Here is a 59047-nt window from a genome sequence, read left to right as displayed (position 1 = left end):
CTTTTTCAGAAAAGTTTGCTAAATCTTGGACTAATACATTACTTATAAAAATTCTTAATCTTGGAGGAGGGCATAGCTCAGTGATAGAGTGCATGCTTAGCATGCATAAAGTTCTGGGTTCAATCCCCAGTACCTCCATTAAAAAAATAAACCTAATTACCCACCCCCAAAACAAAACAAATTCTTAATCTCAATACTTGGTTCACTTATTTTCATCTTTTCTTTTAGTGATGAAAGCAATGCATCTGCCTCTGAGTACAGCTTTGACTGCCTTCTGCACATTGTGGCATGAAATACAATGGAGGCTATTTTCCCCACTGTCTTCTCGCACCCAAGCCCTGATATGAGGGCTTTCCTCTTCATACTCACTGTCCATCACTGCCTCCACCCTCTGTCCTGAGGGGCTTCTGAATGTTCTGGGTCTTTGAAAAGAGGGAGGAGAAGTTTGCACAGGGAAATTTGGATGGGAAGTAAAAAGTCCTGGGTCCAGGCAGACATCCTCTCACTAGAAAATACATGGTTTATGTCCTGGCAGCTGCTGATAGAAAGTTCTTCCTCCACAGTAACGAGAAAAAGAGCTACTACAGCTAGGCCCACCAACCTGGCCCAGTTTGCCAGGGACTCTCTGGTTTTAGAACTGAAAAAGCTCTCGTGCTGGGGACCCCATCCACCTGGGCAAGTGCGTGGCGTCTTCCTGGATGGTGGTTATCCTCAGGCACCAGCTGAACTTCCACATGATGGGTCATGTCCATGTAACTCTCCAAGGACTGGCCCAAGGGTCCTCCCAGTGCCAACCTCTCGCCCTTTCCCACTCCCTCTTCCATCCTGGCCCCGACCCTGAAGGTCACACCCCCTTTCCTCTTCACTTCCTTCAGCCCGAGGGGCCTTCCTCCAGCGGGCAGGGCATCTCTATTCTTTCTCCAGTTCTAGGAGTTCTCAGCCCTTAGAGGCCACGTGAATTCCTCACCACGAGTTTCCCTCCATCTTCAAAGCCAGCAATGGTGCCTCCAATTTTCCTTGTGCTTCAAATCTCTCTGTCTGCCCCTTTGGCCAAAAGCTGGAGAAAATTCTCTGCCCTTAAAGGGCTTGTATGATTAGGACAGGCCCCCTGGGACAATCCTCTTTTGCTGAGCTCAAAGTCAATAGATTAATAAACTCATCACTTCTTTTGCCATGTCACGTAATCACGGGCACCATATCTCACCCTATTCACGGTCTCTGGCATTACAGCAGGCATCTCGAGGGGCCATCAGGGATTCTGCCTGCCACACATCCCTTCTTTTCCAGGCCCTCATCATGAATCTCACTTTCCCTGGGATTTTCCCAGTGTCGCCAGCCCCTTCCTCATGGCCTCCTTCCTCCAGCCTCTCACCACACTCAGCGTTCCCCTCCGCTGAACTGGAGCTCCCACAGCTGGTTATGGATGGCCAGCCCTGTATCCTCCACTCCATGAGCCACAGGCCCTGCCTCCCGAGATGCTGAGATGTGTAGAGCTCTGGGCCTGATGGGCCTGAGTTCGAATCCCAGCTCCACCAACCGTGTGACTTTGGTCAAGCACTTCCTTCCGTACCTCAGTTTCCTCATCTGTGCCGTGAGTCTAGTGGCATCATTTCACAAGGCTGTGCGAGGTTCAGTAGATGAGCACTTGCTGCTTATCTAGACAAGGTGCAAGACACCTTCAGCGTAACCTCAGTAAGAGTTGCTGGGGCTCAGGAAGCACTTAGTGAGGCCAGTCACAGGGTGCAAGAAAGAGGCAGGAGAAAGGCAGCAGGAGTGCGCTGTGGTCGGTGCTGGGGGTGGTGGCTGAGCTCAAACTCAGGGTTCAAAGGAGTTGATGTCAGGTCTCTGCCCTCCGTGGCTTGCAACACTGCAGACACTGCAGCACTGTATCTGGCTCCTGGAAAGTCATTCATTCCATGATTGCTTATTGGGCCCCTTCTATATGCCAGGTTCTATCTTGAATCTTGGGGATAGAGTAGAAACAAATGCAGACATGGAGATGGCCCTCATGGGGCTTATCGGCTGGTAGTACCTAGGGAAAAAATAATGACATATTGTTCTTAGTGTCACAAAAGGAGCAACAGTGTTATGACAGAGAATACCAGTGAGTATGTTTGGGGAGAGGAATGTGAAGGCCCCTCTGATGTGGGACATTTATGCTGAAGCCACATAGAAGCAGGGGAAGAACACTGTGCCAGAAGGGGACAGTATGTGTGTGCAAAGGTCCTGGGGCAGAACTAACTTGCTGTGTTCAAATAACAGAAGGAAAGACAAGAGAGAGGAGAACAAAGGTGCTTGTGTGAGTGATGAGGTTGAGGGGCAGGCAGGGGCCAGAAGATACCAGGTTGAGCCTGCACTGACTGAGTGCTCCCTCCTCCATGTGCTAGACACTGTCCAAGCAAGCACCTTCACACGGATTAACTCATTCAAAGGTCAGAACCCCACGGAGTGTACGTGCTGTTGTCCCCATGTAGTAATGAGGAAACACAGACTGCAGAGCTTGAAAGCTTTGTCTGAGGTCACACAGGGAAGAAGTGGTGGAGGCCATTGGGCCCCACTGAGCCCAAAGGTAGCCGAAGACCCCTCTGGCATCCCCAGGGCACCCTGACGCTGGAGACTTCTGCCCCTGGGCATTGGCAAGTCTCCGTATTCACTGAGTACCAGAACCCCATTCCCAGCAAAAGTACCCCCTCGACTTCCTCCTACTCAGTCATTCTCCCACCCCAGACAGATAGAAGAGCCTTAGAGCCAGACACCAGCCTGCTCAGGATGACTGCAGCTGCAATCCCATTTGGGAGGAGGGGCCTAATGAGGGGGGCGGGTAGCTGTCAGCAGACCTCAGAGCCCTGGAATTAGCCCTGGGAACCCATGCTGGGTAGGAACCTCAGGCCTGCTGCCCCAGACAGCTGCCTGTGCACACGCACACCTGGAGGGGATTCATAGAGCTCTTCCCACCCAGATTTCCCCCCGCCTTAGAGCCATTCAGGGACTCTCTTGGAGACGCCGACAAAAAACCGGACCCCATCGAGGAGAGACTTGCTGGATGTCACGCGGGTGGTCCTCACACCTGGCCCAGCAGTATCTCCTCCTGCTCGTCCCTTTCTCCCTGGCGCCACCTCCCTCCCGTGGCCGGCAGGGGGCAGCACGACGCCGCGCCATTGTCTCCCACTGTCCGGAGAGGAGCGGCTCTATATCCCGTTCTCCCGGGGAAACTGAGGCACAGAGGGGCAGCCTGAGTGAGTAAACTAACCTAGGAGTTCCATCCGCTGGTCATAAACCTCTCCACTCTCGCTCCCACCTCGCCTGTCTGGTTCGGGAGCCAATCCAACCTCGGGCCCAGGAGCGGATTGGGGGTGGGAGGTCGGGGTCTGCGAGGCCGGAGGTCTGTGGCTGTCGCCGAAGGCCTGGTGCCGGGAGGAGAGAGCCACAGCTGGGATCATTATTAAGTCCCGCCGCACTCTACAGCTCCCAAGGATTCGCCCCATTATCGGAGGTGGAGACTGAGGCTGGTGGCGGTGAGGGAGTGAGGTGGCCCTCAGAATCTGTGCCAGGGTGGGGCACCTGTCCGCCTCGCAGTCCCAGGCCCTGCGTGGCCCAGAGGCCCTCGAAACCCTCCTACCCTGGTCTCCGCAAGCTCGCAGCCTGGCGTCCGCGGTGTCGCCGCCGGGTGGCAGCATCGGCCTGCGTGCCCCAGCTCCTCCAGCGGCTCCCACCCCTCCAGCCGGCCCCGCTCCAACCACCAGCTGCGAGGGCTTGGCCTGACCCTCCGGTTTCCAGGGCTCAGCTTCCCGTTGGTTGAAATGGGGTGACATCTGGGGTGCTGGGACGCAGGGAACACTCAGAGGTGAGGCTGCTCTTGTCATTTAACTTCTTTCTATGCCTCAGTTTCCCTGCCTGTGATTATCTCTAACGTCCTTTTCACCTGGGAACTCGATCCGCCTGCTCTGCACAGCTGCACCGGCCCCGCCTCTGATCGAGGGGCCGAGGAATGGCCCGCGCTGGGGTCGTGGCAAAGGTTCAGGGGATTTGGAAGGATTAAGAGGGGATCAGGAGCAGAGGGTCGAGAGGGACTCGGGGGGCGTTGGGGGCAGGGGGATGTGTGCTCTGAGTTAAAGTCCCGCCCAGGCTGGCTAGGTGGGACCAAGGGCAGCTGGAAGCAACACCCTTCCCCATATCTCGATCACTCATAATCCCATCCCAGCAAGTCTTGGGTCCTGGGGACTAAGCGCTTCACAGTTCTGTCCGCTCGCCCAGAAGTGGCACCCTCGAAGGCGTCCAGGACTGTAAACCGCGGAGCAGGACAGGAGCCTGGCCAGGACCGCGGTTAGGCATAAGGTCACCGTCCTGCCTTCTCAGGACAGGGCTTCAGCACAGCGGTCTGCGGGCCCGGGGGCCCACTCACCTGGGACGGTGCTAAATCAGACCGCTCTGGTGTGTGAGGCACTGCGGTGGTTCTGACCTCGCGCTCTGGGCACTCAAGATGAATACTGAGCCGAGTACTGCGGAGGAGAGGGCGCAGACTGAGGGGGACTAGGGTTGGTGGGAGAGAGTCGGCAGGGAACCCCTGGGGTGGAAGCCTTCCACAGAGCCAAGGAACCTCCCTCAACATCCTCCTGTCTCCACCATGGTGCTTAGCCAAATGGCTTCTGTAGGAGGTCATCCAAGCCATCCCCCTGCATCTGGCCAGGACTGTCTGTCTGTCCCTGCCCTGTCCTTACTCTGAGTAAGCTCAGCGGTACTGACAGGTGGGAGTGACCGTAGGAGCTGGAGGGCTCCGATCGAGGTCTGTGGGGTTGGCAGCGATGCCTGGGCTAAGAGCGTGGCCCTGGGGGACCCCATGTGAGGAGGGGAAGCATGCCCAGAACAGCGATGGGGGTGGATGGTCTCTCACTCCCTCACTAGAAACTGGAAGCCGAGTGGCTACCACAGCCTGAATCGGCCATTACCTGGCTCCCCACCCTCGCCCTCGAGGGCGCAGAGGAGCTGCCGACCACTCCGCAGGTGTCTCTTCCGTGCCACCCCCTCCCCGGCGCCCCCTCCCACAAGAACCCAACTCCCTCCCTCCTCCCAGTCCAAGGAAGGCGAACGGAAGGGAGTTGGCCTGGGGAGGGGGGTCCCGGGGGATAGATGCGTTCGTGTGTCACGGGGGAGGGAGGAGAAAAGGGAGGGGAGAGCCCGGGAGCGAGGGAGAGAGAGCGTGCGGCGAGCGAGGAGGGCGGGCGGGAGGCGGATCCTCCTACCTGGGGCGCGCTCGCTCGCTCGCAGCTCGCTTGCCGGGGCCGCGAGTCACCTGGGAAGTCCGACAAGTGCGGACACATTGGCCGCTGCAGCGCTCGGCGAGGCGCGCACGGCCCCAGGCGGCTGCGCCCAGAGGAGGCAGTGCCCGCCCGCCCGCCGCGCTCGCGCCTCGGCCCCCGCCAGTGCTGGTGGGGCCCCGCGGTTACTCAGCCCGGCTCCGAGGTTGCGGCCCCGGGCCCAGGTCACTCCCCCAGGCGCACGCGGCGGCGGCGGCGGCGGCGGCCAGGGCTCACCATGGTGGCAGCGCGCGCCGGGTGCCCGCGCGTCGCCGGCCGCCGGAGCCGCAACGCTGGCTGAGAGCTGTCCACGGAAGCCCCCCTCTCCTGCCCGTTCCCCGCTAGGCCCACGCGTCCCTTCCGGCCGCTGCTGTCTATGGCGCAGACCCCCTCCCTGGATCATGCACAGAAACTTTCGCAAGTGGATTTTCTACGTGTTTCTCTGCTTTGGCGTTCTTTACGTGAAGCTCGGGTGAGTAGCCTCGTGGGCAGGGGCCGCTGCCCGGGATCAGAGCAGCCGGCGGGAGTCGCCTCCAGGGGACGTGGGGACAGGAGGGGGACATAGGTGGATCTCTGGGATCCGGGACTGGCCTGTGTGTTGGACCCTCGTCCCGGTCCGGCAGAGACGCGGCTGAGCTCTTTGAGCCGCGGGTACTCCGCAGGGGCACGCGGCCCACGGCTGGAGGAGGGAGAGCAGGACGCGCGGGCGGTCAGGCTCGCGGGTAGCGGCGAGCGTGCCCGGCGCGTACTTTCACCTGTTTGGGCTCCAGGCCCCGGGGGTGGGACGCGCCTTCCCTCCCCCGGGCTGCGCTGGGCGCGGAGCCCGGGCCGAGCGCTCGCCGCCTGGAGGGCGCGCCGGGGCGGGGGGCGGGGGGCTTGGGGCGGCCGAGGGCCTGGGGCGGGCGGGGGGCGCGCACCCAGGCAGCGAGCGAGCAGGCCTGGGCACTCGCCATGGCCCTTCGTCTCTATCCATCAACCGGACGTGTTGAAATTATCTTGACAACTCGTCCGGCTGGCTCGGGATGGGCCGCGCGGCCGGCCGGGCTGCTTCGGGCTCCGTCCGGGCCCCGCGCCCCCGCCCGCCCGGGGCCCTCGGCCCGGCCCCATCTCGCCGCGCTCCCCCTTTGCGCGGCCCGGCGGGCGGGCGGGCGCCCGGCGGGCCGCGCTCGCTGCTCGCTGCTGTAGCTGCTCCGAGTCGTATTTCCACATTCCTGAACCCAGCCGAGTCCTTACCTGTTGAGCTGCGATCTCCTTTAGACGGAATCTGTCTCGGCCTCGCTCGAAGTGGGGTGGGGGGGAGCAGTGTGACCGTGAGGGGGTTTGGTGCACCTCGCCCGGGGCGCCCTCGGCTCCGGGCTCCGATGCACCCTGCGCGCCTGCTATGAACTGCCAGCGGCGGGAAGGCAGGCGGGTCCTGGCCTGGGAGCAACGCCGGCGAACAACCCCGAGGGCTGGCCGCCCCAGTGCCTCTGGAGACGGGCCTCCCAGGCTGAGAGGTAGAAACCAACCTGAGAATAATTTCATCCATCGCCACTCCACCCATCGCCTCCTCCGCCATTTTACAGATGGAGAAACTGAGGCCCAGGGCAGTCAGGGACTGAGGCCAGTGGCCTCAGAGACAGGGCTGGAAGCTCCCTGTCCTAGCCTCAACTCTGCAGGGCTGGGTGGGCGTGTCTGTGGCTGCTGGTGGCTCTGTTTATTGTGGGTCTGTGTGTAGGCTGTGTCCCTGGGTGTTTGTTTACGGGAGGTGAGGGTGCAGTGCGTTGAGTTGGCTGGCGGGGGTGTGGTTGGGGAAGGAGGCACTGTTTTCCAGACTCTCCAGTAGCCCCTGTGGGTACTCTGCCTGGGCTCCCTAAAGCAGTAGGCAACACCTAATGAGGTTTTCTCTCTGCTGACTGGGCCTTGCTGCCTTCTGGCAGCCCTGGAGGTAAGTGCTTTTACTCTCTCCATGTTAAGTATTAGGAAAGATGGAGCAAAGATGTGGACAAGTCAATTGTCCACAAGAGTAAGTGGCAGAGCTGGGACTTCCACCATGGACCCCTCTTCCTGTGGGAAGTGCTCTATGAATCAGCTCCTGCCTCCCCAGCCCCAAGAAGCAGAAGGAGCTGAAGGCTGGGGCCCAGCCCGGACTCCAAAGGCTGGGACTAGGGCTCGAGGTCCAGGTGACCACAGGCAGGTTCCCCCTCTCCGCCCCTTCCTGAGCCTCCCATTCTCCTCTGCAAATGTGACCGCAGCTCTGGCCACCCTTAACAGGAGGGTGGCCAGTGTCTGAGTAGAGAGGAGCTCAGTGGGTGAGACTCAGCCTGTGCCCCTGGGCACCTGTGCCAGCCTCTCTGGGAGAGTGTGAGACAGCCTGACAGTGGCCCTGGCTCTATCTCTGTCCCCACCAAGGAGCCCTGAGGGGGGACTCCTCTCCCTGGCCTGCCTCCTAAAACACATACTCTCCCACGCCCAGGAGGAGAGAAGACGTGATCTCCAAACCCCCCTGTGGAACCACATCCCAGAAAGTCAGAGAGCCGCCCTGGGATCTGCTAAGAGGAGGGGAGAGAAGGGAGGGGCTCAGCCCCTGCCAGGACCACATTTCTGATTCCCGTATGGCAGTGAAGGGGCTTGCTTTCTTTGCAAGTCATCTTGGCTGCACAAGATAGGGAGGAGGGGCAGAGGGGCCCAAACGTGACTCAAGAGGCTAAGTGACCTAGAAGCCCAGTGCATGAAGGACAAGTTTTGGGGGGGTCCAGCCTCCCCTGGCTCCTCACTGGGTGGCCTTGGGGGAGCTCTTTAACCTCCCAGCCCACCTTCCCTCATCTGAAAAATGGGGTAATTACACTTCCTTCACTGGGTACTGGGCAGGTTGTTAGTTCGGGGCCTTTGCTCTGGGGGTGGACGCTGTCCCAATAAAGTTAAATCTCTCTGTTGTTAATGATATCACAGCTACTGCAGGCACCTGGGGACTCCTCCAGACAGTGTACCACGAACCCCAGGAGCTGGGATTTGGGGGACATAAAAGTTCAAAGCAAATATCTGAGATGTATGTGTTGGGGGAATATTCTGTGATGACAGCCCCCCCAACCCCCAGTCCACACCCCACACCCCTCTGTTTTTGAACATAGGGAGGTGCTCCCCCCTCCTCACCTCTGCACATGCAGCCACCACACATGCACGTGCCCCTCAGCCCGGGCGCCAGTGCAGATGTGCAGCCCAGGGGTGAGCTCCTGGGTGGGCGGGAACGGAGAACTCAGCCCTTGAAATCCTTTTGCGGATGGGGGCTTCAAGAGTGGATGTGCCTCGGATTTGGAGCAATTTCAAAACAAATGGCTGTGAGGAGTCACAGTTCTCGCTTTGGAACCGAGCAGCCTCCAAGCCGCAGCCCTGGAGGAGGCCAAGCCAGGGCTGGGAGGAGCCATCTGGAGTCTGAGCACCCTCTGCCCACTGGAACTGGGGTCATAAAGCCCCAGGACCAGCCTTGTTCCATGCCTGCCTCCTGCTCTTGGGGCCAGGAGAGGCAGAAGGGCACACAGGGGCCTGAGAGGCCCCCTCCTCCTGGCCACTGGGGAGAGGTCTTCACGTCAGATCTAGAAGCCAGGAAATCTACTCTCTCTGGGACCACTGGCCATACTGCACAGACCTCTTTTCTTGTATCATCTACTCTATTTGTGCCTTAACTCCTAAGGGTCTGTCTACACTGCACCAAGAGGGACATTCATGTGCAGCCAGGCTCGGCAGACAGTAAGAGGTGGGACTCAAAATCTGTGTTTTGGGCCTAAAAAAGTCACTGGAAGGAGGCTTGTTGGGAGAAAGTGTGTTCTTGTGGATCCACTCCTCCCCACATCTATCCCAAACAGTCCCTCAAAGGAGAGCAAAAGAAGTGAAGGGGAAGCCAGAGTTGGGGGCCTCTGTGCCCTTGTTGGAGGTGCCTTCCCACTGTCAGCCTCTCCAAAGAGACTCAGAGGCAGGACCCGGCAGAGACACCAGTGGGCTTGTGCACAGGTGAACCATACCTCGCTGGGCCTGGTTGGTTATGGCAGTGAGTGCATGTGACACACAGCCAGTCTCACCCAGGGGCGCGCGCAGACAGAGGCGCAGAAAACACAGTGCATTTGTGCGCACACACTAGCCCCCTCACAGAAGCGCCCACGCTCCCACAGGCACACACAGGCACATACAGGCACGCGCATGCACACGGGAGCACACACGGGGAGCACAGTCCCCAGGAGCAGTGCACGCCCCCGCGCGGTTCCCCCGCAGTGCCTCCCCCAAGGTGCACCCTCCGGAGCAGGCCAGGTCGGTGTGGCTCGCTGAAGTTGGTTGGGGTGGGGGCTGTTGTCTCAGCCAAGGCAGTTTGGGCAAGCCCTGGAGGCGGCTCCCGCCGCACGCTTCGGTCAGCCTCCCCTTTAAAAAACCCGCCCGCGGAGGAGGCGGATGTAGGGGTGGCCCGTCCAATGGCAGCTGCGCGCCTCAGGAGACTTGAAGACGTGAGCCAGAGTGAAGGACAGAGCCGGTTCCGACCGATCGACGGACGAGGGGCCAGACGGCGGCCGAGGCGCACCAGCTGCCCACTGCCCACTCTCCCGCCCGGCACTCCAGCCCCAGCGCCCACCGCAGCCCCAGCCCCAGCCCCAGCGAGATGCACGGCCTTGGTTGTCGGGCACGGGTGACCACCAAGCCGGAGCCCGCGCGTCCGGGTCCCTAGCGCCTCGTGCCGCCGCCCTACCTTGGGGAGGGCCGCGGAGACCCCAGCGTCAGCTGGCCCAGGTGCTCTGCCCAAGGGACCTGCCCAGCCCCGCTAGGAGCGTCGGCCCACCATGCTCCTGCTGTCACCGCGCAGCGCGCTCCTCTCCATCTATTGCCCGCAGATCTTTCTCATCCTGTCCAGCGGCAGCTACCTGTGAGTGCCGCGGACCACACGCGTGGGGGGCGGGCGGTGGGGGGCACCCTCCCCGGCCTCCAGCTCTGGAACTGGGCGAGCAGGGAAAGCGAGGCAGTGAGGTCCCTGGGCGGGGCGCTGGGTGCCCGGCGGGCACGGGAGAGGGGGTACTTTGGGTCTCCTCGCCGGCCTAAGCGGCCACTGTTGAGGAATTAGGGGGCTGGCCGAGGCAGTGAGTTCTGGCTTTGAGCTCAGAAAAAGGGTGTCCCGCTAGAAGCCTGACAGTCCCCATAGACCTGGCTGTGCGCACCGAGCGCGAGGGCCCGAGGGCGCGCGGGCAGCGCGGAGATTCCCTGCGCGTTCCAGCTGAGTCCTAGACCCACGGGATCCCCCTCCCTGTATGAATAAACGCAGCCCGCATTCGAGAGGGCTAAACGCGCACGCCGGCTCTCCCGCGTACACACTGGCACACACGTGCCCGCTGCCTTCCACCAGTCAGCGCCCCAGCTGCCTTCCGAGGTTGCTGCGGCTTTGCGCGCCTTCCCGCCGAGCTGAGCGGCCTGCCTCTCGCCCCGGCAGGCTCCTCACCTGGGGCGAGGCGGGCGCACAAGCGCGCGGGCGGCCGGCCGAGGTGCGCCCAGGTGTCCCGGCCAAGGCAGCGCGAGGAGCGCGGGCGCGCGTGTGCGTCGGCTCGGGCCGTGCCCGGGGGGCTCGGGGAAGCTCCGGGCAGGGCCCGACCGGGCCCAGAGAGCCGAGGGGCGCGTCGGCGCAGCGGTGGCTTCGCCCGATTCCTAATGGGACTCATATGCTCTGGCCTCCGATTTAAAAAGAAGTTTGATTTATGGAACCGCCGTTTGGGGGAATTTAAGCTGGATGCTACTGATTAAACCTCAGAACCAGTTCTCCCTCCCCTTCTCTCCCCTCCCCCTCCCCTTCCTTTACACGCGGGCCACGTCCGGGGTCGCCTAACGCGGCCAGAGGGGGCAGCCGCTGCCTTCCCGCTCCCTGTGCCATCCCCTCCCCCCTGCGCGGCCGCAGTCCTAATAAATCGTCGCGCCCCCACCCCCTTTTAATAGAGACGCAGCCAATTTCTCCTCCAGCTCCTAGGAAATTACTATCCTACCAGTTTTCCTTCTATAAATAGTCGCGCATCTTGAAACAAAAGTTCGCAACCGCAGCCAGATGCTGCGAGGCCCGCGGTTTCCCGGGCTGTGGGACATAATTACAAGGTCCAGGCGCAGAGAGCGCTCCAGGCCCGGCGGGCAGCCCCGGCTGCGGAGGCATCGCCTGGGGTAGGGGCGGGGGGCAGGCCGCCGGGGCAGGGCGCGGAGCCGGGCGGGACCGCCTGATCATCGGGGACGCAGGCTAGGAAAGAGTCAGGCCAGAGTCCTGCATCTGGCGTCCCTCCTGGAGGGAAACGGCTCAACCCAGGAGGTCTTGAGACCTCAGACTGATTCTCAGAGGTCGGAGGCTGAGATCGGGAAGCCTCCCCCTCCCCAGAATCCCCAGCTTCTCAACCTGAATATTTGCTAGAGAATCAGCAGCTCCTCTGCTTAAACCACTCTGGGAGCCAGCTGGCTGAGGTTTGGCATTCATGGTGGCGGGGGGGGGGGGGGTCCAAGGGTGGAAAACCAGGAGTTCTCCTGGGGTGGTTGGAGCAAGAATCACGGAGGAGGTGGGCACCGGGCTCAGGAGCCGGTAAGAGGGGATGCCAGGGCAGCAGCGAGGGGCTCTGGGGCAGGTGGCGGGCAATATACCTCCATAGGCCCCCAAGTTTTCCTTAGGGGTTGGCACCCCAAATTCAGGCCTGCAGGGACTACCATCTGTGCCCACATAAGCTCACTCCTCCAGTGTGCACTGCCAGCTTTGTTGGCAGAAATTCTCCAAAGGCAATTGCTTTCCCAAACGTTGCTGGGCCAGTGTGGGGGTCTGGAGTGGGTGGTGGAGGGGGAGCAGTAAGACAGACTCTGCCCCCTGCCTTGCCTTCAGCAACCCTTGCCCCGGTGCCAGTCCAGCCTGACCTTCAGCCCCAGGGGAGGAAAGTGCTGATTCCAGCTTTTCCTGAGCAGAAACGAACTCTGATGTTCTGAGAGTGAGCAAGGGGGGCCCCAGACTCCCTGGGGTTTCCCTGCTTGCTGGTGGGCACGGGGCTAACAAAGTGTGTAAGATGCCACGGGTGGGAGCAGGGCCCCAGCGATGCCGGTGAAAGGGAGCGTGGTAAGAAGATCCTACTGAGGCCTGAGTGCAGGTGAGGTAGCCAGTGCAGTGTGCTTTGCTCACTGTTGGGGATCCCTGGTAAGCACCCCCTAGGAAGGCAATAATGCTCCAGAGGGTGGGCCCTGTGGAATCTGAGAATGCCGGGGCAGGAGGGGCCCTGGGCGGAGGCTTCTTTCTGCTCCAGAGAACTTTCCAGAAGGCATCCATTGCTGGGATCACAAACACGGGCGGACAATTGATCCTGCCCCTTTCATCTGGGCTGCTCTCCCAGCTCCCTGTCCTGGGCTGTGGTCCGTGCACAGAGAATCCCAGATGCATGCCTGGGCCCCTGCCACTGATCGGGTCAGACGGGTGTGCTGGCCTGGAAGAGCCCTGAGCTCCTGCCGGACTCTGAGCTTGGCCCGGCAGGCCGTTTGGGGCAGCTCTGGCCAGTGCTGCTCTGTTGTCAGAGCAGGAGATCTTAGGGCCGGTGGGGGTTAGCCAGGGCTGAAGGGAGGGCAGGTGGGGGACCGCAGGCCGGGAAGAGGGCCTGCGGTGTGAGGTCAGCTGGTATGGGGGCCTGGCGGAGGTCTTGTGCCAGGACAAGCCGGACCTACTGTCCTGGGCAGGTCCCTTCCGGTCCTGGCCCCCCTCTCCCAGATGTGGGGGTTGGCTGCAATGATCCCCCAGATCTTCCGGTACGAGTTTCTCATGGTGACCGCCCGCTCTGGGGAGCCGAGTGAGTCATGGTGACGGGGCAGTTACTCACCGACCACCTGGCTGTGGGGGGTGAGGGGCGCTCACCACTGCCCTGCCAAGGCTGGGCCTCTTCCCGGCTCTGCCGCTGTGGCTTTATTGGTGGTGCCAACCGCAGTCCCAGAAGCCCTGTGGGCATGACCTTGGGGGGGGGTGCTGAATCAGGCCCACTCCCATGGCATCACAGCCCATGTGGGTGCAGAAGGGGGCCACTGGCTCAGGCGTGGACAGGTCACCCTTGGGAGGAGCAGTTCCCAGCCTAGGAGACTGTGACTGCCCAAGTGTGGGAGGAATTCTGCTGTGTGGTCTCAGAAAGGTCCCTGGGCCTCTCTGGGCCTCTGTCTCCTCTTTGGTCACTTGGGGATGAAGATCCTTCCACCGCGGGCTCAGGTCAGGCCCACACACCACTGGGATTCAAAGGCACGTGTGGCTCTGTAGAGTGGTGTGCACACGGGCGGTCAGAGCTGGGGAACCTGGCAAAATCTCAACCCCTCAAGGGGACCCGCAGCTCAAGATGTACGGACAGAGCTGCGCTAATCACAGCGGCCTCCAAGGAATCGTTGCTCTGTGAGTGAGACTCATCAACCTATGGTTAGAGGGGGAAAGGCTGTATTTTGGAAATGATTCTCTCAACCCTCTGTGTGTGGGGCAGGCGGGCTGGGATGGGGATGGGAAGGTGGGGCCCCGCATCCTTCCTCCTGGGGTTGCAGTAGACTCTGCAGTGATATAGATATATACATTTTTTATCTTATATTTTATTGAAGTGTAGTTGCTTTACAATGTTAGTTTCAGGCGCATGGCAAAGCTGTTCGGTTATATGTATACATGTATATATATATATATATATATATATATATATATATATATATATACGCGCACATGTTTTCAGATTCTTTTCCATTGTAGCTTATTACAGGAAATTGAATCTCGTTCTCTGTCTGCAGCTATACACTGAGGCCCGCAGGAGGAGGGCCAGTTTCCCAACCAGGTTTCCCCTCCGTCCTTGTGAGGCCAAGCAAGGGGCCTGATGGTGACCCAGATCCTAGGTTCATGTCCCTGTCCTCCTTTTACTGCCTCGGTGCATCCTGTAACCTTGGCTATGTCCTCTGTAGGGTGGGGGCCATGGGAACATGCGCCTTCTGGGTGGCGGGGGTGTGAGAATTCAACAAGTAGGTGCTGAGGTGGGCCCAGCGGGTGCTTCACATACAGGAAGCGCTCAGAAGGTGGGGTCACTGTCAGCTATTAGGAACAGGGAGGCTGGCCACCAGGGACGGAGGGAGGTCCTGTGGCTGTGCTTGTTCAGGAGAGAATGATGAACTCTCTAGGGTATCTTGAAGGGCTTCCCAGAGGAGGTGAGACCTAAACAGGGTTTTGAAGGATGGGTAGGAGATGCCCAGACTCAACAGGGGCATGAGAGAGAGACTCACCGAAGAAGGAACGATACTCACCATCAAACACATTCACCCAGCGAAGTTCACAGCATCTTGCTGAGGCAGGCAGACAAGAATGCTGGGGTCCAGTGGAGAGGCCATCTCCTCAGGTCACCCAGAGCCCAGGGCAGCAGCTCTCCTGGCTCTGGGACCACCTCCACTGCCTGTGGTGGCCTGACAGGGAGAGGCACCCCGGGGCCCTGGGGCCTTGGGGCCGGTGCAGGCAGCTGCTGGAGGGGCTCTGGACAGGGGAGGTCGCCACGAAGGGAGGTGAGTTTTGAGGCCCTGACTGCACTTATTTCCTTTGGCTTGTCTGGTGGACACTGGATACAGGGCTAGAAGCTCACTCTGCCTGCCTCTCCCCCACCCCACGGTGCCCCCCAGAACTCTGTGCCAGCCTAGGGCATCGGGGGCCAGGGTTGCTCAGCCTGTGGGAAGCCCAGACCCCTGCTGGGGATCTGGACCAATGCTGTCATCCGACTGCCCTGGGTAGACCCTGAGGGTCGAGGCAGGGGAGGGGATGAGGTGGGATGGAGGTCTTGACTGGGGAGACGCAGACCCTCTGTCAGCTCAGGGCTGGGGGTACCCAGAACCCGGCCCCTCTGTGCAGCCTGCGGCCAATCCTCTAACCTCTTGGGGCTTCTCTCCTCCTGGGGCAGATGGAGGGGCTTCAGCTGGCTCCTCTGAAACCTCCATTTTGTGTGGCCTGGGGTCCGGCTCAGATAGGGCTCACCCCCCTCCCCCAGCAAGAGGACAGGAGGCCGGGCGCCCTCCCTTGTCAGATGAAACCCCGGCCCAGGGCTCCCTGAGCCTGATGAAAGGGTCATTGTGTGGCTCGGGCCGCCCGCTGGCCAAGGACAAAACCACCATTTGTCCTCCTTCTCTGGCTCGGGGCTGGGGCCTCCCCTCTGGCTGGTCGGCAGGGTGGGGGTGGGCACAGGTGCGCTCCCTCATCCCTTTCTCCATCTTCCCTGTCTCCATCACAGAGCTGTTCCACTGGCCTAGGCCCCCTCCCCATCCTGCCTCCCACCCAGGGCATCCTGTCCCTCTGAGTAGGGAACCCGAGGCCTGGGCCAGCCCTGCTGTTGGCAGGGAGGCAGTGAGCTCTCCAGCCCTGGAGGCATACAAACAGAAGCAGGGGTGAAGGCCAGAGATGATGGGGAAAAGCCTCACCTAGAAGGAAGCCAGCACTCGTGGTCCTCGGTGCAAGGCAGCCTTGTGGTGTGGTTGGCCTGCTCCATGGATGAGGATGCTGAGGTCCTGAGCGGGTCATCTCACAGCCTCAGCAGCTGAGCACAGACAGAGCAGGGCTTGGAACCCTGCCCACTGATGCCTCTCCTAGCCTCGGGCTGGAGCAGGTGGCCTCTGAGGCACTGGGGATGCCAGAAGGGCTGTCTGTGAATGGAAGACACTGAAATTCTGCAGCCTCCAAGTAGTCACTCTCCACAGACCCTAAAACCTGCTAGCTGCCCGGAGAGGGACCCAGGATGGAGGGGGACACCACCCTGCCTAGCAAGCAGCTCCCTGGCATCAGCTGTGGTCTGGATGAGGCCAAGTCATGAGCCCCTGGCAATCCCTTCCCAGTAGCCCCTGTGGGCCTCCATCGCTTTCCCAAACCACCCGCATGGCCATCCCTGCTACCAATGCTTCTCCACGTGCCTCCCAGACCAGAGGTATTCCTTGTGCAGGAAAGTCCTGCTGCTGGGCCCAGCTGGAGCTGTGAAGCAGCCAGGCCCCTGGAGGGCAGGAGCCTCGGGAAAGGGTGGCCGGCGTCTGGGCTCACCCTCTGGGTGGCACGCGGCTGTGCTGCCAGGGTGCTGAGGGGTCCGGCCCTCACTGTCCCAAGTCACAAAGCAGGTGAGACCCTTTCAGATGGTGATTCTTCCAGAAAGTACCGCCTGCCCCCTGGGATCCTGACTGGGGACTTTGCCTTCCGCGTCTGTGGGACCAGGTCCTCCTGGAAAGGGTTTCTCTTGTGGGGTGGTTATGTGCCTACATCTGGGGTCAGCTTTGAATCTCCTTCCCCCTGGGCTGCCAGCAAAGAGGACCTAAGCTAAGGCCACCCACTTGGGAGGTGGGGAAGCGAGAAGCATGAGGGCCAGGGCACCGGATAACTCTCCAGGGCACGCTCAAGGGGGCTGAGCCCAGACCCGAACCTGGGTCTGCCTGACTCTTCCATCCCTGCTGCCTCTCAGGCCGTCCTGCTGACGCCCATTCCTCCCTCCAGCCAACTCCGACACCCTTGAATTCGCTGCCTGTAACCTCACAGGGATGGAGAAACCAGCTAACCCAGCTGGTTAGACTTGTGTTGACCAGGAGTCATGAGGCTCCAAGTAAGGGTGTTCTCAAGCTCAGGGGCTGCCTCCACATTTAGATTTGGGGCCAGAGAGGCAAATTTCCCAGTGGGTGTGGGGCATACCAAGAGGCCCTCAGATTCCTGCCACAGGTCCCTCCCTGCCCTGGGCCCTGACCTGTCTCCTCTGAGACCAGCTGGAGCAGAGAGGAGGTGGCCCCAGCTGGGCAGATTGTGACCTCTGTCAGGTCAGCATGAGTATGGTGCCATATGCCATGGATTTGAGGCAACCTTGTGAGCAATCCTCGCCTTCTCTGGACCTCAGTTTCTCCATCTGGGTGATGAGCCTAGAGGCTCAGGGGCCCTCCTTCTCTCCCCTGCGCTGTCCGCAGCAGCCTGAGCTCGCATCCCCTGCAGCCCTTGTGCGAGGTGAACAAGGCCAGTCGTGTGCGCAGGTGTAATTGGTAAACTTCTTTCCTTTCTCATTTTTATGCAAAGCCCTGTGGTACCTATGGCAGGAACCCTAATCCATCTGCAGTGAAGGTGGACCAGGGAAGTCCTCCCTCAGAAGGTGACCTCTGACCTGGGTCGTAAAGAATGTGCTGGAGGGAAGGCATTCCTGGCAGAGGGATGACGGGGAGGATGGAGTGGGGGCTGGGGGAACTGGGAGTGGGTAGAGCTGGTTAGAGTTGGGCGGGGCAGTGGGAGGTGAGGTCGGAGTGGTGGTGGCGGCAGCTGCCCCAGGTCTGGGGAGCCCTGGGGGCGGGTCGAGCAGGGCAGGGATGAGCAGCTCCATCCAGAGCTAAGGCAAGACCCTGGGTGCAGGGAGGACAATGGGATGAGGGGAGGAGGCTGGTCCTGCTGGCCTCAGATGGAGGGGGTGCAGAGGGCAGGGGACGGACTTCCCAAGGCAGGATCTGCAAGAATGATGGGAGGCAGAGTGTGGGAGGGGAGCCCTGTCAGCACCCAAGCTCCAAGAGGCCAGGCCTGTGGTTGTGGAATTGACCGCTGCCCCCCTGCACTCCTCCAGCCCCGCATCCAGCATAGCCCTCTGCTCTCAGTTGCTTCCCAGCAAAGCATGTCGGATGGTCAGACGGCTGCTCGTGTGTCTGGGGCCCAGCGAGGCCCACTGACTTGGCCAGGGCCCACCGCCCAGTGGTGGCAGAGGCCGTCAGGCCCCAGGTGTGTTGGTGCAGGTGGGCACAGGGGGTGGTCTGAGGGGCTGGATGACTGCCAGGCTCTCCCGGCTCCCTAGTCTTTCCAGGGTGACTGGCTGGGAGTGCTGGGAGTTTCCAGGTGCTTCTGACACGCCCCCTCCAGAAGCAACTAGATCTGTCGCCCATCTTCCCGGGCCAGTCCTGTGTCCTCCGTGCCTCAGATTGGGCCCTGCAGTGGGCTGAAGTGCTGGCTTGGCCGCCCCCATGGACCACGCCCCTGGCACTTCCCTGACAGGGTTGTCACCCTTCATGGTGGCCCTGCCCCAGGGTGGAGCATGGTGTGTAGCATGCCCAGGGTCCCAGGGTGAGCCTGCTGAGCCTCAGGTCCATGAAATAGGCTAGGAAGCCAGGCGGCCAAGTGTGCATGGGGAGCCCTGGGCTGGCGGTGCAGCCTAGTGTCGTGGTGCACTGGACAGGGAACTGGCAGCCTTGGACTCTGGTCACGCATCCTGTTCCCACTAGTTCAGAGCACACAAGGACTCTGGGTTCATCACCCAGGGCAGGGGGAACCCCAGGGACACCGGCCTGGACATGCTAGATCAGGGCTGTGTTGGTCAGTGTCTGGGGAGGGGTGCTTGGCTCAGGGCTGAGCGCTGCCCAGGGCCTCCCACCTGTTCTCTGTCTCAGAACCCGCCTGGCTGGCTGTGCGGTCAGGCAGGACATCACTCCAGGCCGCAGCTCGGGGTACTATGTAGGGGGTGGGCACCTGCCTCCCCAAGCCAGCCCAGCTCCTTTATTTCCTGCAGCAAGGCAGGGTATGAGTCTGATGACGCCATCGCTTGGGGAAGTCCTCCCCGATGTCTAGCTTCCATCCCGAGAAGTGCGCTTTGGAGGGGAGGCTCTAGCTGACCCCCGGGCCACCGCAGGCTGCTTTCCCAGCCAATCCCAGAGACCAGGGGATTGCAGTCAAGTCTGAGTGTGAGCCTAGAGCTGCCCCCTGGCCTGCCTTCTGTGGTGGAGACTCCTGCAGGGAGGAAGAGGGGGAGGTGGGAGGACGGCAGTGGGCAGTGGAAGAGTGAGGAAACTGACCAGCCTGGGGCAGAGCCAGAAGTGGGAGAAAAGCCTCAGACCCGGGCCTGCTCTTGGCTCTGGCAGCGCGTCCCTGCCAGGTGGCTGTCTGGCTGTGGACAAGGCACTGCTCCTGTCCTTTAACGGGGGGGCTGTCCTCGGAAAGCAAGGGTGGTGCTCAGGCCTGGGCCACCTTGGGCAAGCCCTGGGGACCCCTGGCCCCAGGAAGCATGCAGCTTAGATGGGTCATCGCAGCCAGGCTAATGGGGCGGGGAGGGGTGGGGTGGGGGGATGGAGTGGGTTGCTCCTGGGGAGAGTGAACACCCTGTCCAAGCTGAGGCAGTTGGTTTGGGAAGCCCTGGTGGCCCAGGAATTCTTGGAGGGAGCAGCCCAGAGCAGTGGCACGCTTAAAAGAGGAGGTGGGTGGTGAGGGCACTGCGCCCAGGGGATCTGGCCCGGGGGGTCCCCCGCTTCGGTGAGAGCAGAGGGTGGGGCCGTAGAACTGGGGAGAGCCTGCGCAGGGCTGGGCTCTGCTCCAGCTCACACTTCGCTCTGAGGCGCTGAGTGGCGGAGGCAGGCCGCTGCCCTCGTCCGTTCCTGAAGAGGGACCCTCCGGCACGTACGCCTGCGGCTCAGGGCTGGGGCCAGGAGCTTGGCTCTGCAGTTGCCACAGAGCTGGTGGCTCAGTGTCCACTGTCCACAGGGGCTTGGCCCCCAAGGCTCACACCATGTCGAGTGGCCAGGAAGGCCGAGGCACTGGCCAAGCCACTAGGCGCCCGGACTCCCAGCCTGGCCACGGGCCAGCAGGGCCTGCCAGCTTCCTCCTACCTGCTCCATCCGTCTGTCTGTCCATCCGTCTGTCCTGAGGTTTCAGACTGGCATCCTGGGCATACAAGCCTGCAAGACGCCCCCATATTCCAACAGATCTGGGGCTTTGGGGCGGAGGCCAAGGCTGGGGCTGGGGGTCTGCTCCTTGCTTGGACCTCAGCTCACCATGTGGCTGTAGGTGCCATGGCCCTTCTGGGCATTGGTGTCCCCACCCGTACTGTGGGGAGCGAGGAGAAAAGTCAGGGGTGAGGCCTAGGGAAGGCCAGGGTGCAGCAGAAGAAGCAAAAGTGTGGTCGTGGCCTGGCCAAACAGGTGTTGCTCAGTCTCAGCTCCTAAAAGCCGCCTCAGAAGCCTGGCATAGACGTGACCATGCTGAGTGGGAGGAGGGGAAAAAGAGGAGAGACTTGGGTGGGCTTCTTGGAGGAGGGGGCACCAAGCTGGGCCTTGAATCTTGCCTGGCTCCTGGGGGTGGGGCAGTGTGCCCCTGGAGGGGGAATTGCTGGTCCAGTGTGGCCAGAACCCAGGAGTAAGATGATGGACCCTAAATGCCCAGCAGAGGTCTGGAAGTTTCTGAGGGTCAGAGGTCAATGTCCTGAGGTTTGAGGGTCGCAATGACTGGGTGAGGTTCCAATTTCACAGATTTGGCAGAGGTGGGGGCTGGATGGATCCCCCGGCCCCCTGTGCTCCCTCAGCCATGAGCTCCCTGCTCCAGTGCTCATCCACCTTGCATGGCCTCAGCCCTGCCCAAACCCCCTGCCCACCACTGCTTTCTCCCAGGCTGCCCGGTTTCTCTTCAGGGTGGGGTCCTGGGATGCCAGGCCAGGAATGCCAGCTATGTGGGGAGGGCTGGCGGGCGGGCAGCCGCCCGCCCCGGGCCCAGGGAGCAGGCTGACTCTCCGCTCTCTTCCTGGGAACACTGCGGGGCGAGCAGAGCAGAGCAGTGGCCTGGAAAGATTGCAGCGGGAGGGACCGCAGTGCGGGGAGCCAGCCCGCAGGAGCCGCCACTCACCAGCAGGGTGCATCTGATAGATGGGCAAACTGAGGCTCCTGAAGCCAGGGGGAGTCAGCGGCTGAGTGGAACCCGAACACAGGACCCCAAACCCAGAGACCCTCTTTAGGATACAGCTCCAGGTACCTAGATTGTCTCCTCCGCCCCTCGCTGTGGAGATGGGAAACTGAGGCCCTGGCGGGGCAGGAGGAGGGCCTGCGAGGTGGCCTCACTTCCCAGCTGGGCCCCTTCCTGCCTCCAGGCCTTTCTCCAGGCCACTTGGGACACCCTCCTCCCTGCCTACTGCCACGAAGCTCCCTTTTGGATCTCTGCTCAAAGCCCCAGTTTTCTCATCTGTAAAGGGGGCTGGAAAGGCCCATCCTGAAGAGGCCCCATGGAGATGAGATGGGACAGGGTCGGGGATGCGGCTAGGAAGGGTGGTCTTTTTGGCTTGTTGTCCCCCTCAAGTGCGGGCCCTGTGACTGGGCAGGGGAGGGACAGTTCAGACGGCCAGGGCAGGGTGCAATCAGGCCTGCCCTCTGCACCCCCCCACCCCATTGTCCCATGAGGGTCAGGTACCTCCTGGCCATTGGCCAACCGAGGGCTGATTGTGTCCTATTTTCAGATGAGAAAACTGAGTCTCAGAACAGCCTTGGAGTGGCCTTCCTGAGTCTGGGGATGTCCCCAAGCCTCACACTCCCCGCCCCCAGGCTGGCCTGGAACCCCAGCAGGGGAAGAAGATGAGCAGATTCAAGAAAGCAGAGCAGGGACAGGTGGCCTGTGTGCCAGGAGGCCCTACGTCGGCTGCATCAGCCCTTCTGTTCCATTCTGTCCTGATCTGTCTGACAGGAGGCGGCTGTGGGGCCCCAAGCCCTGGCCCTGCGATCGCCCCAGGGGTCTGCAGTGGCCCCAGACCTGGAGGACGTTCTCAGCCCCATCTGACAGGCAGGAGCACTGGGGCCCCCGTTAACCCCTGCCCCTACCCTGCCCCCCGGGACCCTGCGGGGCTTCAGAGCCGAAGAGCCTCCTCTGGCCCGTCTGTGGCTGGAAAGTTCTGGGCCAACTCCTGCCCACCGGAGGGAGAGACTGGCAGGGACAGAGCCTTGGGTGGGCGTGGGGGCCAGGTGCTGCCTCCCAGGTATTTGTCGAGTTACTTCCTGGACAAGTGGAACCAGGCTTGCCTCCCTGGCTGATCACAGATAATTAGAACATTCTTCAAATATTTTGCCCGAGGATGCCCGAGAAGGAAGAACTGCGAAGCGCCCGGGGCCAGGAGCGTGGGCTGGAGGAGCTCTGGGCAGCTGGGCAGCCGGGGCCAAGCCATGGATGGCGGCTTGGAGGGAGGCTGGAGATCTGGCCCAGTTCAGCCGCCTGTCCCCACCTCCCAGGGAGCTGGGGCTGGGGTGGGAGGCTATGTCCAAGGCCGGCTCAGGGCCCTCTGGCTACTGGGCAATGTTGGGGACCCCAACTCTGAGGAGCCTACGGCTGGTGGTGGTGGACAGACCCGGCCCCAGATGGCATCAGGAAAAGCCTGAGTAGCCCAAGCACAGAGTCCCGGCTCCCTGGGGGGCCAGTGGGTGGGAAGGCCTCCCTGAGGAGGGTCTCTGCCCTGGGGAGACCAGCAGGCTTGGGAGGAGGACCTGGAGAGAACACAGAGTGAGTGATGTAGGGAGGGTCAGAGTGAGTAATAAGGGGCGTGCCTGGGGCCAGCCTCATGACTGGCACCAACCCAGGACCAATGAGGAGCAGCCCAGGGTAGGCTGGCAGACCTGACTCAGGCGGCGAGGCCACACCCTGCTGGTGTTGGGCGGGGCCAAGGGGCAGGCTGGGGGTGGGGGCGGCCCCAGAGGCAGGGGTCAGGGTGGGCTGCCTCTGGGGAAGTCCTCTCTCATCACTGCTCACCTTCCCAAGGGTGGTGCAAGCTTCTGCCCCCGGAGGAAGGCAGGGGTCAGGTGTCCCCCAGTGACCCTCTCCTGGCCCCTGCGGCTCTGGGAGGGGTCTGGGGTGTTGAGGCCCAGTGGGCTGGGTCACAAGGCCTGGGTTCCGGGAAGTACTTGAATCCTAGTCTCCCCCATGGAGTGCTGCCCTGGTCCTAGCCTCAGGACCGTTTCCAGGATTCTGCGGTTGGTTAGGGGCAGGGGCTGCTCCAGCCCAGCCCCGGGGGTGGGGTGGGCTGCATGAGAGCTGGTGCTCGGTCCAGTGAGAGGGAGCTCGGGGCCAGGCTGGGGAGCAAGGCTGTGGTCCCTGCCAGGGAGGGCCGTGCACCCTCTGCTGGGCATCTCTGTCCCCGGCTGTGGTTTGTGGGGCGGGTTGCTGGGGAATTCGTAGGAGAGAGGATATGCTGAGGTGGAGGTGCTGGCTCCCGCGGCCGCATCCGTGGCTATACTTCAAGGCTCCGTGGACAGATCAGATGGCTCGAGGCTTCCTCTGGGTCTAAGAGTCTGTTCCGCCACGTGGACTTGGGCTGGCAATGACGCCATTTCTCTCTGGCGTTCTAAGCAGAAAGACACAGTTTGTCCTGTCACTGGTGGTGCCTGTGGATCAAAACCCTCTTGAGGGCACTCTGGGTAGCTACACCCCCGTAATCCTGGCGCCTTGCCTGCCTCCTGGGACCTGAAGTGCTAGGCTCTCGCAAGAAGCTGGCATTTTCTCAGCAATATTATAGTGTGAATGAAAGCTGATTTTTATTGGCCTGTACCAGTCTAAGAGCAAATGGGGTGCACGTGTGGCCCCACGGAGGATGTCCTGCATGAGCTGGGGTCACCGCCCCTGGGAGGCCCCAGCAGTTGTGTCGGAGCCATGTCTCTATGTGTCCCACTGGCTCACCTGTCTGTCTGTCACTTGTCTGGCTGTTCCATGGTGACCACTGAGGGTCAGCCGGGCCAGGCCAGGGCACCGACCAGTCTGGGTCCAGAAGGTGCGGGTCCTGGTCTCTGCTCCCTCCCTCCATGAGCTGCTTGGCATGTAGCTGGACCTTTTGGACCTTTTCAGTTCTTATTCTAAGGAATAACAACAATAATAATAAGTATTGTTGTAACATCTGCCTTCCCACTGACGGGACCCCTGAGCCCAGGATCTAGCATACAGTAGGTGCCCACTCTGCCTTGAGTTTAACAGCATGAGGGATTTAGGTTAGACTCATAGCTGTAGGGGCAGGCTTTGGCGGGGGGGGGGAGGGTAGCTCCTGAACAAAGCAGGGTGTCCCACGCAGAGACAGAGGAGGACAGGATGGCTCTAATCCTGAGCATAGTTCCTCCAACGGACCGTCTCAGGTCCTCAGGGTCCCTGGCTCTCGGATGCCCCAGATGTTCCCCACGGGTGCTGGGAGGGGGAGGCTGCCCCAGGAGCCCCCAGCCTGGGTCTCAGCAGGAGTGGGGCTTGGCCTAGACAGGAGTCCTAGCTAGAGTGGCCACAGGACAGAGCTCTGACCCCTCCCAGGCTCAGGCCCAACTGGGAGGAGGCCACCTGATGGGGCCTGGCCCCACCGGGGGGCCCAGCTCCTCTGGACAGAGGACAGCGAGCAGGTGGGCAGTTTTGCCCACTGGCTCAAGTGCTGGGCTGGGGGCAGGCTAAGACCAGGATGGCACTGCCTGGCACAGTCCCACCCATGAAGGGCTCCCTCCACCCCTACAGTCCTCAGGGTCTCCTGTGCGCACCCCCCTCACTGCCTGGGAGCTGCCGAGGCAGCCTGTCTCTGCCATATGGCATTCCCAGAGGACCAAGTTCTGGTCCTCTGGCTGGGCTGCCAACATCTGTGGACAGAGTCCACCCAGGGGTGGAGGGCGGCAGACAGGCAGGGGACAGCTCTCAGCAGATCCAGGCTGTGCCGTGGCCCAGCCCAGTTCTGCCTGCAGGGGGCGCCCCCCTTCCCCTGCCTTCCGCATCCACAGCGGACCCCACCCACCCATGCTGCAGAAGGGGTCAGCACCCCTCGAGGCCGGACACACAAAGCACACAAGAGTGAATTTTAGTGTTCACGTTGCATTTCTTCAGTATGCTTTCTTTATTTTATTTTTTATATGGAAGCTTGGAGTTTTCATTCTTGCCTTGTCCTGCCAGCCCTGTAAAGTTCTGTATTGAAACAGTTCACGTTTTGTTGAGGAATAACTTGCATCACGCGCAGGAATCTCAAGTGGGCACTGACGCATTTTTACATACGTGGGCACCCATGTCACGACTACCCAGCTAGGGAGAGGGAACATTCTGGGACCCAGCAGGCTCCCTGGTGCCCTCTCTCCATCAGCGCCTCCCCCCCAAGGGTAACTCCATTCTGGTTTTTATCCAGCTGAGTTCTGCTTGATCTGGAGCTTCTTCTACGTGGTAACATCCATGTTTTCCTGTCTTTTGCTCAACACAGGGTCTAGGAGAGTCATGTGTGTAAGCGGTTTGCGTCCCGCTGTGGGAATGTACCACAGTTTTTCTGTCATTCTCCTGGTGACGGAACCGAGGTTCTTGTTTTCGGGTTGAGCTGGAGACACGCACGCATGTCCTTTGGCAAATGTAAGCGCTTGCTTCCGCTGGATGTATAGACCCCAGAGTGAAATTGCTGGCTCGGAGGGAAGAAAGAGCTGGCCCAGGGAGGAACCCCCTGGTGGTGATGGGGACCCCCACTGGCTTCAGAACTGCCTGTTGAAGCCCTCGTCCCCCAGATGGACATAGCTGGTCCCTGATCCCCACAAGGAGGCTGGGTCCCAGGGGCCCAGTGAATGAGAGTCAGTGATGGGTCTCCAGTCTCAGGCCGTGAGGGTTACCAGTGGCCAGCATCGATGAGCTCTCCCCACAGGCCAGCTACGAAGTGCCCTGTACTTGGAATCATGCATTCCTCCTGGCAGCTCTGTGATGCATCATGGTTATTATTTTTTTCTTTTTTTTGTGGGGCCAGAGGGTAGGTAATTTGGTGTATGTATGTATGTATGCATGTTACTTATTTTAATGGAGGTACTGGGGATTGAACCCAGGACCTCGTGCATACTAAGCACATGCTCTACCACTGAGCTATAACCTCCCCCATCATGGCTATTATTCCTCCCACTTTATAGATGCGGAAACTGAGGCACAGAGAGGTTAAGAAACTTGCCTGAGGCCTCAGAGCCAGGAAAAGGCAGAGCTGGGGTCCCAGCTCAGCCGGCCTGCACCAACACTCCGGTTCTTAACCCCTCCCGCAGGGCTGCCGGTGGGGGCTCGTACCCGGCTGATGCTGCAGCAAAGGCCTCGCTCCCTTGGCCATGTCTCTGCCCATCTGTTGCCTGGCAGTGGTCACCTGCCCCTTACCCTCACTGGAACCCCCTCGTCCCAGAGGCAGCCTCATTCACTGGACCCCTCTGGCAGGCGGAAAGATCTTCCCATTGCTCAGAGGCACCTGCCTCCTCGCACCATGCCGGCTCAGACCCGGTGCGTGCAACATGGCCATGAAGCTCTCCTTGCTGGGCCTCTGGTCTGAGGCGGGAGGGTCCGGTCCTCAGCCCTGCAGGTGGGAACGAGGCAGCGGCTTGTCTGCAGCACCTGAAACCCACGTCCTCCAAGCTCCCTTTGTGGGACTGGCCCAGGCCAGTGGTGAGGAAAGTTCCAGACTTTCAGCTTTGCCCACATCTCCTGGCATCTTGTCTGTGTCCTGAGGCCCCTGAATAGCGCAGGGGGATGAGCCGCAGCAGAATTTTCCATGAAGAAAGTCAGTGACAGAAACACGAGCTCCCCGCTTGGCTTCCCTGTTCTTGGGGACATGCAGGGCCTCGCTGCCAGCCTCTCCCGGGGCACCTGGGGTGAGAGCTGGGCTGGCCCTGTGGGACAGCTTGAGGAGAGCACCCCTAGCACGTCCTCACCCCCAAACTGCCGGCTACCCCGGAACACCGCCTGGTCCGCCCTCCTCTGCCCTCCAGAGCAGCAGTGACGTAGTCATACTGTATTACCCCTTTCCTACACTGATGTCCCCTAATGCCAGCCAGCCGCGGGCCCTGGCATCTGCAGCCCCCTCTCCTCCAGACAGAAGGAACAGCGTGGGCAGGTCCCAGGCGGTGGCAGGGCCAGGCCTGCACAGGGAGGGCAGAGGGCAGACGTGTGGGGCTGTCAGGGGGGATGGACAGGGCGCCAAGACCGGTTGTCAGACCTCAGAAGCCAGCACTGGAAGCTGTCCATAAACCTGGACGAAGGAGCAAGTGACCTGGAGGATTCTGATCAAGGGAACCATGTCAGCCTGTGTTTTGAGCTGTGTTTTGTGCTGTGCCCCGAGCCACGGGGCTGCTTCCACCTGGGTTCTGGTAGCAGGGACATGGCTGTGTGGCCTGGGGTGGGTCCGCTAGCCTTTCTGAGCTCCAGTCTGCGCACTTGCAGTGTGGAAATGGCCAGGCTTATCTTGCCTGGAGAGGCCTGAGACACAGCAGAGGAGCGTGTCGTCCAAGACCGGTGCTCAGAAGGGGAGTATCTGGTACCTTTAGGGGGAAAATCCTCAGGTTCTAAAGGAGACAAGTTTGAAGTCATTTCTGAATTATCAACTGTACCTGCTTATTTATGCTCCTGACTGTCTTCTCTGAAGCCTCTGTTTCACCTCTAATCCATGCGCTAGCATGCTGGAGCCGGGCTGGGGGCTCCAGGCCCCTACTCCATCGGCACCCTCGCCCTGGGGAAGCATTAAGTGAGTAAAAGCGGGGTGTCTGTGGGCAAGGCCCCTCTTGTCCCCTTCCACCCGTCCCACCTATGCCTGAGAGTATGGAAGTCCTGTATAGAGACAGAATTTTTAAAATCTGTGTTTCAAATTCATTTAACACAAAATTCGCCACTTTAACCACGTTCAAGGATATAATTTTGTGGTGTTAAGTACATTCACAAGTTGTGTAACCATCACCTCCCCCTAATTCTGTAGCTTTTCCGTAACACCAGTTGGAAATTCCACATCTATTAAGCAGTGACTCCCCATTCCCCCTCCCCCAGCCCCTGTCCCTGTCTCTGTGGATCCACCTTTGCTGGGCATTTCATACACGAGCAATCAGACAAGATGTGGCCTTTTGTGTCTGGCTTCTTTCACTGAACATAATGTTTCTGGGGTTCATCCATGTAGCATATCTTTGGACTTCATTCCTTTTTATGACCAAGTAATATTCCATTGTCTGGGTAGACCACATTCTGTTTAGCCACCCAGCCGTTGAGGGACATCTGGGTTATTTCCTCCTTTGGGCTATTGTGATTAGCGCTGCTATGAACGTTTGTGTACAGGTTTTTGTTTGAACACCTGCCTTCGTTCTTTCGGATATACGCCTAGAAGTGGGATTCCTGGGTCCTATGGTCATTCTGTGTTTACCTTTTTGAGTTGGACCTTTCCAACTCTCGCCCACAGCGGCTGGACCATTTTACAATTCCACCAGCAATGCACGAGGGTTCCAGTTTCCCCACATCCTTGACAACATGTGTTGTTTTCTGTTGTTTTGATCACAGCCGTCCTAGTGGCTCTGAGGTGGCACCTCTCTGTGTTTCTGATTTGTGTTTCCCTAATGAGTGATGTTTAGAATCTTTTCCGTGATCACTGGCCATTTGTCCCTCTGAAGAAATGTCTAAGGCCTTCACCTATTTTTAAATTGGACTGTCTTCTTGTGACTGAGTTGCAGAAGCTCTTTTAGACATAATCCCTGAGTGTTTGCTCATTCGTTCTTTCATCCATCCTGTCCACACACACTCATAGTTGGCTGCACGAGGCAGCCCGAGGCCCCAGGGTCAGCTCAGAGCTGGCACTGCCCTTGAGGTTTGTGTGGGCTGGTGGGGGAGCTGGGCGTGGAACAATGACAGTGAGACCGGGGGTGACAAGTGTCCACTGTGCATGTCCTCAGTGCCTGGAGGCTTGAACTTGGCCCTGGAAGGGAAGGAGAGTTTGTCAGACAGAAAAAGGGAGGGAGGGCGGCCTCCCAGGCAGAGGGACAAGCACACGCAGAGGCAGCAGCTTGTCAGGCCAGTCCCAAGAGGCCTCCAGGTTGAGGAAAGGAGCTGGGGGGGGGCTACGGGCGGGCTCTGAGCGGGATGGGAGGGGGCGCAGGCTGGGGTGGCCTGCCTGGAGGAGGGAGACCAGAGCTGCAGTAATCAGTTTCTGCCCCCGGGTCCATCCCAAGTCCCACTGGGGCTCCCCCATGGCCCAGTTTGTCTGAACTCTTACCCCCAGGAGCAGGGGCTCTTACGCTGGCACCGGGGCCTTTGCAGCCTAGAGCCTGCTGGAAGAATCTGGGAACGTGCTTTTAGCGTCCGGGCTCCCGCCCGAGGCCTGGAGGCTGGTGCCCGGCAGGGTTCCCATCCATCTCATTTCCTCGGGTCGGTTTTCTGAGCATCTACAATTACTTGGGGCTGAATTCCCCAGATTCCAGCCCGCTCCCAGCCCCACCCGACCAGATGCTCTTCCTCCACGCCAGCCTTGGGCATTTCTGCCCATTGTGCCCGTGGGAGACCCAGGGGGGTCTTGGCCAGATTAGTGGGCGGGGCGGGCGGGCCACGGGGATTGAGTGTCACCGCGGCGTTCTGGTCGCAGCACGTGCTGTGGGCTCATGCCACACGGGGACTTTCCCATCTGGCTGTGGGTGCTCGGCTGCCCTGGAAAAACACTGACTCGTTTCTCTCAAGAAAAGGGTTGGCAGGCCGTGGGCAGAAGGAGGGAGCTCACTGAGCCAGGAGGCTGGGGCCTGGGCATCAGCTTTGGGGAGCCCCTCGTGGCCTCCCCACTTCCACCTTTTGCCCCCTGTTCTGTTGTTTGAAGCCAGACGCTGTCTTGAAACCCACCTCATGCCCGTAGCTCTACAGGAACCAGCACCCCCACCCTTAGCTCACCGCCCCATCTCCTCTGGTGCTTAAAACCAACTGGTGCAGCTTCTGTGGGAAACCGTCTGGCAGTTCCTCAAAAAGCACAACCACCACGGGACCCAGCAATTCCACTCCTAGGTACCTGCCCCGAAGAACTTACAACAGGTGCTCAGAAACTTGTGTGCACGTGTTCAGGGCAACATCATTCACAAGAGCCAAAAGGTGGAACCAACCCAAGTGTCCATCAGTGATGAATGGACACAGAGAATGTGGTCTCTCCAGACAATGGAATGTTACTTGGCCATAAAAAGAAGGAAGTGCTGATTCATGAGACAACGTGGGTGAACCTTGAGCGCACCATACTAAGTGAAAGGAGCCAGGCACAAAAGGTCACATGTTGTATGATTCCATTTATAAGAAATGTCCAGAACAGGCAAATCCACAGGCACAGAAGGCAGATTAGTGGTCGCCAGGGGCTGGGGGAGGAGTAAAGGGAAGTGACTGCTAAGGGATACGGGGTTTCCCCCTGGGGAAGTGACAGCCCCTCGGAACTCGGCAGAGGTGGTGTTTGAACAACACTGTGAATGTACCCAGTGCTGTACAACTTTACAGCGGTTACCGTTCTGCTATGTGGATTTCACCTCCTTAAACAAACAAAGAACCACACTGATAACACCCAGGTGAAGAGGGAGTGAGCCCAGCCTGTGTCCTCCTGCCTGGGGCCTCAGCTCCCGGAGGGTACCAGGAGGTTAATCACAGAGCACCCTCAGGGGACCGCATGAGGATGTGATGTTGCAATAAAGCATCCTGCTGAGTCCAGCGCACAGTAGGTGCTCAGTTTGCGTCAGCCCTGCTTTCTCCCCTGAGGGCACCCAGTCGTCCAGAAACTAGGGAGTATTGAGAGTCATCCGCACGCGTGTCGCTTTCTCCCTGCAGTTCCCTGGTCTGAGACTGTGTGGCGATGGTGCTGGGAACCAGTGTTTGTACCCCATGTCACAGGTGTGAGAACTGAGGCTCAGAGAGGCAGAGTGTCTTCCCACGGTCACACATGGGCTGCGGCTGGAGTCAGGACCTGGTGGGCTTGGCTCCCAGTCTGGCCCAGGCAGCCCTGGGAAGCGGGGACCCAGGGATTGCCAAGTGATGGAAAAGCCTCAGTTGTCTGGGAGTTGGGATGCGCTACTTGAGGGGGCAGCTGTGGACAGTTCCAGGTTAATGGTTGTCGAATCCTGGAAGGGTCTGTGTATCTGATTCCGAAGCATGGAGAGCCGTGGTTCTTGCATTCCGTGGGACTGTTGGTTGATTCATGGTTCTTGCAATCATGTTCTTGTGATTTTGAGGCTGAGAGAGGGCAGGCGTGTGTGCCTTTTCAAGCCAGAATCATGCGTGTGGGTCAGTGGAACGTGGCCCCCGGAGGGCAGGGATCTGCGCTGTGTTCCCTGGAGGGCAGAGCTTGGCACGCGGTGGGCTCCTGGAACACGTTTGCAGACGGAGACCGACTAGGGAAGGAGGGGTCTTGCCCAGCCTTCTCAACTCCTCCATGCCCTCCTCCCTGCAGAGCGCTGTCGTCCGTCGTGGCCCTGGGAGCCAACATCATCTGCAACAAGATCCCCGGCTTGGCCCCACGGCAGCGCGCCATCTGCCAGAGCCGGCCCGATGCCATCATCGTGATCGGGGAGGGGGCCCAGATGGGCATCAACGAGTGCCAGTACCAGTTCCGCTTCGGACGCTGGAACTGCTCTGCCCTCGGCGAGAAGACTGTCTTTGGGCAAGAGCTCCGAGTAGGTAAGGGAGCCTCTGGGCTCGCGGGGACCCTGCCGTCGGTGCTCTGGGTGCTGGGGGCCAGGCCACCCACCTGCCCACGGAGGGCCAGGCCAGGCTGCCCACACTCCCTTTTCTGCAACCGCTGGACGATGTCTTTGCTGTCGTAGCACTTCTCTGGGCCTGGCCTGCTGGACTCCCAGGACCCCAGGGAAACCCCGACCTGGCCTGGCCCTCTGGGACCCCGTCACATCTGGGACAAGGGAGGTGTCGACAGGAGCCAGTCTGCATGAATGGACGAGGGCGCTTGCTCTGGATGTCGGGCTGGGGAACACCGTCCTGGTGTGGATGTGAGCGGGCAGGGTGGCAGTGGGCAAGGCGGGGCAGTGTTAGAGCACCTTGGTGTCAGGCTTTGTCTCTCTGTGTCTCCGTGTCTGTGTCTGGAAATGGGGTAAGAGTAACAGCTTCTGCAGGGTGACTGGTGCCCGGTCCCCAGGGAGTGCTGCATAAGTGTGGCTGTGGCTCCGAGAGTGGAAAGGATTCTGGGCAGAGGGAACAGTGTGAGCAGAGGCACGAGCGACACTGTGGTGGGACGCCTCGGGGCAGCGAGGAGTCTGGCTGGCTGCAGGCGGGGTGGGTGGGGTGCACAGAGGGAGTCGGGACTATGGAAGTGGGTGGGCCTCCATTTCCATGGGCAGTGGCAGCCACCAGAACACATCAAGAGGGTGGCAAGATTTCTGCTGGCTGCGCCCCGCTGGGCTTTGCACAGAGCCTGGGCCACACGCCCCATTCCCTGTCCTCACGGCCCTGGGGGAGGCTTCGTAGCGCCCATTTTCCAGGGAAGGAGACTGAGGACTTAGAGGGAAATTGGGACTTACTGAGTCTGACCTGCATGGAAGCCACTGTGTGGCCTTCAGGGCCTCAGTTTCCTCATTTGTAACAGGAGTTCTGCTCCAGCAGTCCCTCCATCTGGGTGCCCAGGGCCTGTATGCAGTAGGTGCCTAGTCAACGGCTGTTGTGAGAGTGAGGGCGGGGCTGGTGAAAGGCTCTGCCCCTCCAGGCCACTGTGAGGGTCAGAGGGTGGAGAGTGGTGACAGGGCCCAGCACTGGGCGTGCAAGGGGTGCCCTGTTACCCCGACACCAACCTGCGGGCACAGGTGGGCCTCCAAACGTGTGGGTACAATGTGTCCTTCCGTTCCCAGAGGGCCAGGGAGCCTGCCTGCCGAGCAGAGCCACAGCTGCCGGGACGCAGGCCAGGGCTGAGCTCCTCAGGGCTTGGAACGCCTGTGTGGGGCTGGGGGAGGCACAGGGGGAAGCCCCCAGGGGCCCCTTTGCGGTGAGCAGCCTGTGGGTGGCACCTGGCACAGCCAGGACAGTGGCACCGCCCCCTCCCTGGGGCCCCACCACCCAAGTGCAGCTTCCTCCCTCCAGGTGCCAGCAGGAGAGGGTGGGGCTACCTGCCCCCTCCCCCGCAGTTGGGAGGGTGTCGGCACCTGTGCCCGCTTCATGCCAGGTGCCCACTTGCCTGTGTGGTTCCCGCCCCCCCGCAAGACTCCGGGGCTCCGAGGCAGCTGTGAGCATGCCCACTGCACAGCTATGGATGCTGAGGCCAGGGAAGTTGTGTGGTTGCCCGTGGGCCCACGGTGAAGCTGGGTTCATATCCAGTCTCCTCCCCGTTTTGGGTAGCCCTCACTGCCTCACTGTGCAAAAGAGGGCGGGCAGGGGAAACGGTCCCGTGGCCTGAAGAGAGGTGTGAGATCACCCTTCATGCAGGACCTTGAGACCTAGGCGGTGAGGGAGACCTGGCTGCTCTGAGCCTCTCCTCAGGGCCAGACCCCAGGCAGGGAGGTTCGCCAACAGCGCCTCAGTAAATGCCAGGCTCCTATGAACCCTCCAAAAACCAGAGGAGCAGCGTTGGCCCTCCTGCCAGCGACTGGCCCCCCGATAGCGAACACAGGTCACTTTTTCTGAGCATCCCTTGGTGCTGTAAGGATCTCAGCTCCCATCTCACTGCTGTTCCTTCTTGGAGACCAGCCCTCTGCCCACGGGGTTGCGGAGGTATAAAGCCTCCTTGTGCGGGAAGGCGGGGCTGCACTGTGATGCTCCTCATGGGCTCCCTGCAGGGTCGGGCATCTCAGGCTCTGCTTCACCCAAGACACCCCCTCTCACTTGCATGAGCATTTCAGGGGCAAACTTTTCCGCAGAGATGGCCACACCCACTGTCCCCGTCCTTTATTTTCTTTCTCCCACCACCCTCGTTCAGGCCGTTCGTGACCTTCGTGTGGCCAACTGAGCCCTCCTCCTTGGCTGGGCCCCAGCCGGCCTGGGCCTCCTCTCTGGCTGCTCCTCCCAGCCCCGCCCCTGTCAGCTCTCCCCTGGGGCCAAGGCCAGTGTGGCCACTCCCTGTGGACCACTTGTCGAGCTGACCCATGGGAGCCTCTGGCTCGACATGCTCAGCATCTTACTGCTTAAATCTCCATCCTCAGCCTTCCCCGCTGGACTGAGCACCCAGTCGTCTCAGCAGAAACCTGATGTTGCTCCTCCTGTCCATCCTTCCACTCTCTCTCCTGGCCACCACAGGGCCTGCCTCACTGGCCCTCCTCTGGCAGCTGTCAATTCCTTCCTCCGACTCCTACCCAGTCCTGACCATGCTGTGTCACTCCCTTCCTCCAAAACCTGCAGTAGCTCCCTATTGCCCAGGATAAAGTTTTTAGCTTGAAGTCTGAGTAGCTCCTGCCATACCTCACCCCTGTCTCTTGCCATCCCTTTCAAAGCTAGAGCTTCAGTCACAGCCGACCTTCCCCTTCCCTGAGCTTGCTGGCTCGTTCCCTCCTGGGGACTTTGCTCCTGTTGCTTCTCACCCCGGGAGGCCCTTCCCCTCTGCTCTGCTTATTCACATCTTAGTTCCCTTCTGGGCAGGCAGGGGAATGCCTCTTTCAGCCCTCCTGGCTTTTCCTCATCCACAACCAGGCTGAAGTCACATCCTGGTGCCTCATCCTCCCGGGGTCTCTCAGCCCCACACCAGCTCTGCACCTGCCAAAGGCTCCCCCTGCGCTCTGCCCCCCGGGGTCTCCCGCCCGGCCTGAAGCCCTCCCCGGCTCCTCACTACCATCTGAGGAGGACCCCGCGCTCCGCTAGGAGGGCTCTGGCTGCAGGCTGAGCTGGGCTGGGTCCTGTAGGCAGTAGGAGTCCCGCTGGGAGCTGTGATGGTGGTCTGAGCGTGCACCTTGCCCTCCCTGGGCCCAGCTGCTGGGAGTCACAAGCAGGAAGTGGGGCCGAGCTGTGAGGCCGGCCCACGTCAGAGGCATGCGGGTGCCCCGGATGGGAGCTGGGCCATGAGCTGGCAGGCAGCCGGGGGCACTCGTGGGAGCAGCCACTCGAGCGGTGCCAATTAATGATTGGCCCTGAGAGGGGGGATGGCCTGGGTGGGTGGGACAGGCCCCCTTCAGGCCTTGCCTGTGACTTTGGACCATGCCTAAATCTTGAGAGCTGAAGGGAAATGCTCTAAAGGCTCAAATCAGCCCCTGTACATGGTTCCAGCTCCTTTTCCTGCACCTGTGCTGTTGCTTGTATGCCTCCAGGGATGGGGAGCTTACTACTCCATGTAAGACAGACCTTCCTCGTGACGACCCTGCGCTGGCTTTGCTCTGGCACCGGTGCTCTATTTCTTCCGGGGAGTTGAGGCCCATCCTAGGTCCCCTCTCCACCATCATTGTCCCCCCTCACGCTTGGCAGCCTCCACCCTCTGGCCACCGGAGCCCACCCCAGGCTTATTTCCTCATCTACAGAGCAAGGCTGGGCCAACCTGGCCCCTCCTACCTGTCTCTTCTGTAACCTGGAACTGAGCTTGTGGGGAGGGGGTGCATGGATGTGTCCCAACTCAGCTGTCTTCTTCCATGGGATGGGGGAGGAGGCAGGGGAGACAGGAGAGTCGGGGGTGAACCTCATATTCCAAGGACAACTCACGGCCCCCGGGGACCCCGAGCAAGGCAGGACTTTCTAACAGTCACCGTAACAGAGTCAGGACTCTTGTCAAGGGTTTCGTGATGGTGTGATGTGTAAGCTGAGACCCTAGGGAGGATCAGAGTGACCCAGACCAGGCTGAGAGCAAGGAAGGGGGCTCCAGGTAGAGGGAACAGCATGTGCCAAAGCCCAGAGGCCAGAAAACGGACGGGATTTTCCAGGAACGGGAGGGGAGTGTCCAGAGCAAACCATAGGGAGGGGAGACATGAAGCTGGAGAAGGGGTCAGGGCTGGAAGGCTGTGAGCGCTGAGAAGGCCTAGAAGGCACAGGTGGCTCTGAGCAGGAGAGGGGCTTCCTTCCACTTGCTGCCCCACCCCCGCCCGAGCCCGAGCCCAGAGCCCAGGCACCAGGCATGGGGACCATGGCTGTGTGCACTTGGGCCCCCGCCCCCAACCCGAGCTGACATGGAACGCTGAGTCCCGCCCATCATGTGCCACTTGGACATGACCAGGCATAGGGGCCGCCCCTAATCCAGCCTCACATGGCTGCCTGGGCTGGCGGTGGCACCACTGTCTCTGCTCCCGTCTGCTTTGGGGGTGAGATTTGCATTGGGAGCGATCCCTGAGCAGCAGGAGGTCCGCAGAGGCCACCAGTTTCTGGACAATCTGAGGGAGCAGAGTCTGAGAGGGGAGGGTCTGGAGGCTTCCAGACCGGCCACTGGTGGGTTCTTGGAGGAGAAAAGGCAGCTCCCGGGCCCTGTGCACCTGCTGTGTGCCCAGCCCCTGCCCACCTACTGGGTGCCCAGCCCCTGCCCAGCTTTGCAGACCAGGCACAGGGAGGTGCAACATTACTCCCCAGGAGGGACAAGGGCTCTGTCCCCTCTGGAAACGCAGCTGGGGGCACTTAAAATATGGTGCGTGCAGGCTGAGAGGAGCCGTGAGTGTAAGACACACAACAGTTTTCGGCAACTTGGAAGGAAGAAAGCAAGTCAAAGATCTCTTTAATGATTTTTACACTGAGATGCTGAAATGGTAATATTTGGGTATCTTGGCTAAAGAAAATGTTACCAAAATTATCACCCATCTTTATGTGGCTACTAGAAAATTTGAAATGACCTATGTGACTCGTGTAAGATGTCCACTGGTGGCACTGTTCTCAAAGGGGTCAGGAGCTGCCTGGAGTCACCTTGCTCAGAGGCTGAGTGGATGTTGGAACCCAGATCCAACTGTCTCCTCCCAGGACACTGTCCTCTGGCTCGGCTGAGGGCAGAGGGTCACCGGCGATGTCAGTGCGGAGTGTGAGGGTGGCTCCCTTTGGCGGACCCTGTTACTGTTCACCAGGCTGTATGGGCAGGCATGGTGCGGCGGGTGGGGTAAAGGCCACCTAACCCTGCTCTTGGAGCCTTGTCCCCAGGATGTCCTGGGTGAGCTGACTGCACTGGCCTGGGAGGCCGGGCTGGGCCCCGGCTCTGGGGGCTGCTGTCTGTCTTGGTCACTCCCGACCCCCACCCCAGCCCGGAGGCCCAGCCTGAGGCAGCGGGACGACATTTCCAGGCTCGAAGCTTGGTGTCCAGGCAGCTAGGACATGAGGGACAGGGGCCTCGAATGTCAGGGTGGGAAGGACTTTCCCGAGCAGGGCCACCCGAGCCCACCCCTGGTTCGGGTGCGACGAGGCCCTGGTCACCCCGGGTGGGCGCCGGCCCCTGCACCAGAAGGCCAGCTTGCTCCCGGAGCGCCCGTTCTGGAGGGGATCAGGCTCTGGCCCTCCCGGGGGACCCGCTGGGGGCTTGGGCTGGGCGGTTGGTTCTTCCACATGGCCCCTTGGAGGCTGCCTGGAACTCGTCCAGGATGGGAATTTTCCACCCTCCCGGGCAGGGCCGGGACTCACAGGACAGGCTGTGGGGTAGGGACAGGGCCTGGGAGGGGCGAGGGCACTGCTGGGGGAGCAGACCCCACTGGGCCAGCTGCCTGAGGCCCCCGGTGTGACCTTGGGCGCAGCCGCACATTCTGGCAGGGCTGAGGCTGGGCCCGGCTCCACCGGGACTTGGGGTCTGTCCTCAGAATAGCAGTAGGAAGGCCCACCGCTTCCTCAGCCCTCGCACTGGGGTTCTGCCCCGGGCTCCATGGACAAGGGGTCCAGGACTCTGGGCTCTGGTCCATGGAACAGGACACAGATCACACGGTGGGTGGGCTCCACCTTCACCTCCAAGGGCAAAGCCTGGCTGGGACCTGAGCCTGTCTCCATGGGGAACCCCTCCTGCGACCAATTTTGGGAGCACTGTTTCTCCCAAGGCTGCTGTGGCCAGGCCTGTCACAAATGTCCTTATTCCAGGTCCCAGTGTCCACCCATCATATATGGGGAGACTGAGGCTCACAGAAGGCTGACTGGCCCAAGGTCACACATGAGTGAGGACTAGAGGTTCGAACCTGCAGTTCAGCCCTGCGCGCTGGCAGGGGTCCAGGTGCCAGGTCGGGGCAGCCGCTGGGGGGGCGGGGCTCTGGGTCCACCGTGTCCCTCCTCACAGACAGTTGTTGGTTTTGCCACCAGCCCTGACGAGGGAGGGAGCGTTCCGAGGGCCGGCTGCTTGGGGCTGCCCTCCCTCATGAGAGGCTGCTGGAAGCCAGGGCCGAAGGAGAGGCCTTCCCAGCCTCCCCAGAGCCACAGGGCAGCGCTGGAAGCTTCTAGAAGGACAGTCCAGCTTGGGATGCAGACCCCTGGGCTCTGGCCATGCTGCCCCCTGATGCGTGGACCTCGGCCAGGCTCTGCCCACTCCAGACCAGGGCCCCCGAGCCCAGCAGGACCGCGACCCACTGGAGGGCTGCTGGGCGGCGTGTGAGGGCCCCTCTGGGTCAGAACAAAGGCCGCGGGCGCGGGTGTGCCGGCGTGTTTGGACCTGGCGTGACTGTTTCCGATGCTCTGTTTATGACAACGGCAGGGAAGAGCTTAGCATGGAGACACTGACTCAGCCGGGGCCCAGCTGGGGTAGGGGCTGGGGTGGGGCGGGAGAGAGCCAGCGGGACAGAGGGACAGAGGGACTCAGAAAGAGGGGCAGGAACTGAGAGGGAAGGACAGAGACATGCAGAAAGAGGGGCGGAGGGAGCGCAGCACACATACATGCACACGGCACACAGCGCACGCACACACACGCACACACATGCACACGGCACACGGCGTGCGCGCACACACACACACGCACACACACACGGCGCACACACAGGCCTCCGCCCACCACCGGCCCGCCCAGGCCAGGGTCCGGGCCTCTCTGGGATGGGTAATAAAAGCAGCGCCCACGCACTGAGTGTTTCCTGCGTGCCAGCCCCTCTGAGCCTCCCCATCGCCGCCCTGGCCCCGGCCAGGTGGGCCATGTGCTTACCTCCCTTCGGCAGGTACACAAACAGGCATGGGGTGCAAGGTGGCCTGTCCAGCCGTCACTCAGCAGAGCCTGGATGGGACCCAGGTGGTCCAGGCCAGGCCCCCACCCAGAGCCCTGGGTCAGGCTGGCAGAGGGTGAGGCAAGGCGGGGCGGGGCCTCTGGGCTTCCAGTCTTTCCAGTGCACAGACAGGGATCTGATGCATCTCTGGGCTCGCTGGCTTCCCCTGCTCCTGCCTACCCCCTCGCCCAGGGCTCCCCAGCCTGAGCTGGGAGGCAGCTCAGGCAGAGGGTACTTGCCCAGGCCCTGTCGCTGAGCCACGGGTGGGGCGTGGGCAGCTCCAAGGAGGACATGGGCACTGTACCCACTCCACTGCGTGACACCAGGGGCCCCTGGTGTGGCCTGGGGTGTCTCTTGGCCTTCCTGGCCTCCATTTCTCCACCTATAAATGGTTGAGGGGGGCACAGCACTCTCCCACCCCCTTCGAAGCTGTGGGGGCCTGAGGGCCGGGTGGGGTGGGGGTGGGGGGCTCAAGGAGCCCACTAGCCGGCAGTGTCCCACTGGCTGGGCCTCAGGCCTGTCCCATGTCCCCACCCCACTTCAGTCCCAGCAGCCCCATTCTGATCTGCTCCTTGGGGAGAGCCTTCTGGCAAAAGCTCCCATTAGAAAGGTTTGGAACCCACTACGCTGGGCTCACTCCCATGTTATGTGGGGAAACCGAGACTTGGGAGAGTGAAGGACGGGGCCCAGTCCCCCTGGAGCCCCAGCTCCATCTGCCCCTGCTGCCCCTGCCCCCCTTCTGCTGCCCCCTGGGCACCCCAAACTACCATGGCCAAGGGAGTTCCTGGGTCCCCCCAACCTGACCCTCTCCCCCCTCTCTTGGTGACACCCCCACCAGCTGCCCAGGCCCCACTTAAGGCATCCTTTTGGGCTTGTCTTTCCCTAAACCTCCTCACCCAGTCCACCTGCTAGTCTCATTGGCTCCACCCTCAGACTGTGTCCCAAGCCTGGCCACTCACCTCCTCCCCTGGGAGGCCATCAGCATTTCTCACCCAGACCCTTCAACAGCCTCCCTGTGGGTCCCCCTGCTTCCACCACCCCCTACGGTCAGCCAGAGGGTCCTTTCCAATGTCAGCCAAAGCAGCACCCTGCAGGGGCTCTTCATCTTTGTAGAGTAAAATCTAAAATCCTCCCCATAGGCTCCCAAAGACGACCCAGTGAGACTCTCCTGCATCAAACCACACATGCCCAGCTCATTCCCTCCTCAGGACCTTAGCATCGCTGTTCCCTCTGCCTGAACACTGTTCCCTGCACCCTTACACGGCTCACTTTTGTCATTCAGGACCTGCCTTCAGCATCCTTCTTATGAGGGGCCCGCACTGGTCACCCTCCACCCAAGTCCCTCCCTACAGCCTCCCTGTCCTGCTGACCCCTCCTTGGTTCTAACTGAGGCCCTCTGCCTGCACTCCCTGTGGGCCCCCTCCCAGTCCATTAGTCCCCTGGGCTGTGATATGTCAGTCTTGCCCCGCTATGTGCTTTGCCTTGAGCTTGAGGATGGATGGGTGCCAGGGCCTCACCCCTGGGACTCTGGGGTTGGCCAGGAGGGCTATGCAGGTGCTATGCATGGTGCTGGGGAGACGTGGATGGTAACAGGGGAGTGAGGGAAGGAAGAGGAGGCAAGCAGGTTGCCTGGGTCCCAGGCCTGGTCAGTGAGGTGGGACACAGACCATGCAGTTTCCCTGTTCTGGTGGTGGGCGGGTGGCCCAAGCATAGGCTCTGGGGTCCTGGGTCAGACGCCAGCTCTGTGGTTAGCCTGCCGTGTGACCTCAGGCCAGTCTCTTGCCTCCTCTGAGCCAAGCGTTCTCACTGTGCTGTGGGGCCCCATGAGGGTCTAAATAGAGTAGGACAAGTTGTATGGAATCCCCTAAAACCATGAGATGCTGCGTTTTTATAACTGCTTTTATTGAGAGAGAGTTCACATACCATAGAACTGATCCATTTAAGTGCACAGTTCAGAGATTGTTAGTGTAGTCACAGGTTGTGCGACCATCACCATAGTCAGTTTCACAATATTCTCATCACCCCCCAAAGTCCTCTGCCCCATGGCTATCTTCCTCCAGTCCCCCTTGTCCTTGGCAATGCTCATTTGTTTTCTGTCTCTGTGGGTTTATCTATTCTGGACATTTCACATCAGGGGAATCATACAATACGTGGCCTTTTGTGTTTAGCATCTTTCACTGAACACGTTTTCAAGGTTCGTCCGTGTCGTACGTAGCCTGTGTCAGGACTCCGTTCCTTTGCATGGCTGAATAGTATTTCATCGTGTAGAGACACCACGCTTTCTTTACCCATTCATTCACCCGCTGATGGGCATTTGGGTTGTTTCCACCTTTTGGCTCTTGTGACTGATGCTGCTGTGAGTATTCACGTACAGGTTGCTGTGTGGGCACATGTTCACGTCTCTTGGGTATATACCTAGAAGGGGGATTGCCGGCTTAAATAGTAACTCTGTATTTAATGTTTTGAGGAACTGCCAAACTGTTTCCGTAGTGGCTGCATGACTGACATCCCACCAGCAGTGTGTGAAGGTTCTGGTGCTCCACGTCCTTGTCAACACTTGCTACTGTCCCTCTTTTCAGTTTAGCCACTGTTTTAGTGGGAATGAAGTGCTAGCTCGTCGTGGTTTTGATCTGCATTTCCTCGGGGGTCAACAATGTTGAGCATCTTTTGGTGGGCTCAGAGTCCATTTTTATACCTTCTTTGGAGAAATGTCTATTCAGATCCTCCGCCCATTTTTAATTTGGTTATTTGCCTTTTTACTGGTGAATTGTAGAAAAGTCTGTTTTTTTTTTTTTTTAAAGAGGGGCAAGTCCACGTTGGCAGAGAGGCAGGTTTGACAGCATGAGTTGTGTTGGCCACAAGCCTGGGCACACACACAGGTGCACACACACAAGGGCACACACTTGCTCACACTCACGGGAACTGCATTTCTACGTAAGTCCAGGTACATGCCCAGGGACACATGCATAGGGACGCACGGATGACCAAACCTGTGTACACCCGCAAAGAGCCCATGTGTGGTGTGTGTCACATGTGTGGGCATGAAGCTCAGTCAGCAACCCTGTGTGCTGGGGCCAGCCCTGCCTCCCAGGACCGCGGCCGTATCGGAGCAATTATCCTCACTTTGCAAAGTGGGGATGTTGAGACACGGAAAGTCCCCTTGGCTGGTCCAAGGTCACCCCACCCCACCCCACCTCACCCCAATTTTAGGGTCTGGACTTGAACTTGAGGTCTCAGTCTCTCAGCCCCATCTCTGGGACTGTGTGTAGCACCGAGACCTATGATCTCACCTCAATCATTTCAGAATGTCAGGCCTGGGCTCCCCTACTTCCTGGGCTGCTGTGTGACCTTAGGCAGCATGCTGTCTCTCTCTGGACCTCAGACTCCTTGTAGGGTAGCACAGGATGGTCCCTGAGACCCTCTCCAGCACTGAGAGTCCAGATTCCCAGTTCTCCTACTCAGAGGGAACCAAGTGCCTTTCTCACCTTGCCTCCCCAGGTCTGCAGTTAATCAGGTCGCTATGAGCACAATTAGGGCTTTTGGTGGCTTTCTAAAAATAGTGCGCCAGCTGCTGTGGATGCTAGGAAGTGGTAAGTAGCTTTGAGTGGACAGTGGGGGATGGTGCCTGGGGCCTGGGAAGGGTGGGCACAGCCCCCTGCTCTTCCCTGGGAGCGTGAGGGGAGCCCTGTTCTGCTCAGGCCCCTGTGTTGATCGGGGGCCACATTTGTCCCCTCCAGGAACTGCTCACAAAGATCTGCCTGGTCCCCAGCATCCCCTCAAGGTCAGAGTGAGGTGATGGCAGGGTGGGCTAGAACCTGCTGTCCCAGGCAGGCCCCCTGTCCCTGGGTCTTGGGTCAGGTGGGCACAGAGCAGGGCAGGGGGCTGTCCTCAGTGGGGGCTTAAGTTTGAATACCCAATAGAAAAGAGATCAGAGCTGGATGGTCCCTGAGTGGCCAGTGCCTCGGTTTACCCATGGGGCAGTGGTCTTGGAGGGCTCTGCTGCTCCAGATTTATCCAGAATATGCATGGCGGGTGCAGCTGGGCAGGCTGCCTGGGAGGACACTCCAGACAGCACAGAGAGATGCCTGGGCCTGTCCTAAGAGTCCTGCATGGTGCCTGGTCATCCCTGGCCAGCCAGGCCCACTTGACATTTGGTGACAGTGAGGGCGATGCCTGTTTGTCTTGTTTGCTCTTAGAGTTGCGCCTGGGGCCATGGGGCAAATGGGGGCACAGGCTCAGAGAGGGTTTGTAACTTGCTTGGGGCCACACAGCAGGTGTGAGACTACAAGTCCGGGGCTTTCCCAAAACCTCAGGCCAGGGGGCCTCTGTGGCTAATGGAGCCCATCTTGACCTGCCAGGTGCCAGACACAGACTGCCCTAGAAGCAGCGGGGCCTCAGTCAGGGCCAGTGCACTCAGGGACCCGCTCAGGGCTTATGAGGGCCATGGAAAGGGGTGGCCATTGTGTGGCCTGCCTGTCTGTCTTTGACATTTTCCAGGGAGACTGCAGGACACTCCTGCTGGGTCTGCTGTCTAAGGATGCACATCCCTGCTGGGAGGGGCTCTGGTTCCCAAGAGGGGGCCCTAGGCCTCCCAGACCAAAGTGTACCTCTAAGAGAGCTGCTGGCCCGACACAGACCATCCCTGCTGCCTTCACCCAACTCCCCAGCCCCATCACCAGACACATCTGGAGTAGTGCTGAGCTCAAGTGGCCGTTACCTCCCGGAGCAAACCACTTCCTGCCTCTGAGGCTCTGTGTTCCCACCTGTGAGATGGGTCTTAGAGGACCTATTCCATGGTGTGGTCAGGGAGATAAAAGAAGGTGATGCATGTAGTGTGTCCAGCCCCAGCCCTGCTCTTGTGTGGGCTCCAGGAATGATGCTGCGGGGCAGGGGTACACAAAGAATCAGACATGGAGCCTACCCACCACCCCTGCAGCCCACCGGGCACCTGGCAAGAGCCCAGAGGAGGGCGCTTCACCTCAGTGGGGCTTCTGGGAGCAGGGAGCTTCCCTGCAGCATTCAGAGCCTGGGTGAGCTGCAGACATGTGGGAATGCAGGCAGGCGGTCCAGGCAGAGAGCGGGCCAGCATCCATCAGGGCAGGCGGTGGGAACCAGGCTGCCCTCTATTCCAGAAGAGCGGTGTGCGCAGGACGTGGCTGCACCTGCCCACAGGCGGACCAGCTATTGGACCTGGCAGAGCCAGGCTCAGGGAGTGAGTGGCGGGTGGGACGGGTGGGGTCAGGCCTCTGGGGCTGGAGGGCATCTCGGAGGCCCAGGGAGCCATCGACGTTTGCTGGGCAAGGCCCACGGGTTCAAGGGGCTTCTTTCTAAATCTAAACACTGACTCATTCTTGCCCCGGAGGACATGTAGGTGACTTGTGGGGGCTGCAAGACAGCCCCAGTGGTGATTTTGGCAGGGGACCGTCTCCTCCCTCCATGCCTGGGCGCACTGTGACCCGGCGAAGTGGGGAAGCCCTCTGAGCCAGCATTCAGTTCTATGAAACGGGGCCCCGGGAACCCCTGGATCCAGGACCCAATGCTGTCCTCGCTGATTCTCCCCAAACTACGACTCTCACTGCTCGCCTCCCCCTCGTCTCCATGGTGAGACGAGAGGGTGTGGCTTATTAAAGCCAAATAAAAAGGGAATTAGCAAGAGTGGCAGCCCAGTGAGTGACTCATGAGTAACTGGGTCTGAGCTGGGCACGGGCAGAAACCCCATGGGAGCAGAAAGGATGGGAGGGAGGGCTTTGTGAAGTGCCCTCCAAACTCCAGGCCTGACCCCGTGCCTGCTGGCCTGCCTGCGGGGCTGGAGGATGAAAGGCGTGGGAGTCCCCCATCTGGCTGCCACTGGGGAGGACGGGCATTTGGGGAGAAGAGGGTCGCAGGTGGTGGTGGGTCCCAGGCCTCTGAGGACACGCCCCCATCGCCCTGGCTGAGGCAGGGCTTGGTTTGGGACTTTTAAGCTCCATCCGCCTGGCCTCTTGGTGTGAATTCACAACTGGTGGAGATTTCTAACCCCCTCTGGGGGCCTAGCTTGTGACACGCCCACTCGGAGGCTAGCTCCGCCTCTCCAGGGCTCCCAACCAGCCTTCACCTGCCGGTTAGCGCCCCGCCACTGCACACCTCAGGTCCATGGATGGTCCAAATGCAGCATCTCCTTCCCGAGGGGGCCGTGCACACCACTTCTCCTGTCTCCTCCTACCCCAGGTCACTTAGCTGCAAAGGGGCCAAACCGGGGGGCAGGGTGGCCTCCGATGACCCGCACCCCAGGCCCCAAGCCCCTCCCTCTGCCTCGCTGGGCTTTGATTCCACTGCCTGGGTTCAAATCCTGCTTCAGCCACTAACACCTAGTTTCATACTTTCTGTGTGCCTCAGTGTCCTCATCTGAAAGAGGGGACTGAGAATGAAACCTGTATTGCATGATTGTCGGGACAGTTCAGTGAGAACAGGCGTTAAGGGTCAGAGAGCTGCTGGCACTGTGAGAGCTGGGGGCTGGCAGTGGTGATGATGCTATAGGCATGGCTTTGCCGGTCTGCTTTCTAGATAGTCCCAGGGTCCCCATCCCTCATGAAGCCAGACTTAGGTCCAAATCCCATAGCCTCTTGCCCCAGCACCCACACAGAAAGTGCCATCGTCTTCACAGGACATCTCTGGCCACCCGCAATCTGGCGCCCTCGGACTTCAGCCACCGCTTTTCCTGTCCCGTGATCTCATACTTCCAGCACCAGCAACACCAAACTGTTTCACACCCCTGCACCGTTGCTCCTGCCTCATGTGCACCAGGAGCAAGCACCCACCACACACACACCATACACACTCACATGCTAAGTCACACACTCACAGGGAGTTAACTCACACTTCTCATGAAGACTTTCTTGAAGGTGTCACCTCCTACAGGAAGGCTTCCTTGACTCCACCCCCCCAGAGAGGGAGGTCCGGGCATCCTTTGAGGTTCCATGGTTCTCCCTGCCCCTTCTTGCAGAGCTCTGTGGTCACCTCCTTTCCTCGACACCGCTGCCTCCCTGCTCATGCATGCCCGTGTGTGAGCTTGTTGGCTGGCCCTGCTGGGCTTGGAGTTCAATAACCCACTTCACACCATACTCTCCCTGTCCCTGTGTCTGGCTGGTACTCCCAGCTGGTGGCCTCAACAGCCCAGGGACCAGGACTCCTCTGTGCTCCTCCGAGAGCCACTCACTGCACTAAGAGACGGCTTCTCACTGGGTGGTGCCCGCAGAGTGGGTCCCATGCAGTGGGCAGGTCCCCAGGCCGGGAGGCGGGAGTGTGGGCTGAAGGGCCCATCGGGGAGGAGAGACTGGATGTGCAGCCAGGCCCTAAGAAGGCAGTGCTGCCCCATGCCCTTTGCAGACCCTGGTCTTTCTGGGGAGGAAGGAACGCCCAACACCACTCCCTCCTCAGCTCTTTCCAGAGGATGGAAGTTTCCAGGAAACCACAGCCCCCTCTGTGATGGCAGAGGCCAGCCAAAGCCTCCTCTTCCCCGGGCCCCAGAGACCAGTGGGTCTCACCCTAAATGGGAGAGACACCGAGAACAGGGGCCCCAGATAAGTGACCCCCCAGGGAACAAGGACCCCACTGAGGGTGAGGCCCCCACCCTGATGAATAAGGACCTCCCTGAGGGTGAGCCCCCAACCCTGGGGAATGGGGACTCCATCAAGGTGAGCCCCCTTCAGCCAATTGGTGGGTGAGGAGGGGGACCTTAGAACACAGTCAGAGCCCAGCACCAGGCTGGGCATGCAGTCGGTGCTCAGTGGATATTTGTAGAATGACCCTCAACCATCTCGCAATCTGGGGGAATCATGCTGGTCCCCAATAACAGGGAACAACAGCCAAGCACACAGAAGGGCCTGTTGGCATTTGCAGGGCACAAGCACAGAGCTTGTGCAAGGATAGGGTCTTGGGTTTCCAATGGCCCCTCCCGAGACCGCCTCGGCCATGTCCCGCTATTGTTGAGGGCGGTGGGATTCCCTCACCAGAGCTTGGCTTTGGTCCAGTCGGCATCTCTGAGCTCCGTACCCACAGTGGCAGGTGCTGGGAACTACACAGAACTAGCCATGGTCTGCAGGAAGCCTATGTGCTCGTGCGCAAGGCAAGAGGGGCCCGAGAGACAGGGGCCAGGAAGACAGGATGCTTAGGCTGGGGACTGTGGAAAATAAAGAATGAAGAGCTGGATCCGTCCATCTAAGGGGCCTCTGACCCATGTGGATCCAGGAAGTATCAGTGGTAGGACTTACCAGGTGGACAGTGTCAAGAGCAGTGAGAGAGATCTGCCACTGAGGGAGGTCAGGTAGCCTGATCTTCCATCTGGCTGGTGGTCTGAGAAGGCTGCCTGGAGGAGGAGACATTGGCACTGGCCTTGGAAGGTTGTTAAAATTTGGGCATGGAGGGGAAGAAAACTCCACCAAAAAGATCAGGAAACTTCCAGGAACATGTGAGCAGCACTGGAATTTGAGTTGTTTTGGGTGGAGGATGGGGAGAGAGGGCTGGGGGGTCCAGCCAGGCGTGGACTTCAGGCTTGGACTGCAGGCTTTCCCTTTCCACCTCAGGCGGAGGAGAGCGAGGGCAAGTGGCGGGGGGGTGCTGGCCAGGGATTAGAAGTGCAGTCTGAAGCCACCTGGATGGTGGCTAGGGGGTGAGGGAGGCAGGGAGGAATGGCTCCCAAGCCTGGCAGTTCAGGGGCCCCTGAAGCAGGCAGGGGAGTGGGAGAAGGGAGATTCAGGAGGCCTAGCCGGGTGATGGAGTGATTGGCTAGAAAGAGAGAGACAGCTACAAAGAGCCCGCGGTTTGCTCTGAGCGGCGGGGATCCTGCCTGGCTCCTGGCTAGTGGGTGCGGAGCCCCCAAAGGGGTCAGCACAAGTACCTGGTGCGTGAAGAGCAGCACTGGGAGGCTGGCAGAGGTGCGGGCCCCAAACATCCCCTCCCAGGGCCCCCCAGTGCTGTCTCCCAGGAGGAAACTGGGCCCCTCCAGCCCAGGCTCCTGGGACAGGAAGAGAAGTGTCTTACGTGCCGGTGGCAGGGCCGTGGCATTCATTGAGTGCCCACTGTATACTGTCCTCACCACAGCCCTGCAAGGTGGGTTCCATTAGCCTCATTTTGCTGAGTCAGAAGCTCAGAGAGGGCACGTGCTGAGCCCAGGGTCACACAGCCGGCCGGCAGCAGGACCAGGGCCCAGCACTAGGTCCCCTGAGCCCACCGGGTAGAGACTGCGGGGCTTCACCGTCTGCACCGTCCCCTCCCCACAGGGAGCCGTGAGGCGGCCTTCACGTACGCCATCACCGCAGCCGGCGTGGCCCACGCCGTCACCGCTGCCTGCAGCCAGGGCAACCTGAGCAACTGCGGGTGCGACCGCGAAAAGCAGGGCTACTACAACCAGGCCGAGGGCTGGAAGTGGGGCGGCTGCTCCGCCGACGTGCGCTACGGCATCGACTTCTCCCGCCGCTTCGTGGACGCCCGCGAGATCAAGAAAAACGCCAGGCGCCTGATGAACCTGCACAACAACGAGGCCGGCAGGAAGGTAGGGCAGGCGCTGGGCGGGGCGTGGAGGGGCGGGGCGGGCGCTGGGCGTGGCGTGGCGATGCTGGGCGGGGCGGGGAGGTGCTGGGCGGGGCGGGGCGGGGCGGGGCGGGACTGGGAGGGGCAGGCCTGTGTTAGGTGTGACTGCAGCATCACCCAGGGAGGGTCTTGACTCCTCTGAGATTTGGGCACCTCTCCTAACAGAGGGAATTGGTGAACTGAACCCAGAAGGTGCGGAATGGGTGATGCTGAGCACAGGCCTTCACCTCTGTCTGTCCCAGCAGCTCTAAGAGGGGGGCCTTACTGTTCCCATTACAAAGATTCGGAAACGAAGGCTGGGAGTGATGAAGTAGTATGCCTGCGGCCCTCAGCTGGTGGGCAGCAGAGATGAGACAGGGACCCTATTTACACACAGAATGGGAGCAGGACCTGGCCGGAGACAAAGGGTTGGGGGAGGCCCCTGGACCACAGTCCATGTCTCTGCTTTGGTTCTAGAGGTGTCATGACAATACAACGGGAAGGGCTTCCCGGAGGAGGTGGCCTTTGGCTCGAATTGCTATGAGACTGGAAGAAGCGGTGTTCCCAGGAAACAGGAGCAGCCTGAGGAATGGTGGAAACTGAATGGGGGTCTTAGGGAGCATCTGGCTTCATGCATGGGGTGGGATGCAGTGTGTGCCATGATAATGGAGGACATTCAAGCCGAGACACACTGGGGAAGAAGTCGGGGCGAGCCCAGCCCAACCTCAGGGAGATGAGGGCCCCAGATACTGGGCTGGGAGGAGAGGCCGCCAAGGCGGCAAGATGGCCAGAGATAGGGCAGCCAGCTGAGCGGAACGCCTCTGGGTCTGATTTTCCAGCCTGAGGGGCTGCACCGGGGCTCCAGGGCCTGAGGGGCCCTGCAGGCACGGGGCAGACTTGCCTTTCTGAGGAAAGAGGAGGTGAAGGTGTCCTCTGTCCCCAGGCCCACAGCTGAGCTCATTTACTCAGCCAGCACTCCCTGCTCTTTCTGCGTGCCAGGCGTTATGCTGGGCACTGGGGACAGGGAGGAGTAAGACATAGCCCTGGCCGTGGGAGCTCTCCAGCACCAAGTGGGTCCACATGAGGGGAGCAGGGCCATACCAGGGACAGCAAGAGCCCAGGGACCTGAGGGAGGGGTAACAGCAGCTTCCTGGAGGCAGTGAATGTCCAAGTGAAGGACATACCAGAGCTGTGAAGAGCAGAGGCAGAGAGAGCTGACACTTGCGAGGTGAGGGGTAGGGGGAACACAAGGGGTGGGTGTGACAAGGCTTGAGAAGCAAGCAGGGACCGGCCCAGAATGGGCCTTGAACACCAGGCCAAGGATTTGGCTTCATCTTATAGATATGGAGTTTGCCTTGCAGCAGGTGGTTATTAAATTATCGTCAAATGAAGAAATGGGTGACCGTCTTTGCTTGCAAGGAGCTCACAGACAGCATGTAGGCCTCCTTCTCTAGACACAGGTGAACAGTCATCTGTGTCTGAGAGGGCAGAGGAAGGACAGATTCACTTACACAGAGGCACCAGGAGGGCTCCCTGGAGGAGGAGGAGGTGCGTCTAAACTCTCAGCTCAACCATGGAGCTTTGAGTCCGTGCAGTGGCTAAGGTCCTGAGCAGGGGCTTTCCCACAGCCCTGGGAGGACGGTCTCTCGGTCCCCATTTTACACGTGGGGACTCGGTCGGGGGGAGTGTCTGGCAGTTGACAGGTGGTAAAAAGGCACAGGGAAACGGAGACAAGCAGCGTCGGGCCCTGGGGAGACAGGAGGCATGAGAACAAGGCGGCTGGTGATGGGGCCCGGGCCTGTTCAGGGGGACGAGGATGGAGGGGTGTCAACGCGTTGGGGGTTTTGGACTGGGGCGAAGCCATGAGCTGAGGAGAAGCAGACTGTCGGGGGGCAGTGAGGGAGCAGCTGGGCAGTGCGAGGGCCTGCAGGGACAGGGCAGCCACAGGAAAGGCCTATAAAGTGGACAGCAGCCAGTGCTGTCCCCAACTGTCCGTGGGGGGCCCTGGCTGGCCCTGTCCTTCTCCTGAGTCAGTCTCCTCACCTGCACAGTGGCTGTAATACTCCTTCCCCCAGTGTCCTTCCGACAGCCCCAAACCCGTGGAGCTGCAGTGCACACGTGTGGTCTGAGTTTTTGGAAAAGCCCAATGGTGGTGGCCACACAGTGACCCTGGGGACTGGGGTCCTCCCAGAAGCACGGTGCTTATTTTATCACGGCGGTGGACATGGGGTGGGTGTGACTTTTGAGGTTTCCTAGAGAAGTGAGTACCAGGGCACCCTGGCCCTGTGGTAGTGCGGCCAGGCCTGCCCACACCCCTCCCGTGTCCTCAGGGCCACGGAGTTTACCAAGTCAGGTGGAGAGGAAGCTGATGTTGCCACGATGAAGTCCCACAAACCAGGTGGCTTAAAGCGGGAAAAATTCATTCTTTCCTAGAGCCAGAAGTCCTAAATTAATGTGTCAGCAGGGCTGAGCCCCCTCCGAAGGCTTCAGCGGGAGGATCCTTCCTTGTCCCTTCCAGCTCCTGGGGACAGCAGGCACTCCTTGGCTTGTGGCTGCATCATCTCTGTCTTCATGTGGCCTCCTCCTCTGTGTCTGTGTTCCCTCCTCTTCTGTCTCTTATAAGGACATGTGTCCTTGGATATGGGACCCACCCTGATCCAAGGGGATCTCATCTCGAGTCTTACCTTAATCACATCTGCAGAGTCCCTACTTCCCAATAAGGTCATGTTCTGAGCCTCTGAGTGGACAGGTGTTTTCAGGGGGACGCTCTTCAGCCCACCCCAGACTGGCACACGGCCTACCTGGTGGGCCAGGGGCAAACAGTCTGAGCGTGGGGAGCTGCCCAACTCCGGGCTCCCGTGGGACTCTGGTCTAGCAACCTGGTGACTCCCCCAAACTTGGCCAGAGTGGGGGCATTCCTTATCCTGGAAAGAACCCCAGTCAGCCCTTTCTAGGACTCTCCCACCTACCCCTCCACCACCTCCTAGGGCGATGGGGTGGGGGCGAGGCCCAGGGGAGGGCCCTGCTCAGGCACCAGTTCCTCTGGGCAGGGTGGGTCACTCTGCACCCGCCCAGGTGGTCTCCTGGAGCAGCAGGACTGGCGCCACCGGCGCTGTTGCTCTGATCATGAGGGGGCCGGAGACGGAAACAGCGCATTCTTGAATCCTGTGATCACTTCCCAGGAGAGGCTCAGACCCGGGGGACCCAGCCAAGCGAGGATTCAGTCCCTTGCTCTGCAAATAGCTGCCCAGTTGGCTTCATCTGCTGACTGTCACTGGCCTGGCCACACAGATCTGAATGTGCAGGGAAGGGGTGGAGGAAAGGGGTTCAGGGCAGGAGGCAGAGTGGGGAGGGGGCAGTTGTTCAGGAGGCCCAAGTGTGCACACCAATGTCAGTTAAGTGTGGACCACTTGGTCTGCACAGACACCAGCCTGAACACAACACTCCTGCCAGGTCTCTGGCCATCACCACCCACCTGAGAAGGAAACTTCTGGGCCAGCGGTATGGGTGGGGTGAACTGCTCCCCAGGCTGGGGGCTTGGAGAGGGTTATCCATCTAGCCAGCTCCTGGCCAGGAACATCCATGACAGGTGATGTGGCCAGAGCAGAGGAAGCTTGCAAGCCTTGAAGGGCAGATTCAGAGAGGGAGGGGCTTTCGGGGGAGAGGATGGTCCAAGCAAAGATGAATATGGGACAGGGTTGAGGGAGAAGAGCGACGTCTAACTGGGATGAACAGGAATGGGGACGGGGGCAGGAGGCAGAGAAGGGGCCCAGATATGCTTTTCTGGGGTGGGAGATCCTACCCTTCACCCTGACCCACAGACCAGGCTCCTGGCCAGGGCCCTCAACCCAAATACTCCGCAGCACGGTCACCAAGCCCTGAATATTCCCCAAACCTGGCCCCCTTTCCCTCCTCTGGACATTGGGGCCCACCACACCTTGGCTCTCCACTGGTGAAGCCTCAGCCTTTCCTCTCCTCTGTCCTCCCTCTTCCCCAGCTTCTCCAGTCTCCACCCCAGGACATCATCCAGGTGCAGAGAGCCTCCCCCCACCAAACTCCAGGCCACCAGCCTCAGGGCCCATCCAGCACCCACATCATGCTCATTTGAGCCAAATCTTCCCTTTGTGATGATGGTGACAGCTCCCTGGACCTTGCTCATGCTGTACCCCTCCTGGCACACCCCCCCTTTCTCTAATGAGCTCCTACTCCTTCATCAACACCTAGTGCATGCACCACCTCCTCCAGGCAGCCTCCCCCTGGGAAGGATCAGGCTCTCCTGGGTTCCCACAACCCCTGCACTTTGGCAGTTTCCTTCTCTGTTTCCCACTTGGACTGTGAGCTCCAGAGAGCCTCGCCTTGGTCCAGGGGCCCATGCAGTCAGGCCTGGGAAAGCGATTGGGGCAGTAGTTGACCCCCTGGGATGTTTCTCTCTCTTTTTCTTTCATTCGTTTGTTCATTCATTCATTCATTCATTCACCGAGGGTTAGGGCTGGGGTTCTGGGCAAGGGGGCAGAGGGTGTCCAAGCCCCTGTAGAGTTGGCTGTCAAAGTGAGGCCAGCGGGAGCCTCGATAGATGACAAATGGCCCTTGTGCAGCCGTGGGGCGGCAGCTAATGATTCCCCATCTTTAATCAGCCCTGGCTGGCAGGGCCTTTTCGATCCGGGTAAATGAGTGCCTGGGGTCAGGGCTGGCTCTGGGAATCGGCCTTCCGGGGCCAAGGAGGGAGGCCCAAGGAAAACACACGGCTGCACCCATCCCTGGCCCTTGGGGAGCCGGGGAGAAAGAACAACACTGGTCGGAGGGCGGCTTCCCGGCAGACGGCACGCCCGGGCCTCACCGACCCGTGCCCTCACCGCCCGCCCACCCCTTCTCTGTCCTTCAGCAAAGGTGCACAGAGCTCCATGTGTGTACTGGGCTTTCATTGAACAGCCATTTATTAAGTGCCGACTGCATGCCAGGGCCTACACCAGGCATGAGGGTGGGGAGTGGGAGAGACGGGGTGGGGGATCTGCACATATTAAGCGCCTGCTGTTGCTGGGCCTGGTACCACAGAGAGGTGCCTCCCTGAGCCAGGATGGGTGCACACACTGACTTCACCACCTGCTGCTCTGTGAGCTGCAGCAAGTCCCACTGCCCCCTGAGCCTCAGTTTCCTCATTAGGGCATCGACCCGCAGCTCCCTGAAGGGTGATGGGAATGTAGCAAAACACATTTGAGAAATATACACCACACTATGCCAAGTGCTGGCTTCTCACTGACCCTCACGAGGCCCTCTGTATAGGGACCTATGGTCAGCAGCCCCATTGAATGGGTAAGGATACAGGCTCAGGGAGGAGGAAACACTGATGCCCGGTCACACAGTGGGAAGAGGGGAGTGGGCTCCAGGTCAGGTGGAGATGGGGTCGGGAGGGAGCTGGGAGGCCCCAGGCCCCCCACCCAGACTGAGCCTGCCCTGTGGCCCGCAGGTCCTGGAGGAGCGCATGAAGCTGGAGTGTAAGTGCCACGGTGTGTCGGGCTCCTGCACCACCAAGACCTGCTGGACCACGCTGCCCAAGTTCCGCGAGGTGGGCCACCTGCTGAAGGAGAAGTACAACGTGGCGGTGCAGGTGGAGGTGGTGCGGGCCAGCCGCCTGCGGCAGCCCACCTTCCTGCGCATCAAACAGCTGCGCAGCTACCAGAAGCCCATGGAGACGGACCTGGTGTACATCGAGAAGTCGCCCAACTACTGCGAGGAGGACGCGGCCACCGGCAGCGTGGGCACGCAGGGCCGCCTCTGCAACCGCACCTCCCCCGGCGCCGACGGCTGCGACACCATGTGCTGCGGCCGCGGCTACAACACCCACCAGTACACCAAGGTCTGGCAGTGCAACTGCAAGTTCCACTGGTGCTGCTTCGTCAAGTGCAACACGTGCAGCGAGCGCACCGAGGTCTTCACCTGCAAGTGAGCGCCTCCGCCCCGCCCCGCCGCCCCGCCCACTCCCCCCGCCGCCCCGCCCCGCGGCGCTTTGCACATCTGCTCCTGGCCACTGGGCTGTGGGCAGAGGTGAGTGGAGAAGGTGGGAGCCCCCGGCGCTGGAGGACTCCCACGGGCCGATCACCCTCTCTCTGCCCTCTAGGGCCTCCCTCCTGCCATTCCTGTCCCTTGCCATGGCGGAACAGTGCCCATCACTGAGAGGGCAAGGCCAATGGCCTGGTGTCCCGGAACCCGCCCAGTGAATTTTTTTTCTTTTCTCGGGGAAAGTGAACCTCAAGGACACACACATACCCTGAAAAGCAAAGCGACAAGACTCTGAGTGTTCTCCTCCCCCACCTGGTGGTATGGACACAGAAAAACTGCTTCCCAGGCCGCATCAGTCACTGGGCTCTGGGGTGGTCTGGGCAGATGTTGACAAAAATTATTTATGTTTTCTTAGTATCAGAAGAGGATTTTAGCATTAAGGCGTAGCCGGTCCTAACTCCGTACTCTGTTGGCTCATCCCCTGGCCACCCTCTGCTTCCTCTTCTGGCCTCTGGGTACCCGTGGAAGCATCTCTGTGTATGACTCTGTCCCAGGGGGAGGTGGCAGTTCATGTGGTCCCCAGGTGAGCTGGGCAGGGGCTTGGTGGCCGACATGGCCCAAGACAGCCTCTGAGGAGCACCATGGACAGGGATCTCTGGCCCTCTCTTCCCTTCTTTTTGAAATTCATATCTAGCAAATCAAAATGTCACCCATGTCAGGTTTCAGGGGTCCTGCATCCCCTCCCTAATGCTGTTGCCCTTCCAAACCCCTCACCGGCCTGGCACCCCCTAGTTTACAGAGCCCCCTCCCACCCTGGAGCCAGTCGGACCCCCAGGACAGTGCTGTGCCGAGGCAGGCTGGTGGAATGGGGGATAGTTCAGGGTGTTTGCCTTATTTGACAAATGCAGACAGTGAGGCCCAGAATGGCTCAAGCACGAGCCAGAGACCCCCAAGGCCGTGAGTGGAGGCTCCTGCCTTGGCTCAGGCTTGCTGACCCCTATCCCAGGGCTCCTGATCTTGAAGGATGTGCTCTGGGGATGCCCAGGTGAGAGGTGGCCCCCAGGCCTTGAAAGATCTGGCCACGCCCCCTCTGCTGCCAGCCTCACTGGGGTCCACGCCCCCTCAAGGTGCCTTTGAGGGTTTCTCTGGTGGTCTCCTTACCCAGTCCTTGTCCTCTCGTCCTGATCCAGATGCTGAGGAGACTCAGATCCAGGGTGTCTGCTCTGCCGGGGTCCCACTTGCTGTCCCAGCAGATACCTGCCCTCCAGACTTCCCCCTACCACAGCCCGCATACCATGCAGACCCTCCCTTGGAGTCTGAATCACCCCACAACCTGGGGGACAGGCATGGAAAGAGGTCCTGCTTGGTTCTAGACCGTGTGTGGGTTGGGAGAGCTTGGGAGCCTGGAAACTCCGGGCTGGACGTCTCTGCCAGTGCTCCAACTCTCCTTGGGGTGACTGAGGCGCAGAGAGAGTGACATGTCCAGGGCCAGAAACGATGGTGTGCAGCCGGCTTATGGTGCACCCTGCACTGCCCACACACTCGTCCCCGCCCTGAATTTAGGGTATTTTCTCACAGAAACCCATGGAAATGTGTCCTCAGGCTACTGATCAGTCAAGTGGGCTGGACATTAGCCTGGGTGACTGACACTGGGCCCTGGACCTGGCGTCCACCCTGCCTGCCTTGATGATGCCAGGACACTCCACAAGCTGCTGTCCTGGGAGCTTCCAGGCCACTGTGAATGCCCCCCGGTCCCCTTTCCCCCAACCTTGGGTCCTAGGACACCCCTGCCTAGCGTCCTCTGCCAAGGAAACTGGTTAACTTATATTGTTATATAGCGTCGAAATGTCTATAGTGTCTTTTAAATTATTGTGACCTACACTGGGTACTGGGGGCGGGGGGGATGGCTGAGCTGTTCCCGAGCCAGGTCCCTCCTTCTGCTTGAAACAGACCCTTGGACCCTTGGTGGCCCCTGATGCCACCAAGTCATCCCACTGTCCCTTGGCCACCAGGTGCCCCTGCCAACACCCCACCCTCCCCGCAGAGTGTGCCAGCAGCAGCCCTTCCCTTGGGTGGGGGTGAGGGTGGCACTATGGCCCAGGTGGGATGGTGGTGGCCGAGGCACTGCGTGTCCCTGCAGTGTCCCACTCCAGGAGACCTGGCAGGTTTCTGACGGGCTGTGTCTGGCCTCCCCGGGAGGGGAGCGCTCAGCTCCAATAAAGCTGGAACCAGAGGAGTGAGTGTGTGTGGAGCCCCCGCGATTTCCCTGCAGAGCTTGCCCCTGGGAGGGGGGACACAGGAGCTACCCCTCCAGGACAGCCCCCCACCCTCCTCAGCCCTCATGTGGCTCCCGCCCTTCCGACTTCCTCTCCCCTTTCTGCGAGCTGGGCTGGGCCATGCTGAAGGTCCCTTCTACCCCGCCCTCCCCCCCCCACCTTTCCCAGGTCCCATGGGTTGGGGGGGAGGCACGGGGGAATCTTGTCCCACCTGCCCCCAGCTACTTGTGGGGGCTGGGTCCAGACTCTGAAGCCTCCTTAGACAGCCTGGGTCAAGATGCAGGGACAGGAGGGCCTTGGCCTGGTGCCATGGGGCTGAGTTGGGGCTGCTCTCAGGAGAAGGGGGAGCCCAGGGGTAGGCGAACCGCAGCCTGGAGGCCCCAGCCCCAGCTGTCTCCCTCTGTGCCTCCCTTCCCCTTCTGACCCCAGCTGGGCTCTGGCCTCAGGGTCCCTGTGGGTCTGTCCCAGTGTGGCTGGTGGGTTTTGACTCAAGTGCCCCCCCTGGGGCGCTCCTTGCCCTCTCCAGGTATGGGAAGGCAGCCTGAGGCTCCTGGGAGCTCAGAGGCCCCTGACTGGCCACCAGGCCTCGCTACTTCTCCCCAGAGGCCAGGCCTCTGCCTGTGGTAACTGTGTGAGCAGGGAGGATGAATGGCATTCCTGCTGAGGGCCGGAAGGCATGCGGTGGGGCCGGTTTGGCCACTGCCCACTGTCCCGGCAGCCTGGCATCAGGCGGAACCGCTGATCAAACAGCCCCTGTCTGCCTGGGCACCCATGGAGCCTGGCCCCAAACCCAGGTCTCGGCAGAGGGGCCACCAGGCGGGCTTTTGGAGGAAGACGCACCCTTCCAGGCTGCGGTGCGGGGGAGATGGACGAGAGCCCAGGGTTTGGAGGCCAGGTCCTGCCCGTCCCTGACACCCAGGCACCACAGCCTCTGCTGCGGCCCTCCCCACGTGTGGCCTCAGTTTCTGGGAGCAGGAGGTGGCTGGGGCCAGGACTCGGTGGTCGACAGGGTTGGTGGGGCCTGAGCCAGGCGGGGGGCGGTAGTTTGGCAGGAGGCCTCTGTTCCCCACGAGACGGTAAGCAAATCCGCGGTGGTGGCTGCAGCGGAACGCCAGGGTCCGGCTACTCCCACAGGGCCAGGAATGAGGAAAGAGCTCCGAGAACGCCCCGGCCCCGGTGCCCAGACTGCACTTATTTCTTGGCCACGGTTCAACTCCAGCCCCGGCCTCCTGGGGCCGCCTAGCCCATCCTCCAAGGGGCCCAGCCCGAGACGTTGAGTCTACACTGCCTGGCCCATCCTGGGGGCCCACCTGACCCCCCAGACCTCTGAGGCTAATATTTCAGAAGCATTTCCCCAGGCGGCCCTGCACCCCTAACATGGTGGCTCATTCCCCCAGAGTGTCACCTGGGCCCCTCGGCTCCCAGCTGGCCCCAGGCACGCCAGGTGCCTTCCTGCCTCTCTGAATTTGCCCAGGATGCACCTTCTCCAGACTCGCCTTCCCACCGCGCTCCAAGAGAGCATAGGATCCCCAAGGCAGGAGGGGGTCACGCAGGCTTCCCTGGTAGGATGTGGGGATGCCAGCACGGAGAGCCCATTCATTCATTCACTTGTTCATTCACTCATTCAGCCTTGCTGGAGGCCAGGCCCTGGTCTGGCTCCTGGGGACAGGGGGTGTTCATGGCCCCTCCAGAGGCTCCAGATCTCCTTCCCACTCCTGCCCTATGCAGGCAGCCCCTTCTGGGGGTGCAGCTGCTGACTGAGGCAGCCTGGGAGACAAGAGAATGCTTTGGACCTGCTCTTCGGCCTCTCTGAGCCTCAACTTCCCCTCTGTATAATGGGCACAGGGGAGTAAGCTCTGTCCAGCCAGGCCCAGGTTCCCTCTTTCTCCATCTGGCCACGCTCTGCTCTCAGGCTGAGCTTTTGCATCAGGGGGCTCCCACCCTGTCCCCACACAGGGCTACCCAGGCGGTCCACTCAGCTGCTGTCTGGTGGCCAGAGCTCACAGGTGGCCCTGTGGCTGTGGTGGGCAGATGCTCTCTCCTTGCTGTGGCCTTCAAAGTCCTTCCTGACCCTCTGCCTCATCTCCTACAGCCAACCTCTACCGAGCCCCGACGCTCAGCCCCTGGCCCTGCTGGCAAGCCTCCCCTCCCCCGAGAAGCCCATCTCACCCCCCTCCCCACACCCAGCCTCTGCTCCTGCTGCGCCTTCTGCCTGGGATGCCCTGTCCACCTGCCTCTTTCCCCTAATGCCCACCTTCCCCAGCAAGATCACTGGGGTTCCTGCCCTCCCTCACCCTCTGTCCTGGCCCTCATCCTCACGGGCAGAGGTCCCACTGCTGTTACTGCCCTGCCCCTGCCTCCAGCAGGCTGAGGGCCCCCGGAAGTGAGCAGGGAGCACCACGCCCCACCACGCCACTCACTGGGTCCGGTCCA

General features: G+C 60.5%; 1 protein-coding gene and 1 non-coding gene across 3 annotated transcripts; one reads left to right on the top strand and one right to left on the bottom strand.

Moving 5' to 3' along the window:
• The first annotated feature begins 5285 nt into the window (after nt 1-5285).
• WNT7B (Wnt family member 7B) lies at nt 5286-56571 on the top strand. Of its 2 annotated transcripts, none has more exons than XM_072973958.1 (4): nt 5286-5766; nt 31199-31425; nt 48053-48324; nt 53806-54318. In XM_072973958.1, the coding sequence occupies exons 1-4, from the start codon at nt 5696-5698 to the stop codon at nt 54283-54285; spliced, it is 1050 nt and encodes a 349-aa protein (XP_072830059.1). In that variant the 5' UTR covers nt 5286-5695; the 3' UTR covers nt 54286-54318. The 2 variants fall into 2 exon arrangements, with proteins under 2 accessions (XP_072830059.1, XP_072830058.1); XM_072973957.1 differs by lacking the exon at nt 5286-5766 and adding an exon at nt 9973-10179 and having other exon boundaries at nt 53806-56571.
• TRNAT-AGU (transfer RNA threonine (anticodon AGU)) lies at nt 25808-25880 on the bottom strand. The gene has a single exon. It is a non-coding gene; the product is annotated as a tRNA-Thr (tRNA).
• Nucleotides 56572-59047: the final 2476 nt, after the last annotated feature.

The sequence above is a fragment of the Vicugna pacos genome, chromosome 12 (genome assembly GCF_048564905.1).
Source record: "Vicugna pacos chromosome 12, VicPac4, whole genome shotgun sequence".
Classification (NCBI taxonomy): domain Eukaryota; kingdom Metazoa; phylum Chordata; class Mammalia; order Artiodactyla; family Camelidae; genus Vicugna; species Vicugna pacos.
This window is presented reverse-complemented; position numbering and strand designations above follow the sequence as displayed.

Coding starts and splice junctions, on each gene's coding strand:
- WNT7B (XM_072973957.1), top strand. CDS start 10,097: ATGCTCCTGCTGTCACCGCGCAGCGCGCTCCTCTCCATCTATTGCCCG. Junction 10,180..31,198: donor CTGTCCAGCGGCAGCTACCT/GTGAGTGCCGCG, acceptor TCCTCCCTGCAG/AGCGCTGTCGTCCGTCGTGG. Junction 31,426..48,052: donor TGGGCAAGAGCTCCGAGTAG/GTAAGGGAGCCT, acceptor CCCTCCCCACAG/GGAGCCGTGAGGCGGCCTTC.